We start from the raw sequence: 72,089 nt of genomic DNA on the forward strand, positions 1-72,089 counted from the left end.
GAGTGAGGTCATGCGAAATTATGCTCTTTTTGAATCCTTCCCTTTTTCTGTTTTGCAAACATTTCCTTTGAAGAAACCCATAATAGACAGTGCATTTGTACACAGCAGCTGGGCAGTTGAGAATGCATTAATTAGTATATTACAGCAGTGGCACATTACTTATTATGCCATCATCAGAGAACACAATTAAGTTATTGTAGAGTTGCTATGGTTTCCAAAGGAGGTACAGTGCAGACTAATTACCTCAAGATGCCAGATGGTGCTGAATAATTCCTGAGCAAATGCCTCATCACCTCTGTCTCTCCACATTTGTATAGTAAACAAAACATGGATAAAATGGAGGCTGAGAATGTAGTGATTTCCCTTTATAGGTCTCCACAGGTTTGTGTTTGCCCTGAGCATATTTACATTCTTTAGATTTTATTGTTTAATTTTCTTGCATCTGTGCAAAGATTCTAATGAATGAACTGAAAACAAGCATGTAAGAAAACTCTGCTGCTGGACATCTTGACTCCAAATGCTTTGTCTGCACTACACCTGCAATTTTTATATTGTCTATTGTGGCTACCCCGAGAACATGTCAAATAGAAAGATACTTTATCCTGTCCACAGGGCAAGTAAGCTCTAACAGACACTTTAAGCACTGTCTATATGTAAGATTTCCCTTTAACCTAAAAACTTTGTGAACTATGGGGGCATCCTACACTGCGGCAATGCAGATGAACATTTATTTGGACTTTAATCCCATAGGGTGCTCCATATAGCAGTGTACACACAATCATTGGGAATTAAAAAAATTGCAAAGCTTAAAGACAGCTAAGTTTGAGACCACTCAGTCTTAAAGACAAGGCTTTCTTGTAGATCTATCTATTCCTGATTGCACGGCTGTTTTCTCTTCTCTTTCAGTGATCACATGTTAGTTGGGTGTCTAAAAATCTTCCATTATACAACCTGAGGGGCAGATAAATAGCTCTAGGTCTGCACATGTAGTAAGTACCAAACTATAATTTTACCATCAAGGGATGCAGCAAAATATGAGACCACTGTACAATATGGGTCCACTACACTCAAAGGTGAAGAGTACCAAGATATGCCTTCAAGCAAAGGATCTGGTCCACCTCTGATCCATAAGGAAGAGTTTGATCAAAGGAGGTGCAAGAATGACAAATATGTGCTGCTGGAAATAGAGTAAATTGGAATAAGTTGTAATAGGTAAGGAACACAGAAGGGGGTGAATCTTCTGATGCTATGAGCATAGATGTCTACAAACTGAAGCTGACTTGTGAACTGAGATTCTGGCTCATCTTCTGGGGTGTTGGAGGGAGCTCGCTTAGACAACCCACTGAGCTTTCCTTCAGGTGTATGTTCTGAAAGACTAGATGTGGGGCATGGTAAAGATAGATGGACTTGCAGTCAGGTACTAAGTGGTGGTGGGAGGAAAGGGTGATAGAGCTCTAATTCAATAGTAGTTGTGTGTGTTTCGTAATACTTGAGTGATAACAACTGTGTAATTGTATGCAATAATTATGCAAAATTATGTCACTGAATTAGTAGAAGTTATATGCTTATTATTTAATTATATTATTAGGCAATTACTTTCATAATAGTGTATTGCTTAATCACTAAATGCTTAATCATTATTTCAATGTTATATATTTCAAGCCTGCAGGTTAGAGGTTGTGAGTTAGACTTGTGAAGCAACAGTGTCCAAAGGAAAACATACTTAAACCAGCAAAGATTTAAATATCAACTCCTACTTTGCAGTGTTGGACCTTAGGTAAAAAATTACTATCCACCTTGTCAGATTGTTTGAATATTTAAACAAGAAACTAGTTTAATCAATGGGCATTGCAGTCATTGCCTCAGTTCAAGCACCATTTGAAAATATATTTTAATTTCTTATTCCTGCATAAACTTTGGTTGGTTCTTGATTCCAGCAAAGGAAACAATAATTGAAATGCCCAGATCAAGTGAAATATTACACTTCTCCCCTTAAAATACCAGCTTCTTAGAAACACTGAAGACAGATAGCTTTCTCAGGTCTAACTCTGAAAGAAAGCACTGTTAAAGTATCAGGCAGTTCACTTTGGCAATATGTATGTTTCCCAAGATAACACATTCAAATGTCCAGTTAATTTGAGGATAATACATATAATTCTGAAGTAATAAAATTATTTCATTACAGGAGCCAGAGAGGTATGAAATCACTTTTTGCATTACACCACCTATTGATCATGAAACAGCAAATTGCATAGTTTGATAATTTGTTGGGGAATGACTTGATTGTAATCTATCTTGTTCTGGTCAGAGGAACTATATATTTCTTGTATATAGCTAATAAACCAGGACTTACTGAAAACAAATACTGCTGAAAGTTTACAAGCCAGATATTCTAAATAATAATTTTATTTTACTGTAAAAAGCAATGGAGAGATTCAGCTCCTCCAAGGAAGGATCAACAAAAGAGATCAGACTTGGAAGGCAGGTGAAGCAGTGAGGCTTGAGTGGTGGGGAAGCAGACTGAGCAGGGGATCAGAGCAATAGAGAAAAAAAAAAGACTGTGAAAACTGTGCTCAATATGCAAACATTTCTGCCCTGACTGCTCTATTTGCCATGAATTTTGAATTTGATTAAAAGGCTTTCAGATAATTTGCCATAATAAAATATTTTATCCTAATGAAAGCATTGCATATGAAAGTAATGGAAATTATTATACCAATTAATATATTTCTCACTCTGCTTTATTTTCTAGTTAATTGTGCCGGAAAGTTAGAGAAAAATGTTTCAAGCTGGGACAAGTTTGGACAGAGAAAGGGAGGAGTAAGGACTGCAAAATAACACTGAAACACACATACAAATAGTTTGTGAAATTGAACAACATATGCCAGAGAAGTTGTGATACAGACATAAATAGACATTAAATACATCAGTACATGTTTTTTAAAAATGAAAGATCACCAGCATTATTAATTTACTTGAGGTAAAGTGACACTCACTTGATCCCATCTGATGGCACCAAATTCAATTACTGTGCACCAAGGAAACCTACCAGCTCTTGAAATCAGTTATCTTGTGTGCTGGTTAGTGTAGTCTTATGAAATAAGGGCTATAACTATGCTTCACAGGGAGGAAACAATTTTCATTTTCTTCCAAAAAGAAAAAAACAAGACACATTCAGGCATTTAATTCCAGTGAGTGTGCATGTGTGTACATCTACTCCAGATGTAGTCACAGACAACCAAAACTTGGACTTAAACTTCATGTTTATTCAAATCAATTATTTATAAGTATAAAGCAGTATTTTATTGCACATATGTATTTTCAGTAATACAGTCATGGTAATACTGTAAGTGATATTGTCACACTATATGCCTACTTTTATTCCACAATAACCATTTTTTCATGCCTATGGACCATATCATATGATAAGTAGTGTCCTAAGTAACAGAAATGTATATAAACAAAAGTGTACAAATTTCTAATGTGTTCAGTTTTGATTAAAGTATTCTTTGTATAATTGTGGGCATAATATGTATGAAAATTAACATCCTTGGCTGTCAGAAAAAAAAAGAATCTATATTACATGAACAAATAATGGTAATACAGAGCTCATAAAAACATGGAAAGGTATTCTGTGAGAATTTCTTTATTTTTGCTCCAAATTTGAACATTTGTGTTTTTTAAAAAGCAGTATTTTAATGCAATCTCTAAGCAAATACATTGTTAAAGCTGTAGCTGAGATTACAAAACCAAAGAACCCTGCCCTTACTGTTTTTGACAGAAACTTTATCCCATTTACTTGTGTAGATTATTACTTGTTTCCCTCCTACACTCTATGTTACCCTTCACTGTCAAGCTGCCAAAGGGAGAGAGCAGAAAAAGCCCTCACCTCACCACTTGACCCTCTCTTGACTCAGGGAGGCTTTAACCTTGTGCCTTACTGTGTGCTTTTGGTATTTTTAAAGGAAAGGAGTGAAACAACAAAAATAAAATTTGGTAGGTGGTCTAGAATCTTTTTTTATCAAGAAAGAGTGGTCCAGCCATAGTGTCCATAGTGGGCCAGATCAGGTCAATGCCATATAGTGCCGTGCTTCCTGGTGGTCTGCCCTTAAGATGCTCGGATACTCCACATGCTATTATGAGACTTAGGTCTGTACAGGAGGACTGAAGTGCCTAAATATTATTGACGGTCTAGGAAATGGCATATTTGATTACTTCAAAGATCAGAGTGCTTTTTCCATTAGCTGCTGGCATCCATATTGTGTTTACATCAACCTTCACAAGCCTCATCTACCCTTGTAGGGGGGCAACGTGAGCACCCCTCTGAGAAAGGTCTTTGTTGACCTGGCCTGTAATGAAGTATCAAAATGCTATCACTAAAATGCCAGGTAGGGCAATTAAGGCCATGTGAACTATAGATAGTTCTGTAGTCAGCGTCTGTAAAGAAGTTCACCCCCGAGGTCACCCTAAATAGCAAGTCCTCCCACAGCAAGGGATGACAACTTGTTTTCCAGCTATTCTCTGGTTAAGCGATGTGGATAACTGATGAATGCTTTTGCACCACATTGTGAGGATATTCTAAAATAAGGTTAGGTGCTCATACATGGCAGTAATAGGGACTTGGTAAGAATTGTTCATAGAAATCCATGGAAGCAGGTGGCTGATGGATTGTCAGATGCCAGATGTTGAGATCTCTTCTCACTGAAGAGAACTTCTGACGTGAGTTAATGATTATATCTTTTGCTAGCCTATATGATAGACTATACTGAGGATGTTCATGAAAGATGCAAGATGCTGTATGCACCTTGTTTCACCTCACCCTAAGAGACTAGATTTGGCAATTCTTACAGTTTTCCTTTATCACAATAACTGGTGATCTTCAGCAAAAGAGAGAAAAATATGATTACTCAAAACCTGACTGAACATGGTCCTGAGCAATTGTACAACTATTGCAGTAAAAAGATTGCATGAAGATCTCAGCTTCCTAGAAAAATGTGATTGAGCTCTGTGTTGTTGCAAGGGAATATTTGAAAATAACGAAGGAATGCAATAACAGGATCAAGATTAAAGAGAAAATAAATACGCACATTTAAGAATTGTACAATATTTACCCAGTCTTGTCACTCACTGTGACATTCTTAAATGATCTGATCTCTGTGCTAGAGCTAAATCACCAAAATACTTCACTTTTTAAAAAGGAATCTTCACCTGCTCAACTGATTTAGCTTTCATCCAGGTTATTGCTGCTGAAAATAAACAAAGCCTGCTGCAGAAAAATGAGAATCTGCCCCTCAAAATGTAAGACATAGAAAGATTTGTGAGGGTAAATCTCACAAATTACATGGCCTGGAACTGAAGTGCCAGCAGAAAGATTTTTGCGTCCAATAAATGCATGCCTTTGGAGACCACAATAAAAGGTATTCTAGTGAGAGTGCGTGTCTATGAAAATTCATTGCAGTGTCAGACATCTCAGGTGCCTATTTTATCAGGAATCATTATTTTGCTCAGTGTTCCAGGAACAGTTCTGGACAATGCAACAGCTTTTGCGCTCAGAGCTGAGATTTAGTCACCAGGCATTTAACTGCCAGGCATAAAGGCCACTGCTTGTGAACGGGGTTTGTTTGAGAGTGCGTGTGTGCGTTGTTAACTGCAGATTAAGGGTAAAATTTTAAATTAAATATGTTCCAGCTCAGTCAATATATTGGACTCAGCATGGGGATGGGAGGTGATGGTGATGTCTGAGTTCCTGATGAGCTTGGAATTATGACTGCCACTGAACCTCACCTTTGTGAATACTTACTTCAAATGTAAGAATCTAGTAAAATGAGACTGTGTTTGAATTTGCTTCTGATGAATATGCACCACACAAGAAATAGTCATTTTTATATATGTTTTCAGCTGAAGGCTGCATCCTTTGGGAATTGATATAATTTAGCAGTCTCCTCAGCTCCATGGAGCAAAGAAATAAGAAATACGAAACAGTAAGCAAACAGTTACACTAAAACTAGTAAAACTGAAACAAATCAATGCAACACAAAAGGTATTCTGACCAGAAAACCACTTAAAAATGAAGGAATCTCACATTCACAGAAAGAATCTTGTAACTAAAAGGTGAAATAAGCATGTGATCAGTAATGATTTGGCTGTCTATGCTGAAAAGCTTGTACAGGCAGGCTCAGGATGCAGTCCTCAGATATGCCTTTTGGAAACAGTGTTGAATGCTGTTACTGTCCCTCAGCTGTGACAAATCAAGGTAGAGCTAGAAAGAGAGAGATTCCAAGAGAGAAGAAAAATATTTATTTTGTTTTGAATCAGTTTTAAGATAAATCAGAAAAAAAAGAGATTTAGCATAAAAGCCTGTTGGCATGTCAGTCATTATTTGTAAAGATTTGATCAAGAAGCTTTTAGAGAAATTCACATGTAATTTAGTATTTATTGGAAGAAAAGACATTACAATTTTCCTTCCAGTTTCTTTGCCACTTTCTTGACCCGTTGGATCCTATTTTGAGCAGACTGATGCTGCACCAGGGGCTCTTGAGGTTTTAAGACCCAGGGACCGTTGCGACACTGAGAGTTCCTGTGGAGATGTGCTGTCTTCCCCTTCCATTTGCAGTCTGGTTAATGAGCCTGTAAATTGAATTAGCTCAGCCAAAGTGCTCAAAATCCAAGTTGAAATGAAAACAAGATTAGGAGAGTATATGGAGGGTTACTTGTTTTGGTGCCTTTAGTTTCTTGAGGAATGCAGTAAGACTGAAATAATAATAATAATAACATCAACAACAAAAGAATATGTGACTGAAGACATATGATTCATTATATTATACAAAGCAACCTATTAAACAGTGTTCAAATATTAGAGTGCTGGGTACTCAGCTGGTGACTCAGTGTTTCCCAGTTCTAAAATGCAGTCTCTAAAGCGATTAAGGGTAGCTAAAGGGGAAGACTTCATATTTTTCATTTTTCCCTGGTGCTATGGTATGTGCATATCCTTTTGGACAATGTTTGGCATCTCTTTTTTTTTTTTTTTTTTTTGATAGCAAATGAGTGGCCCAGGAAAGTGACTGCAAATTAGAGCTGTAAATAACTGAATTTATGATAGCAACAGTGCACTGAAGTGTGGGGGAAAAGCTGGATCTCACTGCATCATTTGTTCCAAATGGTTTTGAAATAATCAGTGTCAGAAGAAGAAAGTATAATGTTTCCTTCCAAGCTTTTCCTTCCTCTATAGATCAAAACGTACCCATTTCTCTGTTAGCAAACAGAAAAGGAAGGCCTCCCTCCTCTGTTGGTGATGCCAGTCTAACCCACTCTGCACCTGCTTGGGGCTGCTGTGTGCCAGCCTCATCCAGAGACTGGCTGTGACAGAATCTGACATCCCTGCCCCAGTGGCTAAATCACCATCCAAAGCTTCTGTTGATATAAGGCAGTGATTTCATCCAGCTTCAGTGTGGATTCATCAGTCAGTCCAGACAAGACTTTACTGACATTATTTCCCCGCTCATAGTAAGAGTTTCTCTGAATCAGACTGTGTGATGTGATTCCCAGTATGGTGGCTGAGATTGACAGAGCCTAAATGACTTAATGATTCACCCTCTTGCAGTTAGCTCAGCAATTAAACAGACCAATACCCTGCACTCTGACTGCTCATTCTCTATTTGCCTCTAGACTCAGTTATGGTTTACTGTCATGTGGAAAAGTCAAACCAGTCTTACCTCTTCTTTGTCCAGTGATGGCTTTTCTGCCTCCAGGTCTCATAAAGATTTGCTTTGGGAAGTCATGACTATTAAATTCTCCCCAGGGGCACACAAGAGAATGTTATGTTTCCCTCATCCTGAAGGCTTTATGAAATAATATCCTCTCCATCTAGGATTGAATACATTTGTATATACATAAATATTTCCATTGCAAAAACTGATATCCACCTTATCTCAAATTAAAAATAGTACAGCAATCCAGGGATTGGATGACATTTTTTATCAGCTAATGGCTGTATGGGAAATCACAGTATATGCAGATCAACTTCCTTATACAGGAGTCAGTCAGCTGTTATGTGCAAGACCAGTTGGAAAAATCCCAGCTTCACAAGATTTTGGAGTCTTTTTTTCAGCAATGATCTGAAGGCATGGAGAACAAACAACATATAAGGATTTATCAAGTTTTGAATAAAAGAAACCTGCAGAAAGAATACTAGAGGTAACATTAGCTAGTAACAATGGAACTAAATGAAAGTCCTTTATCTTATTTTCATTACTTTTATTTCCATGTGTGAAATGAGACCTAAGCTGCATTATTATATATTATTATCTCTGGAGTATCTGCTGTCTACTATCACAATAATGATGTGGTTTTCTGGGGAGAAAAAAATGATAGGAAGAAAGCAGTGAATATATTTTTCTCCTGAAAACCATAGATGCAAAATAATATTCTAAATCACTATTTTTGGCTCAAAAAGATACGTCAAAAATACTACATAGTAGAAAGTTTGAGGGAGGCATGCAAGATCTGTGCTTCAAGTCAGATAGAGGGTTTTGGTAGACATTTGCATGCTCAGCAGCAGAATTTTCATACAGTCTGCAAGCAGTAACCTGTATGTACTACCACAGATAGTACATAGAATAAATCTGACCCAAAAAAGGGCTGCTTATGTGTCATTAACACTGATTCCCTCAGAATTAAAGCCCCAAAATAATACTGCCCATCCAAAAACTTAAGTTGGATATATACCAAGCCAAAAAAATTTCAGTAATATAAGAATAAAATTTAAGAAAACATAAGCCCACTCACAGTACTTATAAATCCTTTACATTTCTTTAGAATAATCTCTGAGTAATTCTAGTAAAACTATATAATTAAACCTTTCTTGCCTCCAAGGAACATTTAAGAGATGTGTTTAAATAAGGCCACTCACTAATGAAGTGTTGACAGCTCAGCAGTAGAACTCAGAAGTTGTTAACAGAGCAGAGCAACGCGGGGGGAAGACCACCACATCCAAAATTTAACAATGCAGCATTCAATGATCTGCTTGGAGTTTGTCCAGAATACTGAAAGTACATACCTCCATATAAAAATAGCTATAAGGATTTTTTATCATATATATATATATGTGTATATATATATATAAAAATATGTATGTGTGTCGTCAAAAGATGACAGAAGTTTGATAGTATTTGTTTGAAGTTTTATTTAGCTGATATTATCCAGAGATGCTATCCATAAACATGGATAGTCTGGAAAGCATACCTATGGTACTTAACAACTGGCTATGAATCATATGAGGAAGAGCAACACTAAATTGAATTTCACTAGACTGTTAGTTCTTTCCAATGTAACTGAATGCCAGGTCCCTTTAATCCCTATACTTATCTTATTTATATTTTTCAACAGGCCCAACACAGAAAGATTGCCCATGTCTCTAGTGGGAACTAAGAGAAATAAATGTATGAGGAATTTCAGGACAGGGTATCTCTGCTGCTGCCGAGTCTGTTTCGCGTGGAGGTCCAAGAATGGAAATGACTCTCTGAAGCTTTCATGTTGATTTTTTTGTCTTTGTTTGCAATGAAGAGGGACTGTTTGCAATCCCTGAAAATGAGCATTGAAAACTACCATTAGTCATTTTTCTTGCAAAGCTTAAATCTCTTTTTAAAGTTCCTGGTTGTTCCGCTGTCATTGAATCGATGATAAATACAGTATGGATACAGGAAAGATATTCTTCCGAGAGAATCAGTGCTTCTGTAGCAGGTTCTTCTTCCAAATCTTTGGTATTATTTGAACTGTGGCATTTGATGGAGAAGGGCTATCAAATTTTAGGTCAGATTTCAAACAAAGGTGTTATAAACCCCACCAAGAAAGATGGGAGGACATTTGGACATTTAGGAAGTTTAAGCAGAACTTGCAAGAACTGTGTACAAATATTTTGCTCTACTATTAATATCTTCCAATCTCAATTTTTTTCTTTTGCAACACAGGCCCCTCTGTAGATTCCACTATAAATGACAAGAAATCCAATTTGGGCTTAAACAGAGTGATTATGAAATCATCAGACAGAAAACAACATTTTTGTCTTTATTTTTTCTATAGTTGCTCCACAGCCTAGGAATCCTTTAGCTGAAAGTCACTCTCAGATGTGTTCTCTGCTAGATTCTGGCATCCAGATCTCATTCCTTGGCTCTCACCTGTTGTGGTTAGTGGGGAGGTGGCTTGGTGGAGAGGTGCACACCCTATTCTCAATCCTACTGTCACCAAAAATCATTCGGAAGAAAAGAAGAAAGGAATCCAAGACTACCTTTTAAGTGATAGTGAGACAAGCATTACTTTATTCTGACCAGAGAAACGTAGTATATCATTCCAGCCACGTGTCCCTTTCAAGGCTTTTCATGTATTTATACATTTTAGTAAATAAAGAAATTAACGTTCATTGGTTCTAAGTTACACAATTAATTTAATTAGTATTCTAACTTTCATTGGCTAATTTGGTCTGCATTCTTTGGTCCCATTATCATTCTTCCTTAGACTGAGAGTCTCCAATTTTCGGGCTGTACTGTCTTTGTTAATCCCTTCTGTGTCTTCTGGTTACTCCAACATGTCTTTGAAGGACCATAAATTTAAGGTCCCAGATGTCCACTCTTCAAGTCCCTCAAGCTTTGTTTATTAAAGCTTACCAGACCTAGTCCAGAGAAACTCAAAGCTTCGGTGGTTTAAAGATCAAACTGACAAGAGGCTGTAAAAAAGAAATTTAGCCACTTACTACCATTAACTAAAAATTTAGGAAAATTATGTCATTTACAGCACTACCCCAAGTAGGACATGTCTTGACTGCAAATGTGGCCCCACAAACTGGTGGTACTACTTGGGTAGTTGGAACTTAATGTCTATTTTATTATCACATTATGTGAGGGAACAGTCTCGCTGAATGATTGCAATGTGCTTTTTTGGTCTCTGATGAATTTGAGATTTTTTTTCCTGATGCATCATATCTACAATATTTTTTCATAACAAAGTTGTTCTTTCCTCCACAAATTGCTACTTAAATGGAAATATTTTTCTCTCATTATTTTTTCTGGTTCAAGTAGAACACAGGAGAAAACAGACCAGAGTTCTTAATGGAACTCAGCATAGGAATTCAGTCCTATTTTAGACCCTAAGATTTGTGGCCACCAAAAACTTTGGTGGCTAGCTACTGGCTAAAGCTTCTGGAGAGACGGCTGACACTTACAGACATCCTATGATGACCACTTTTACATGACTAAAAAAAATGGAGCTACAAACAATGAATTTTGATAACAGCTATGTAAGAGAAAAAATAAAAAATTATGCCTGTTATTAGCCATCTGACATGTATGGAAATTTCCAGCCACTATTCTTACTACTATAGTCAGTAGGCTAGAAGTGTTTGCCAGGCTCTCCTGAAGAAAAAGTGGCTTGTGCCTTGTACGACTCAGATATATAACACATTTAAGAGCTGACCTTTTACTTTGTCCAGAGTAAATAAACAAATTAGGTCTTCATCTGAAGCTGAAGTACCACATAATGACAGAAGCTTTTCCTGCACTGTTGCTTCTGTGTTAGCTCAGCAGCTTGACTCCTATGGAAATCTACAGTCGGAAAAGCAGAAATGAAGGAACTGTTGAAATGGTTGTGAATTTCAAGTTAAGGATAGTAATTGACTGCCTTTCCAAATGCAATGTAGAGCATCTCTCCATAACGATTTTGGAAATGGAGGCTTTCTGCTCACCCTGGCTAAAAGGGTAGCAGAAAGATCCCATATGTCCTCCTGCCTCCTTGTGCACTCGTGTGCATGGTCTAGATACAGGTCTCGATTTCCTCATTCATTTAATTCCTTCATTATATAAATTGAAGAAACAATGCACCTAATTCACTAATGTAAGCAGAAACACAGACACAGAAACCCTACCATTCTGTCTAACAATTGTTTAGCAGAAGTTGAATGAAATCTACAAATAAAATGAACTGACAGTGTAAAGCTCTCGTCATATGAATAATTAGATATAATAATAGCAACCGAATGCTCTGTCTGTTCTCCTCTGTAGTGTTTCTGCTTAGCAGCTGCTACACCTGACAAACAACTGCCAGATGCAAGAGTTCCCTGATGGGGACGTGAACGTGCTCTGTGTGTCCTCATGAACTTTACTGCAATTAAAATGTTATTCTGGACCTGCAGAAAAGTAGACAGATGTTTTGCCAACTTAGCAAATGGGAATATTCCTTCTCTGAGCAAGTGGGAAATGCCCTAAATCTGCCTCAGCTAGAAACAATTTTACCATTCACTGTTCAAATCATCTGCTTTTGTAATCTCTAAAGTATGTTGTTCACAAACTTTACTACTTGTAGTGGAGTAAAAAAATTCAACTTACCACATGTGCTTTTACAAAACAAAATACCTGCTCCTGAACAACAGGTGGGGAATCTAGGGCTTCTGAATATCTGGGTTCTGATGACTGCTTTACTAATTTTGCATCAACAGTTAAAGATTACAGAATATGCTTCTGATTACTATTAGCGTAATGAACTCAGAGACAGTCACAAACAGTCTTTGTAGAGTGAAAAAACCCGTAGTATCACAAGACACGTCACTGTGAATTCATATCATCTGTCTAGTCATGAATGACACCAGTGTGGACAGTATCAAGTCAGCCTACAGATTTGCTATATATATGTAGTAACCTGCAAATACATCACACAAAATGGTCCTGCATACACTGTGCATCAAAATAGAGTGTAGGATGCTTTGTCATAGGGTAAACTGGTCTATTAAAATGATTGTATGTTCAGAAATGAAGAAGGCAGTTGTTGATTTCAACCTAGTTTACTTCTTTTTTTGGCATTTGTTTTCTTTGAAAGTCTCATTTTCATGATTCAGGTTTCATTTATCTGCTATTTGAATATTACCAATTCTACTAGTTTTTTATACCTTTTATTCTCTGATCCATGGGAATCTGATGAGGCACATTTTTTAACAGTAATTTCAGACAGCACACTCTACATTTCGTCTGCAAAATGCAAACAATCTTTACTGCTTAATACACATCTGGATACTCTTTAAAGCATTTTGCTACAGTTTATTCTTATTGATTTGTGGTTCTTTACTGAGGTGGAGCTGGTAGTATTTCAGACTTGGTGAAATGGAACACGTAGGACAGATTCTCTACTTGTATAAGCTGCTAAAATTGAATTATGCATATGTATGATGAACTCTGACAGCAGGATTTACCTATAAATTAAAGAAATTACATCAGAGTTATAAATGAGACTAGAGTTTCCTTCTATTCTCTTCTGCTCTTTTTTTTGTCTTCCTGATACAGCTATAAAAGTCTCACTTGGCATAAGGTAGTTGCTACTTTAGCTGAATTCAAACCTTTTATTGAAAAAGTATTAAAGACTTTGGCTCACCTGACCTAATTTCACTCATTTAAAAGGTAAATATTCAGACTCTTCCTCTATTTGTCATGGAAGAAAGATATGATGAGTTGCCTTTGCAGGCACCTCCTTGCATGGAGTGTGAATTCTCAGATGTCTCAGAGTAGATATTTGTTTTTCAGTTTGCAATATACAACATCTGTGCCCTGGTGTTCATACAGTACTTGTTTCTTGATTCTATGTCAAGCAGAACTATCAGAAGTCAATAACTAGCAGAAACATCATCTTCTTTGTTCATTTTAACTTAGTGATATATTGAACATGATAAAATCTGAGGATTTTATTGGCAACCATATTATTGATCACAGCAGTAAGGTAATGGGTTGGTCCAGTTCTTTGTGAAATGAAAGAGTCAAATAAGAGATATAATAGCTTATTTCCAAGTGGTTTTGTGTTTGTGTATCTTTTTTTGTGTGTTTTTTTGTTTGTTTGCTTTTACAGACTCCTTCTCTGTTCTTTTTTCCCCTGTCTACTCTGTCTTTATGGTTGCTGGACACCCTGGCCTCGAATTAATCAATGGCAGAACATTACAACCAAACTAGGCAGAAATAAAAACTGACAATAGCCAAATGATTCGGGAATAGTAATTTACGGGCAAGAAATATCTCATTACTGCAAAACCCCTTCACAGTAATGGATACTGCTCATTAAATAAAATAAGCTTTTGAATGAAAAGTAATTTGTGTAAAGAAGCTAAAAATGATAAACACAAATATAAGAGCTAGCAGGGTCCAGAATCAAGCTGCATAAATGGAATTAGTTTAAGCATTGAATACAATTTTAGTCAACAGGAGGGACAGAGATGCCTAGTCAAGTTCCATCGTTTCTGCTGTTCTTGAGAACATGTGCCCAGGAAGATGGTATAAAGATGTGTTTCAGTTCTTTGAACTCTCAAATGTCTTATGTCATGAATATAACCTGTTTAGAGTCTGTATTCTGTTTCCTGCTGGATATATGCACTTAGCCCCAGAGTCACATGTTTTCTCAGAGAAAGTCCGCAGCTGGAACATCAAGATGAAATCTTACGCATGTATATGCCTCTGTCAAGGGGCACGCTCCACTTTGCATAATTATTTTTCTGCAGAGAACGTTGTGCATACACTTTCTCATTTCTCATAATAAGACATAAAAATATTTCTCAGTAAATAATGGAATTGTCATGAAACTAAACTATGAGCTAATTTCCTCCTAACAGAGAGAAAGATGTTAACAGTATTTGGAGTGTTTTAAAATGTGATACTGATTAATTCTGTATTTATTCAACACACATTAACTTTTTAAATCACTCAGGTAGCATCAAATCCTTTGCATTACAGTTTTCACACTGCCTGCAACAGGAGTAAAATGGTTTCTATGTTAAGGAATATATAGCACCAAGTGGAGAAAATAAAAATATAAAACTGTTGTGCAAAATATTTTTGTTATAGAAGATTGGAATTTTTAATCTATGGTAATACATTGCAAAGGACATGGGTTTTATTATTTAATTAAAAATATGAACAAAGGTAATTACTGCAGGTTTCCAAGAGGAAATCACTCAGATAATCATGGAAACACTATTAAGTTAGTTAACTTTGGAGTAGGTAATAGACTAAGTAATTTCTCCAGGTATCTTGCAGCCCTGTTTGGATAATTCCATAGAAGATACTTTGAAATATTCATCCTTCTATAGAATGTTCTTCATTCTAAGTTACTTTTTACTGATAATGAACTGTGTTTCTTGTCAAAACTCCTGTGAGCAAGTGGCTATGTCACAATCAGTGAGATTCAGCATCCTCCCCCTAAATGAATTTCACATGGTGTCTTATAACTTCAATATTAGTACAGACTTGGATACTAGATGTTTTTCTTCACTAAAAGATAAGTAGCAATGCATTTTAACTCCTGGAACTTATTATTATTATTACCTAATATTTTCTGTATTAATAATAGTGGTTATCTCATTTTAGAAAGAAGTGTGGCAAACACTAGTACTATGAAATGCCACTAATCATTGTGTTTCCATTTTTTGGACAGAAAACAGATAATTTTAGAGTTCAACCACAGAAATTGTGATTTTATTTGGGCTGAAGAGCAGTATTTTCATGTTTCTTGTTCAAAATAAAGTCACGGTAACCCCCAACCAACTGCTGAAAAATTTGAGTCTGCATTTCCAAAATCTTGACCAGAAAGTCTCAGATCCTTGAAGCTCTGCAGCCTCTAGTGACTGCAGGTCAACCCATTCTGGGTTGGCTGTGAATCTATGGACTCATTTCATGCTCACATCTCTCGGGCGAGTCACAGGCTTCAGGAAACAATTCAATATTCATGAGTCTAGAGAGAAAATGAAGCTGTAGAGAGTATATAGGGAACGTTTGTCAGGAAAATGAGAAAGAGATTAAGTTCTTTATGCTGCATTTTCCTTTAAATGAAGAAAATACAGAAATAGCACTGTAAGCAGGAATCATCATGCAAACTCAGAACCAGTTTGGGGGTTTAAGGTGCTACTACATGATATTGAACAGACATAGCCAGAAACCTCAAGTGTGGATTTGTTATTTTTACATCAAGAGGCAGGTACTGAACACTGTGGCAACCACCACTTGTGGGATAGGGCAATGTGCTTCCCCTGTACATGAATCCACCTTACCCTACTTCTTGTTGTTGATCCTCGTTGCCTCAATTAATTTGCTTTCTCCTACTCCTTGCTCAGATTGCCTTGCCCAGTACCTTGAGTGAATGGCAAAACAGCACATATGCTATGGTTGCTGTGGGGTGTTAGCTGTGGCTCGGTTTTATTTAATAACACTGTGTTATTCTGTGCAACAAATTGTGACTAATTGCTTCTCTGCTACTCTGCCAGCCTGTGAAAAGGCCCGCATCGAAAACCATCAAGTCAGAGTTCCCTGCCGAATGCCTGTAAGCTTGTATAAAAAGCAGACTTCGGTGAATGAGGTCTGACTAGTAGAGAATTGAAGTATTCTGATGAAAGAAACGTGCTGATCATTGACTTAAGAGCTGAAGTTTGTGATTTTCCCCTCAGGTGCAATGTACATAAACAGTTTCGACTCTGCAGATCTTGTGAAAAACTCTTTGTCTTTCTCAGCAAATTGAACTGCATTTATATAAACTTGTGTAATTTCTATTATTTGCTTTATCATAGAATCATAGAATCACAGAATCATTGAACATTCTGAGCTGGAAGGACCCACAAGGATCATCCTGGCTCTGCACAGGATGAATTTTTATTTTAATCCATGAATATAATTTCTCCCTTTCTTGCTTTCTTCCTTAGTGCTAAAAAGTACACAATGTCTTTTTAATATTTAATTAATGATATCACTTTACAGGTTTTAGTTTAAAGGTAACCATAGCACAAATGCATCCATTATTAACTGCAGAACAGCAGGGGCTTCTTGGGAATCCTCTTTAGTTTAATATGAGAACCCCTGTCAACAGAAAACAGTGCTGATATTGTTGTTAAGTGTGACAAACTGGCAAATGCAATGGGCACCACGCTGGAACAATGCAAACTGCTTATATCAATGGAAGAGGCAATGTTTAAAAGTGAGGTGAAGGCGGACAGCGAGAGGCTGTCGAGGAAGGTTCGATTCCGTGTTGCGTCCTCACACAGCGGGAGGGTGCTGAAGGAGGTGTACGCCGATGGGGAGGCTGCCGACTCTCTGGACTCCGAATATGCCAGTAGCTCAGAGACTGAGCAAACCAGCCGGCTGAGCGAAGTGGACGGGCAGCAGAATGGACACATGGGGTCTGAGTGTGATGAAAATGAGAACGAGGAGGACGACTTGCTCATTTTAGTCAGAGCCACTAAAGAGAAAGGATTTGGTACGAAGCGAGTCAACATCCTCAGCAAAAACGGCACAGTCAGGGGAGTCAAGCATAAAGTCAGTGCTGGTCAAGCTCTCTTTGACAATTTGGCAAAAGTATTTCAGGTAGGTAATGCAGTTCTGCTGGCTGTAAGCCCTCTGCCTGTCCCTTTTAATTCCACACATTATTCTTCACTTTGTTCAAACTGCTCTCATTTATGATTTCTCAATATTCTGCTTCATTCCCATTGTATCCACTTGCTGTTGTTGCACAAGAGAGGCTCATTGGTCTTTCTAGCATAAAACAGCTCCACACTCCAAACTGACTGTGAACTTTGGTTTTCAAAATTGACCTAAAGTTTACTGAGTAGAAATATGTATTTTCTGCTTCCCACGTATGGACCAGCAAAGAAATGTAACAGAGGATTTAACTGGGGCTTTGCTGGAGATCTGTACAGGTCCATGGTACAGGGCCGTGTCACATTTCCACTCACATTATATTAATTCTAATGAGTGTACGATGTTATCTCCTGTCCCTAGATGTAAATATGTATACTTGCAAATCCCATTGTTTAATCTGAAAAGTAGATCAAATTAGGTGCAGGGTGGCAGCAATGACAGTTTTCCCACATGAAAATTTCAGAGGAATGAAATCTTAGTCAGAGGTCTCTTTTATTAATGTCTGGTTTCCACTTATTTTATAGAAGGAGCAGAATATTTGTAGTTGAAATAGCATATGCCACACTAACACCTTAGTCAGAGAAACATCAAAGAAAAATCAAGACAAAAGTTCTAAAATATTTAGCTCATATATACAATTTATCTATATATGCTATTCAAACCTTTCAGTCATTAATATTTATACAAAAGAGCAACAAGTGCTCAGACTCTTTCTGAAGGTTCTTATAATCCAGAATTATACTGTTCACTTAAATTGTCCTATAACTGGCTTCAGGGCACTGTATTAAAAGCTTTTATGTGGTTTTAAATCATGGGAAATTTGATATTAATGACTGTTGTTGTGTTCTTCCTTGCACTGAAACTAAGTAATTTCATAATACTTTTATAAATGGCTATAGATTAACATTCTCTTGCTTCTGGATGTGAATTTATCCTCTATGTTGTACCTAAATTATAACAGTCTTTTTGTCAATACAAACGTTCCTGTGGAAGTTGAAGTTTCAAAGATGAATGGCCTGTTATTTTTTCTTCTTTACATAACATCACATCATGTAGCACTTAAGTAGTTTACTTTCTTTCAAGCTATTCACTGAAGAGTTTGTCCTTGAAGACCCTACTCTGACAAAATTTGTAACAAACTCACTTTTTCTAAGGAGATATGAATTAGGAAGTTTTAACTGATGCATGTCTGAGTTCTCCAAATTTGATTCCACTGTTCTGTGCTGTTTCACTACATGTAGTACCCCAACTCACCAGCCTTATTCCCTCCTAAATGCTTTCTTCTGCTACATCAGTCACACCAAGCTAAAAAATTCGAATCAGCTAAATAAATAGACCCATTTGAAGACATCCACACCTTAATTAGTGTCCCCGCCACTTTGCTTTTTCTATCTCTAGTTTTATATTGGAAGTTCTTCAGGAAAGACCCATGGACTGAAATCAATGTACCTTGATTGCAATGTTTCTTGAATTCCTAGAAGAGTTATAGCTAAGACCAGCGCTATTTCCATGAGGTGTTTTGCAAGAAGAAAATATTGCTCAAAAGAAGGCATATCCATCTTACAATATCAGAAAATTATATGTATACAAGTCTACCACAGATGTCCATAATTAAAACCTGTAAAATAATGACTGGTTTAAAAGGTGCTAAGAATTTTTTTATTGACAATATTTTACTGCAGAAGAAAGGGGGAAAATTAAATTATCAGATGAAAACAAATTAAACAGTTTTTCATACAGTACATAATTAAATTTAAGAACTCTCTGCTATAGGCATTGTAAAGTCCAAAAGGAAAGGCAGATTTTGAAAGCAGATGAGGAAAATATATGGGGAACTGAGCAGCTTCTGCTTAGGCAGGTCTAGATGACTGATTTCCAGACATAACTGTATATTCTTACATTAAGTGCCTACTGGATCAAAGACATATATTCAATAATACAGAGAACATCATGATTTTATGTTTCTACACAAACAAGTTCCTATTTCCCCAGAGATAAAGTTTGAAGTCTGATGATGAACAACGATGGATTGCATATTTTTATATCATACTGTGAGCGAATTTTCTATGCTACATAGTGAACGCAGAGGAGAACAAAGCAAAAAGGTTAGTTTTGAGATGGATTTGGAACTGCTTTATTGTAATGTGAAATATGATTGAAATCCATCCAATTACAAATGAAGTAATGGCCTTTAGTGTGAGATTTGAGGATGATTTCTAGTTTTCTGTAAGCATGTTCCAGACTTCCTACTGGAATACCTCTTAGAGAACAAGTGTCCTTCTTTCAAAAAGACAGTAAGATAGAAAGATATCTCTTAGGAGGTATAACTCAAAATCTCTTGATCTGGGCATTTTTGTAAGTTACTCTCTTGATTATGTGAGGTCATCTGCAGTTAAATGTTTCTCTTAGATAAGCAGCAGCAGGTGTATAACAATACTTAAAATGTATATGGAGTCCCTTATCCCTGAGGAGAGTCCATCTGCCCCTTTGATGATTCAGCAGTAGAACTCATATGAGATGAACTCATTGTATATTTCCCAGAGTTAATGTCAAAGCCGGTGTTTGTAATCTCAGAATATGCACCTGAACTCTTGACAATCCTTATCCTAAGCACTGATAAATATGCGTTCAAATACTTCTTATTTAGTATTCACTGTATCACTTATTAACTAAAATGTGTATGCAAGAAGCAAAATATTGAGTATGTGTGAGTGTCTTGTGACTCTGAAACTAGGGTTTTTTTTAATGTTTTCTGCATTGACAACATTCTGATTCTTCAGATTATATCTGCAAATTCCTCTACTATGCTACTTCTCCAAATACCTAGATGTTCCCTGTGATAGGGAAGAGGTCTTTGAAAACAAATCACTTTGCTCAGATATTCTAGGGATAAGCAGGTATTCCTTAACTGTGGTTTGTTATGTTGTGCAGTCAAGACCTTTGATTTTTTTCTGTTCAAATACCCGTGGTAAAATTACTCCTGTGTATTTTAACGTTCCATCAAATATTTGGGATTTTGAGTATTTTTTTCCCACATTTTCTTACTACAGCCTTTCTACAGAATTGGTTCAGATCCTTTCTTCCCACAACAAACTCAGCTGAAAAAAAAATAACCACACCTTCTGGAGCTTTTTTCAATTTTAAGAGAGTGATGTAATACAGGAATTATTTCTAGATGAAGAGGTGGTTTTGGTTGTTGTTGCTATATGATACAAGCCTGGTCTGATAATGTATATCTGCTGCCAAATAGATGTGCATCCCCTGCTACATCTTCCCACAGTCATGCACTGAGCAGTTCATCACCAGCACAATCCGTGACTTCTCATTTCCACTGTTCCCTGAGAAGTGGAGCTAAGTCCCTTACATTGATTTGCCCAAGGGCTGCCTGTGTCTCCAGATGAGAGTTGCTCCAGTGCTGTGACAGTGAAAGGTCTCCCATCAGGCCATCCCTGCATGGCTGGGGAAGCTGCTACCAGACAGGTAGGAGCAGCTGTGGGCAACTGGGGCTACTACAGCCATGGGGATGGAATGTGGGACAGAGCAGGACACATCTGAGGATTGTTTCAGCAGCATGGCAGAACATTCTGGGGGAAGAAAGGTGGGGAAGAGACCAGCTCTACTGATGCTTCAGGACAGCACGGTTTCCATGGCAACCCCTCCAGCCTTTCCCTCCATGGGGTGGATGCCACAAGGAGACTGTTGACATAGCAACCACATCCTGGGGAGGGGGGGTGATGGGTGTTGACATAGCAACCACCCTGGGTAGGGAAGGTGGGAGGGAGGTCCCCAGTTGTCTGGTGAAGGGTAGGGACAGTCACATGTGTCATGCAGCCTCTGTCGGCACCTAAACTGGGCCTGGGGGGTGGCCTCCCACAGTGCTGGCAACACAGGTGTCAGACAGCCAGGAACACTTTATTTGTGAGAAACAGGCATTACTGAAAAGCTTGAAAAACAGGAAGGAGCTGAAGCTCCCAGACTCCCTGTTCGTGCACCTCCTTGGTATAAGTGACATTTTCTCCTGCTGAAACATTAAAACTGACAGTGTCAGCAGCTCCGGAGCTGGGGACGAGACTTGCCAATTGTGTCAGAAGCAAAAGCCCCTTCTCTGCATTTCCAAAGTAATGGTTTTATTTCAGTACATTACCAGACATTTTGCTTTCTAATATTAGAATACTATTTAAATGCAAATTGGTATGAATATTTCCTGTATTTTCCCATAGAAAGTAGTAGAGAAATAGTTATTTTTTCCTTGAGATAAATATAACTCTCTTCACGACCAATTTTTATGACTAGACCATACCTATGATGGCTTCCAGGTAACAAGGAACAAAAATCCTTGTGTTGTCTGATATATTACTAGGTAATACAATGATCCTTTCATGCCAGTCTGGGTTTCCATCCCAGTGTGCAATGTAATGGAGCTCAGCCAAAGGTTTTATATGGGTCTCCCCTCATTTTCACTGCTTCAGCAAGGGTATTTTCCTCTATTTCCATACTTACACACTCCACTGGCCTTCCAACCTCCTCTGAAAGGTCGCGTTCTGCTAAATTAGCCACAGAACTCATTCTCAGGCAGGGCCTGCTGACGTCTTTTGTGAGAGGGCAGGCCTGGTTAACAAACCTGAAGAACGCCTTTGTGAGCACTGCGTCAGTGATATGGGCCAAGAGTCAGACACAGTGTACTTGGTCTTTACACTGTTTTCCAGCACAGTTTCTCAGGTAGAGCTAACATTTAAGGTTGCAAAGTGCATGTCATTATTCAGCCTGATAAAGAATGAGCTTATTAATGTTTAGGGAGAAAGGTAGGAAAGAATAAGGAATCATGTGGAAGTTTGTTAAGAGAAGAAGAGCTTTTGGGGTGGTTAAGTTCACTTTCATCTTTCTTTACTTGCAGGTGACCTGGTGTTTAAGCCATTAACCAATTTCAGTCTCTCACACCTGGAAAAGTTAATACACAGCAGGACATGCAAAGCTTACAAACCAGTAGGGCTAGCTAATACTACAAACAAAATAAATTGAAATACAGCAGCAAAACCAACTGTCTTCCAAAGAAGGCAGATGCTACAAAGTGTTGTTAAGGAAAGTTTCTTGTGCAATCGTACAAACAAAGGTTTTAGGGTGGGTGGCGTGTTGTATAGTACTCCTCTGGATCATATATCATTAAAACTCCCAAAAGTCTGGGGAGATGAGAAAGTGGGATTTGCACTTTCACTAGAGAATTGCAGTCATGATATTGTCCTCCTCACTTCTTTGGCAGATGATCAATGCTGACATTCCAACATCACTGAACTCTTTGAACCCAAAGACCTCTGCTAGGACTGGAAAAGGATTGTAAAACATCTCTTGAACTTTTCCTTCATATTCTCATCCAAACATACTACCCTGTGATTCTCAAATAGGCATAGCTTGCAAGAGAAAAATATGTGCTGGATTGCTTGTACAGAGCATTTGCTGCAGTAATGCCACTTATTTGGATGGAGATAAAATCCCAATGAGCTGTAGGTATCTGAGGTACAAACTTCCAGTGTATCTTCCTAGTGTTAGGAAGTCTGGAAAACCAATTATTGAAATGCATTGCACTGAAATCCACTGGAGAACAGGAAAAATTGTAATGACACAGAGGATCAAGTGATTATGAAAAGTAGGCTTCTTCTTGTTACAGAAAAATCAGTGTTAGAAGGACAAATGGATAACTACTGGAATGGGCATAGTGTCCTTTCACCAACTCCTTTGTGCCTTCAGAAGGACTTTGATCTGTGACCACATTGCATGGGACAGTGATTCAGCTGATACAGTTGATCAATTCACAGTTATAACAAGTGTTTTCCAGAGTTGATGTCTAAAGAGACACACTGAATTAAAAAGTAAAATGTTCAGTCACTGAATTAAAAAGTAAAATGTTCAGTTCTGTGAGCTTTTAACCAGAGTCTGGATTTGGTCAGTACTTAGGATATTGGTTTTTATTGTTCTCATGTTCCTGTAGAAATCAGCTATAAAGCACTGATATCAGACAAATCTATTATTAGGCTATTACTGGCATTGTAGGATTTGCTTCTGTTGGACTTGAAGCAAATTCTACTTCACATAGAACTTGAATGATCGGCAAATAGACTTTAAACTATCTAAACCACTGAAAGTCAAATACAAACTCTGATTTAAAAAAGACTAAGCTGTCTCGTTTTTTAAAAATGTAAATATGGGATGTCTTGACTTTTCAATGCACTCAACATTGGGAAGCTTAGCAATAAAACTATGGTTACATTTACTACTTCTTCGAGACTGAATCTATAATTATAGAAAAAAAATTGATAGACTTTTATGCTGGCAGTCTGACTAGCAAGTACTGGACGTCTGTCCAAGCTTCCAGCACACTGCATGGCATCAAAATTATTCTTGCTCTGATGAGTCTTGATCCTTGTAAAGGATCCATAAATAAGGTCAGCATTCTTGAGACACTGGCCTTGTCTCTTCCATGGGAAAGGGCATAGCAAAGAAGCTGTGGTAATACTGTAGTGAATATGTATATACAGAATATGTAGTACTAGACTTGAGATTCAAATCAAGACTTCAGATTAAGATTCAAAATATCCATAGGCCTCTGAAGAAGGACTTAGACATGAAGCTCCAACACTGAGATCCTCCAAACCTCTCTTTGGTGCTGCCTTGCCTCAAAGGCAACAGAAGCCTTTCATTAATGAAAACTTGACTAATTCTCTGCCTTGGCCACGTGCCTCATCATCTCAGTGTTGACAGGACATGACAGTTACCTCCTACTCGTGTCCTACGGGAACCATAAACAGGGGTTCCATTGCCTGTCTCACCTGCAGGGCTTGATGCAGTAGGTGTTCCCTGAGCATGCCTGGTGCATCAGATCCTACACAAACTGTACATAAGCAAATTCTGCTTTGTTACAAATTGTGTCTTCCAGGAGGCAGTGGTGGGAGTTGTACTTTGAAACAGACAGCAACAGGACAGCACGAGTAAGTTGCTGAAACAGGAATGGAACACAGGCTTGCTATACCAAATATTACTGTTCTTCAGCATCATGCTTGACGTCCATTTCTTTGTTTCTCTCTTTCTCACTCTTAAGGAGTACGGTGGTCACATTTCTTCCATATAGAGGTATCCTAGAAAAGCTGGTAGCCTGTGATGTGCTTGCTAGGGAAAAGAGGTAGAGAAGAGACTGAATCCAGGTATCCAAGACATGAGAGATTGCAAACAATCATGTTCTGCCACCTTGTTTCATCCTCTGCCTTTAAATCTAAAAATACATTTGCTTTCTTTTTGAATGAATGAATGCAAATGCCAAATGGAAAAAGATGCTTCCTGGTTGTAATAAGTGGGACTCCTAAGTCATATTGGCCTCAGGATATTCTCTGAGCTGAAACCAGTCATAAAATGAAAGAGTGTTAGTAGAAAATGCCATATATGCTTTCCATCCTCTTACTTTTAATTATCTGTCTGGTAGATGACTTGGAATACCAGATGAACACTGGGTCTGAGCCTACGTACTGCTCTGGGATACTTACATAATGTCCCTTTGTGGAACTGCTCAATAAGATGCTCAGCCTTTGACTTAAGATGAAAAATGCTTCATCTTATTTCAAACTAACTTGAAAAAGAGTCATGTTATACAAACAGCCTATCAAAAAAAATCTTAGGATGTTAGTGCAGAAATTTTTTCTACTTATTCTAAGAGTAGGATTTTTTTGAAATTGGCCTCTTACAACAGAGATGAAAAAGATGAACTGATTAGTCTCAATCATTAATTAGTAGCAATAACTCTTGTCTTTTGCCATCTGTGAATCTCAACTCAGTAACTCAGCAGGAAAATAAGGAGAAAATGTCTTTTGAAGTACTCTTAAAACTAGGGTTATCAAGAAAATTTGGGGCTATTCCCTTTTCTTTGAAACGGTACAACAGGCTGCCTGCTAGTGCATTGCCACAGAGACTTGTATGCCTTTGACACAGCAAATACAAATTTTGTGGAACATATAAAGATGAACTAAATTGTCTGCAAATATGAACTGTCCTATGTACTTAATTCCTAGCACCATACTTGGTCACTGACCCCTAATTCCATGTACAAATAAATTACTCTGCAACCAAATACTTAAGGGCCCTCATCGCACCTGAGTGTCTTAGGTGAAGTACATTTTACTTAAAACTTTATAAACATGGAAGCAAATACTTGACTACTCTGGGCCAATATGTCACCAGACTGCACAGCTGTGCATCTGCAAAAATATGGCAATAATGAGGATGAAACACAGCTCCTTTTTTAAAATTTTAAATATTTCCTAACAAGTTAAGTGCATTAAAATTCCTTTTTTTTTTTTTTTAGTTTACAGATCTCAAAGCTGTTTCAGTTCTGAAGTAGGATTTGCAAATGCACTAGTAAACTTACACAAGCTAGAAAATATAAATGTATATGTGCCATACATGTTAAGGAGTTAGACTGCTCTGGTCTGTCAGCAGCTTGCTCTGACGTTTTTCTACCAGTGTTGACAGTTTATGACATACTGTACCAGCACAAGGTACATTATTAGTAGCTTGAAAGAAAGAAATGGTCAAAAAGATATTGCTTTTTTTTGGTTTTTTTGGCTAGAGCTTTAGCCTGTGACTGCAATGTTTGGCAGCACCATAATTTTGTAGCTGAAGTGGAATAAAACATTCTTTAAAATGGAATTTGTTACCAAAAAGAAAAGGGTACGGCTTTCATACATAAAAACCTTTCTCATTTCTGCAACATCCATTGTTAGGTAGTACGAAACATGAAATTCAAATATCACTGAAATTTTCCAAAACTTACAAGAAGAATAATAGATAGGACAGCATCCCTAGCCTGTTGATTTTAAAAAAGGAGCTGGAAAGATACAGCTCCCCATCCAAACAGGCAATCTTGTGTTTTGCTTGATGCGGTAGTTACACTGTGGAGAGGCTGCCACAGCACTAGTGTTTATAACCTCCATCATACAAAGCAACAGAAATGGTCACAGTCGAGCAGCTGGAGTCAGTGAAGTAGAGACTCATTTCACACATGGCAAGAAAGAAGACAGAAAAACTATCATTCATTGCTGGTATGAATTGTGGAAAGCATTTTAACAACCTTAGTACCATTTTACTTTGGAACTTTGAAACACCCTCCATCAGTGTCAGAGGAGTATGTCCTCCGTACTGCAGAAATACCACACACAAACCTGTTCTTCCTCCTTTTCTCACAAAGAAGTATAAAAAGCCTTACTGGCCAATATTTTCACACATTTATAACAGCATGTGTTGTTGTGTGCTGCATTGACAAATCAGCCAATGCTGGTTCAAAGGCAAAGATTTTTTTCTTTGGAATTGACTCTCAGTAGCCTTGTTTGGAATACTACTGATTGCTAATTATCTAACAAGGTTTAAAACTACGAGGAATTGACAGGAGTGAAACACTGTTATTTAAGAAAAATCTGTTTCTCCTTGCAAGTTCTGTGAGACAGAAAGAAGTCAGTTTCTAAATTTGCAACTGAACTTCCAGTGTTTTAAAGAAAATGTGATATTTTCCTGCCTAGCCTCTCATGTCTTGCTCTTGGTTTACTACATCTAAATGCAAAGGACTTTCCTTCCTAGGCCTACAGGCAACTATGAAGCATTTCATTGTTGTTCAAGCAGGGAATGTCATAAGAGACAGACTGATAGACACAGTGAAAAATGAGACCTTTAAGCATTATTGCTGGAGTTCTTTCCACCTGTCACAGGTCTTAATCCACATCTTAAGAACTCCCCTTTCCAGGCATAGTCTGATGAGGTCTAAGGTCAGACCCCACCTCAAGTACTGCTTCCAGCTCTGGAGTCTTCAACACAGGAAGAACACTGACCTGTTGGAGCAAGTCCAAAGGAGGACCACCAAGCTGATCAGAGGGACAGAGCACCTGTCTTATGAGCATAGGCTGAGAGAACTGGGATTGTTCAGCCTGGAAAAGAGAAGGCTGCAGGATGACTTAATACCCGAAGGGAACTTACAGGAAAGATGGGGCAAGACTATTTACAAGAGCGTGTAAGTGACAGGACAAGGGGAATGGGTTCAAACCGAAAGCCAGTGGGTACTAGTAAAAAATTCTTTATTGTGAGGATAATGAGGCACAGGAACAGGTTGCCCAGGGAAGCTGATGACCCACCCCTGGAAGTGTTCAGGGTCAGATTGGATGGGGCTCTTTACAACCTGGTCTAGTTGAAGGTGTCTTTCCCCACAGCAGGGTTTGGAACTAGATGATCTTCAAGGTCCCCTTCCAAGCCAAACCATCCTATGATTCTATGCTGCTTTCAGTCAGATTCACACACATGCAGTGGGTGTATCTGGTTGTTCCAAATCCCACTGTGGTTCAAAAATAGAAGCACCTACTCAGTCTCTCCGATTCCAAACTTAAGGTATCATACAGATTTAAGAGAGGCAGCAGTTTATAAATGACATGTTCATCTGTTCATCTAACTATGCAAAATATTGCCATGGCAGCTATTGTTGTACCTGTTGGGTGGTCAGGCCTTTTGGAAATCTATCTGCTTGGTGCATGACGGTCTTGTGCATCTCCATGTAGGAGAGTGTGGGGTGGAAGAACGATATTAGTGGCCAGTATTTGCAGCTGGATACAGGTGACTAATACTATCTGGGTTTTTTTGTTACTGACTGAGAGTAGACTTGAATCATGTAGTTCCTTCAGACAGGTAGTTTTATCATCAGCTGCTTCAGCAGTTCTCTTTTGCAGTCACAAAAGATAAGGGCAAGAGTTTTCAAAAAAAGGAGAGATGTCTAGCAAACTTTCTGACCTGTTTTTTATACTGTCTCAATTCTCATTTTGGCAGAAGGTTATTCAGCTGGCAGAAATGCAATCAGTCTGGAGTTTCAGAATTGTTTATAGACAAATTATAATATTAGAATAAATGTTGTTATTAATTTTTCTTGCTGTAGAGTGTTAAATGATGACTATGCAAAGAAGCTATTGAAATGTTCATCTGAAAGAAAAGCAGATAGCCAATTTAATAATCTTAGCATCTTCATTTGTAGTCTTATTCCTTGACCAGAACATATTTAACTCTATGACACAATATAGATCCTAGCCCTATTATAAGAACATAATTATATGAAAATATGATTATCTGAACATTAGTTTCTGCTTTATTTAACAAATAAATATCTCTGGACAAAATCCTGTATCAGACTAAAGCATAAAGCTGCTCACACTGACCTTGCTAAAAAATTAGTCCAGTTGCAGAGGTGATATATACAGACTAACTAACTTGGCAGCTATTTTGACTAGCAGGTTTAGGAGCTAGTATAAAGCATACAACCTGCTATATTCTGATTTTCAGACATTATGCCTGTATGGTTAAAAACCAAATCAAACCAAAAGCTTACACCTTAGCTTTTTTCCAACAACAAAGTCTATAATTCTGCTCCACAAAGTTGTATTTCATTTTGTTGACACAGAACTGGTGGATGAACCATCTGTCCCCTTTCATATATCAAGGCTAGCAGCCACAGTATAGACTATTCTAGGGCAGAGCTGGTTTATGTATGCTGTCTAGGAGTTGTATCCTCTATATCTGCATAAAAATCTCAAGCTCTCGTTCTTTAGTTTTGAAATCTATTGCTTAAGAAAAGACATGAAGCACTTTATGTGTGCAATGCAGATGGATCTTTAATTTAAAAAATGAATATTGAATATATAACTAGTAATTAACTATTCAGAGTTTGAAGATGAAGCTACCAAATCCCTAGGTATTATTAAGTGATGAGATAGCTGAGAGCATAGTTCCAATTAGGTTAAGTAATATAGCAGGGAAACCAGGTCCTTCATCACTCAGCACTAACAGAGAACAAAGTAGTGCTATAACTACAAGAGATTCCTTTTCCTTACTTCCATACATTGAGTGATAGGGGTCTCATTGAGGAGTAAGGACTGAATCAGCACTTTGGTGCACTAATCACTGCTTAAGTTTGCTCTTTGCCTCATTCTAAGACCTGTGCAAAATTCATTGCTGGTTGCAAAGTGCTTTGTGACCGCAGGTGAAAGAATGCTCCATGTTCGCCTGACAAGTAGTTGGCTTTTTCTTTAACTGTGCAGTGCAAATGACAATTTCAACTTTTACAAAACGGCCTGGTTTTATCTCAGCCCAGATGAATAACATTTTCAGGTAGACTTTAAATTTTATAAAGTGTCAGGAAAGAAGAAGTACATCATTTGGCAGATGTTTGGAAATGAAAACTAAGGGAGAGTAGTGGTTTCTCACTTTTGCTCAACATTCCTTGGGAGTTTCAGGGTCTTAGTGCATCTCATTTCAGCTTCCATTTGCAGGAATACAGTAAAAGATAAAATCACTTTTGACAGAAAGCTTGTTACCTGCCAAACATGAAAACTCCAGTGTGCATCGCAAATCAAAACCAGAATTCATTTAACTCTTTCTTCTCTTTTTATTGCTTAGGAAGGTAAATTATGAAAAATGAATTGTAATTTTTTAATTTTCTCTGGTATTGATTGCAGTGGAGAATGACACTTTATTTCATTTATGCTATTACCTTCTTTAGTTGTTTTTTTCAGTAAGCAGAAGTAGTTCTGTTGCATAAGACTGACTCTAGCGTGTAATTAAATCATGATGAAAGGCTGACAAATCTGCTAATGAAAGTCCAGTAAATTTTCAGCTAAGTGTAACTGATAAGAGCTTTCCTGAATACAAGTTTTTACTTGCTGATTCTCTCTAACGCTAGGAAAAAACAACAGTTGCAACACTGGTGCAAATATAAAGAATTATTACCCATACAAAGGCTATTGTTCTGTTTCTGATGATATTCTGATATACTGATAGTATGTCTTGGGAAAACAGACCCACTTACCACACCAAACATAGCTGATAAAGAAGGAATAACCATGTAATATTGTAAGCAGGATCTCCGCAACTAACTGTTTTATTCTCCAGTCAGAAATACAATTAATTGCATTTGTAAGAAGCTCAACAGACTAGAATACATTTTTCATAGACCACTAATGCCTTTTAAATAACCAAACTTTAACTGATATTTGTGAACTACAAAGGGGATCACTGCTTGACTTAACTGCACCTGACTATGTTTAAATGTAAAATGAGTCAGAGATCCCTGTATGTATGTATGTATTATTATTATCACATTATTATTAGCATCTATCCGTCTCTCCATCAGTCCAAGGATATCAAGGGAATATTTTAGAAATAATGAGTAAGGGACTGGTGAAAGAGAGGAGCGAAGAAAAAGACAGAAGGAATACAAACCTTTTTTTTTAAAAAACTTCATTTACCTTTCCAGAGAATAGTAAACAGGGTACTCCAAAACTGCTGCCAAGTTAAAAAGAAATGGGCCAGAGTCGACATAGTAATTTCCATGACAGCCATTTGCTGCTGATCACACAAGTCTTTCTCTGCAGTACGAAATATTCTATCGAGTGAAGCAGCAGTGATTACAGACAGACAGTGTGCTCAAACCAGGACTCATTTGGAGTCATGTTATTTGCTAACTTTTCCACATGATCTGAGATATTGAACTCCTTCATCTTTATCTGCCCGTTTCCAGCAAGTCCTGCTCCAGTTCACTTCTGACTAAAGCCATCCTTACAGAATATTCTCAAAGAGGGCATGAGCTGCCCAGTGATCCTCCATGAACAGGTAACATAGGTTCAAACATCACGAACAGTGTGGTAAACAACAAGCAAAATGAAAAACTACTCATAACAAGAGAAAATAGAATTTTGGCTCTACAAATGCTGTTTAAGACAAATGTATTGTGGGCTTTTTTTTAACAGTTCAGGGTGTCAACATGGGAAACGGTACATAAGTAAATAGAATTACCACCGAAGTCTGAGCATGTAGAAGAACAAAACATTTCTTCTCAAGAGAATTAAACATATTTGAAAAATCCTACTCATATTATTGGAAAACAATCTCCAAAGTAACTTAAACTGTGAACTGACAGTAGAAAAATAAATATACCAGAAAAATACTAGCCATTTATTCAAATATTTCATACCTACAACCACATATAGGCAAGTCTAGAGTTTTTTTTGGTCAAGTGACCAAACACTAAGTGCTAATCAGAACTCTTTCAAATTGATCTTCTTTTATTTCCAGCCCTTCTTCTTGTTTTGAATAGAAACAGGAAACAGAAAGGCCCAGAAAAAAAAATGTAAAAATTGAACCATGTTTTTTAAACTTGAGAAAAAGTTCCATTTTTTAGAAATTCAATTCTCATTTTGCTCTGTCTGTTTCTCTCTGTTGCTAGCGATAAAGAGATAGAAGTGAAATAAATACTGATCAGATGTTGAATAATAATTATTTTTCATACCCCCTACATATAACTGTTATCACCAGGTGGTAACACATAACTGTTAAACAACAGGAAATTAAATTATGTAATCTAGGACAAATCTTCTTCTAAGAAGAGAGACTTATTCTCAGATTTCCAGAGCTTTCATTCTGTTTAGAATTGTGTAATTAATACTAACATTCTTTTCGTGACCCATCTGTGATCCATTGTTTCAGTCCTCTGATCTTCCACACTATTTACAGACACACCTTCAGGCAGGCAGATGCTATGCAGCTCAAGCCATACATTTTTAATTTACTGATAGCACCATCTCTTTAGGTGACTTGCAGTAGACTTTTTTTTTCTCTTTTACATTAATTAGTTTCTGTTTGCAAGGTATATTGAAGTAACAGTCACCTTCCAATTTGCCTGTTCTCTAACTTTGTGTTGTCTGTTAGTAGAAGCAGAAAATGTGTGGAAATGATAAATTGTGAACTATTTTTTATTTTCACATTTAGTTTGACCTCAATTTTCCAGATATTTTAAAATCACTGTATCTTACTCACGTCAAAGGCACATTGCATAAACTGTTATGCTGATGTTCTGTCAGCAAAATCTTCAGAAAACTGTCTCCAGCTAAACAGCTGAAAATGGCCAAAGTAGAAATTAATTTCTTTCCTTTTCCTTTCTCATTGATGTAACACAGTCATAACCCTCACTGGGATAATTTAAAGCTGTGTCCTCTTAGTTTTGCACAGATCAGACATGCTACTTGAGCCAAAATGAGTATAATATGCAATGAAAGTTCAAGCCAAAATTTATTCCTAAATTAAAATATCTCCAAGTGGTCACAGGATTCATGCAACAACATAATCCTGTACATTTTTTTAGACATCACAACCGTGTTCAGTCCTGTCACAACACAAGCCATGTCTACCAGAAATAATGTTTTTCTTGCAGAAGAGGGAAGTTTCAGTTTGAAGACTGGCATACCACCATGCTTCACAGCTACCATGTTTTCTGCGGACTGGGTGTGAATTTTAGTGCAAATTATTTAAACATAATCAAGTACTTAATTATTTTAGTAAATTTTGTATCTAATGATTTTTAAACAACTTGCATCAAGCAGTGCAGGAGGTGAGATAGAAAACTGATGAGTGGATACTGGGAGTAAATGTGCAAAACACTGTAGGTTATTGGTGGGGGAAGCAAAGGTGTCCCCTCCCCTCCTCTCCCCTCTTGTAACTGAAGTCTCTTTGGAGAAACCACTCTGAATACGAAGTTGATAGGATGAAATTTTGTAGCATCCTTGTCAAGTTATTCTGTAGGCATATCTGAAAAGATGAAGCTAACCAAGAACCAGAACTAGTGGAAACCAAGATCATGGCAAACCATACTGTCTGGGTTGTAGATACTGAGATAAAGTAACTAATTTTCAGAAAATCTCTGGTGATAATTATACAAGGCCTGTGACTGCAAATATATGGGATTGGGTGGAGAGGAATAAAATAGAATTGCTGATATTGTAGAGGGAATTCAGGAGATAAATCAACTACTTGTAGAGAAAAACTGAGTTTATCCATGAGATGCTGGAGAAAGCTTCCTGCTATCTGGATTCACAGAGACATGTCAGAGGAAAATGCAAGCCCTGTGATTGTCAGGTTTTGGAATATTGTTTGGGAGCCTGTGAAGCTGATGTATTGGCTGTGGACAAGCTCTGCAATAGTTTATTTTCATTTTTTTTTAAGATGGTTAGGTAAATGTGTTCACTTGGACTCAGAGAATTTCTCAACAAACCTACCAGAGAAGGAAGTAATGCTTTGAATTCAACATATTTCAGACATAAACTGCAACCAATAGAAAGTGCCAGATGGCCAGAGTTCATCTGAAATGGTGGCACTGTCCATGGCAATTCAGGGCAATGATCTTCATACGAAAGGGCAAGATGTGTGTGACACTTTCAGTGAGTATAAATGCCCAGAAGAAACCAGAAAACTGTGTTCTCCACAAACGTCCCTAGTTTCAGCTGGGGACATCTATCTGCTTAGTAGTGTAAGTCCTCTAAGGAGGTACCATCTACTTCTGAGCTGGCACCATGGAAATCTCTAGCTTCCAGCCACTCCTGCAACCTGCCTGCAGCACAGGTTTGTAATTTTGACCTTATATAACTCTTATGAAAAGGTAAGGACTGCACTTAAATTCATTCCTCAATAGCTCCCAGAAATGTCAAGTGTGGCAGTGAAGTACTCTGTCTTGAGAGAATAAAGCCAAAAGTGAGAGAGGAGAAGAAAGGCTTCTGTATACTGGCAGTATTGGAGGAAGTAAAATTTCTCATGGAGATGTGGGAAAATTGGGTGTTCATTTTTGAACTTTTTTAAAAAGAAGGACTTTGATCTGGAAGTCTGGTCAGATCTCTGAAATAAAGAGAGAATAAGGGATAAGGGAAACAGGAGTTTTCAGTTACAGCTTGAATTCATAAGTTTTGGCTAAGCCAGATAAATGGGAGCATGTAGGGGTTTTTTTACACTGTATTTCAACTACACCTGTTGGTGACCAATATTAAGAATAATCCATTTGTTGATTCTTTCGAGTGCAGCTTTAAAATACCTGTATTTTAAATACATCTATGGTGAATTTTCTTTGTAACTTTCTTTTAGCCAGAAGAACAAACTGTAGGATAATTTCCACCAGAACTTCAGTCTTGACCACAAGAGAATTTGAATTTTTGCAAGATTTTTGCAGTTTTTACCATTTAATTTTCCTAAACTTAGCTCCTCATCTGCACCTGACTGGTACACTCTAGGTCTTAAGAAGTGGTACTAAAATTTAATAAGCATTCCTGATTAGCATTTGTTTTGTGCAGTCAAAGGCTCAAGAAGCAGATCAGGGAGCTAATATCTCCTGTAACACTGTAACACAATTTTGCAGAACTATGGGTTTCAATTTCCTGATCCAACGATTACATCAAACAAAGAGAAATTGTTTATATCACCTCTCAGATTGTTCAGCTGAAAGTCATTTATCAAACATAGCAGATAATCAAACCTCAGTAACACTAGCTTCTAGCTCTCCTACCAGCACTGCACCTGTAGAAAACAAATGTTTCCCTGGTTGGATGCCAGGTTACAACACACTGCAATCAGTCTTGCAATAGAGAGTAAGCACAGAGGGGAAATACGGCATAATCCAATGCCAAAGAAAATCCATTTCTAGGACTGGTTCTGGCTGGAGTTTGCATGATGTAGAATCACAGAATCATTTTGAGTTGGAAGTGACCTTAAAGATCATCTAGTTCCAACCACCCTGGCACAGGCAGGGATGTCACTCACTACACCAGGTTGCTCAGAGTCTCCTCTAGCCTGGACTTTAACACTCCCAGGGATGGGGAATTCACAACTTCTCTGGGCAATGATGTTTTCTGTATAGTTTAAGGTAGGTATTAAGCATGTTCATATTAAATATACTGTAAAACAGCTATGAATAACAAAAACTACTTATCAGAAACAGCAGCATTTCTCCACTGAGAAACTGAGTTTGTTTTACTGCAACAAAAAATGTCTTAACATCATCTGAGACGTGTTCCCTGCCTCAGAAGAGCCATTTTGCAAATACTGTGTTTATGAGTAAAGTAATCCCAGCACCTTTTCTCTTGTATAAGAAGTCTTTTTACTCTTAAATGAATTGATAAGGAGAGTAACAGATGAACTGGCTGTTTGATGAGCAGCATCAGAGCAATTATTAACTTTCTTTACTCTCTCCTTTCCCAATCAGTTAGATTCAGAGCTGACAATACAGTTACTGAACTAACAGATGAAAGAATGAGGCTGGATTGTGACATGGCCCTGCCACTGAAGGCTGAGAAGCGCTCAAGCTCTCAGTGAAGATGAAGATCAATATCAGAAAAAGCAAGTGTACTTCCCATGTGGTCTGAGACCACTTTGCTCACCTGACAAGAAAACACTGTATTTTTTTGTAAAATACACACACCGAGAAACTCCTATGGAACTTTATCTGGGTGAATAGTCACTGATGTCACACTCAAGGAATTGTAGTCCAGGAGCTAGAAAATAATTTTATGAAATATAAATAGTGAATGCCTTGTAAATGACAAAGCATTCCCTTCATCACATTTACTATTACAAAGCTGAATCTTGGTTACCAAGTAAAACTGGCTAAAAACGTCAAAATGTATCTGTAACATCATTCAAAAAAACTGATATAAAATAATCATCCCAGAGTAATTCTTTTCCTGGCTTACAATGATTGATACACTCAAAGAAATGAAAGCAATGTGACAACACTCAGTTCCTGATTTAAAGTCCTACTTAGTCCAGGAAATATTTGGCTGCAGTCATATTTTGCAGGAGAGACCATAATAAGGTTAAAAGATAGCATATGAGGTTTCAGTTGCCTATTTTGGTGTGAGATCCCACAGCACTCTTTGGAAATGAAGGAGAAAGTTATCATATGCCTTGCTGAAACTTGGTGTAGGCATTTCCTGACTACTGCCTTAATATTGCACTGGGAGTTTCCTGCTGTAAATGGCAAAGAACAGAATCTGCCTGTCCTAAAAAAATAATTGCATGTTATTTTTGCATGGTGATTGTGCTGGTCGATGAAAATTTTCTGAAATAAATTTTCTCTGGCTAATGCTGCTTAGAAAATTGCACTATACTGAATTATGTTGGATTTTTCTGATATGGACCAAATCATAAAGATGCAGTGATAGGACTAGGGAGAATGACTTCAAACAGAAAGACTTAGAAATACTGTCAGTTTAGCTTAGGTATTTAGGAAGAAATTCTCTACTTTGAGGTTGGTGAGGCACTGGAGCAGGTTACTTAGGCAAGTTGTGGATGCCCCATCCCTGGAAGTTTTCAAGGGCAGGATGGATGGGGCTTTGAGTGACCTGGCCCAGTGGAAGGTGTCCTGCCCATAAAAGGGGGCTGCAACGATGTGATCTTTGAATCTACTACCCAAACCACCATTCTATGATTTTATGATTTTTTTTGTACTGGTAGTGGAAATTTCAAAGTCATTGGCAGTCAAACTTTTTTACAGGCTAACTGCAAAAAGATTACCTGTGGAACCATGTGTCTGGCTCTAATATTTTATTGCTATTTGTGTTGTGCTCCATAACATTGCATTTTTTTCTCTATTTATAAGGCTGATGAGAGGGGAGGAGGACACTAGCAAACTGGAACACAGAGATCTCTGCAACAATGAAGGGTTTTTAAATAATAATAATAGGCTCAGCTATTACCTGTCTCAACCTACTTCCTACTACTCTATCTGAAGTAGCTTCATAATTGTCACAGGACAGTTTAGATACAACTAGTCTAGCTTCTGCTAAATACAGGAATGGTTCAAAGAACTCTACAATGTGAAAGGAGATTGATGGACAGTCCATGTTTCAAACAGCTTCTAATGCCTCATGTAAACTGCTGGAGAAAAAGCTGTTTTCGGTAGCTGCTGCCTCTTCCCCTTCAGTCTTTGTGGGGAGTGTCCTTACACAACAAAGAAATGCTTCTCCTTTATTACAAACTGATAAAAACTAGAGTAACATTTCCAAGAATCTTCCCAGATACTCTCTTTTTTTTTTTAAGAATTTCTCAGAGATGTCAGATTGGTGAATATGAGGAGAAAGAAATAAGCAATGAGCAAATGAAAGAGGGAAATAAGCATTATATTACAGAATTGTTTCTTCTCAGGAGAATTGCAGACTAGGTTAGAATTAATCACAGGAACATCTTTTGCTTCTGATTTTTGAACATTTAATTTTTTTTCTGTCATATGCAGAATGGCATAAATAAATGAATAAGAAAATACTGATAGACCTTTCAACGCTTAATAAACAAAATCCAATTAGACATGTACAGATATGGATCTTCTTTCAACTAATTAGAACATATTTTTCATTTATTGGAAATAAATTTTGTACTGGCTGACTTCACAGCATTGCTGTGCCTTGTTGAAGAGAAGCTACTTTTACCCCCAAGTCAGTGCCACGCCTGTATCAGACAGTTTGATTACACGTACAGAAGCAGAGGCATCAGGGTCTAGCAGAGACCATGAACCCTGGGGACATAACCTGTTCTCTTATCCGAGCTCAGGTCACCTGCTTGTATGGGTGTGTGCTGGATGAACAGTAATAAGGACACTGGGAGGTAAGCTCAGTTGCAGTCTTTGTACCTTCTGAACCTGAAGATGGCTGAAGCATTGCAAAGAGCAGGGAGAGGCCAGGTCATGCCCTGTACTCCTTTGCTGTGGTACTATAAGTATTTTTACTGCTTTGAAATAAGAACACTTTGATATCCCTTGAGCAGCAGTCTGTGCCAGAAAATATGTGGGAAAGTCTCCAGTGGCAAAAAAAGAGAGATGATGTTATATTGTACTATTTGCAGAAAAGAAAGGGTTGCAGAAGAGAAAGGGTAACACCACACATATACATGGTGTCAGAAGATAGAAAGCGTTCCTTTTGTTTTTGTTTCTTTTTTTGGCATACTCTCAAGTGATTTCAGGATGAAAGGAACAGCATAAATATCACATGAAATATTATTATTACTTTTGTTATTTTCTTCTGACATCCCCAAAATTGATATACAGCCTAAAAAGTACAAATTAATTACAAACATATATAAATATACTATAACAATGTCTGAGGTATAATTGCATCCTATATCTATTTTACACTGCAGTTGAACAATTTTGAGGATGTCAACCTTCAGGAGGTAAAATCACTGTTTTACAATCAGCAGTATGTGGTGTGTGTGTTGATGAGTGACAACAGTTGCCCAGGAGTTAGAAGATCAGAGAATTCAAGCCACTGCTGGATCACAGCCCTCCTCTATAACTGAGACCAGTTTCTCAGTGTTATCTAGCCCTGTGAAATGCAACCAGGAAAAAATGAGATGTTTCATGCCCTGAATTGTGACACAGGCAGAGGAAATTGCTTCAGGCTTTTGGAAATTGATGTATTCCTAGGGCTGCTGTTTGTGGGGAAGGTGAGTTACAGCATACAGCCCGACAAAAGCCACACAGGTATTTGTGCTATTTTAAAACCTGAGGAAAACAGTGACTTCCTTAGAGAAAGCAAAACTAGTATCTATATTTGGGAGTGTCCCAGGCTCTCTGACTACCTTGTTTAGGAGTGCAGCTCTTGATGTCCTCACTTGTAAATTGGTATTGATAGACCCTCTCAGCTTGCCGATGGTTATGAGGATGGTAACTGGTGATATCATTCCAGTGCCCCAGGGGGTCACAGACTACAAGTCATACAGCTATAGTCCCTTTAATTACCAAAACCATGTAAGAAAAAGTATAGTGTTTTTGAAGGTATATATTTAAGAGAAAGTCAGTACATGCTTTGACTTGAGTATACGACTTGCACTATTGAAGAAGTCAGTCTTCATTCTACACAGTTTCTATAAAATGCAATTTTCTGAATTTAATAAAGTTCTGAATTTTACTGAAAATTGATGTGCTAGGTCCTCGAAGACAATGCAAACAGGACTGTAATCTTAATGTAACAAGCACTTAAGAGAGAGTGTAAACTTAAATTTAAGCGCAAATTGTGCTTTGCTGTGTGAGAGCCCATGAAGGGTTCGAACTGCAAACAGCAAAGTGAAAGGGAACATTATTTTGTAACAAGAGTGCATTCCATGGCTGGGGACCACTTGCAATTCCTCCTGTATGTGTAAATTACTTATGTCAATGAAGTCTGTTGGTTGGAAGAGGTCTTTTGACCAGCGAATCAATTCTTCCTGAGAAATGACATTAAACCTTTAATCTGAACCAGGCAACCAACAGGAAGAATGGACTGGTTCCCAACTCCATTAGCATTGTACCATGCTGTTTTGATGGCAAATACTGTAGTTTTTGCTACAACACAAACCTTCAATCTCCTTCAATCTCATTCAAAAAATGTTGCATGTTGTCATGTAAGCAAAGACCTGAGGAAAAGTATGTTTGTCATTAAATGTTATTTAATGAAAACATTTTTGAAAACACGTATGTTCTGATGAAGTATCATGTAGAAAAAAAATTGAAAATTTTTGTTCACAGTTTTGACTTTAAAATAATCTTTCAGAAAGTATTCATTACTTTTACTATGTGTTTTGAAAGCATTTTAGAACTCAAAAGCTAGTAAAAGCTTGAAAATCTTGCAGAAATTAAATCCTTAAATTGCTTTTTTTTTGTCCACAGAACTTCTTCAACAAAAAAGTCATAGCTGTTCTCTTCTTTTTATGAGTGTAAAATAAAAACAGAAAGTTCAAACTAGATTATGATCAGAAAATTAGTGTTAGACCGCAATTCTTCTTGCCACTCAGTTATTGATAACAATTCAAGCGATAAGCCACATAATGCCAATTATGAAGTGAGCAGCTTAACTCAAAGCTTTTAGATATGCAAGCATACGTATATATGTATATATTCATGTTCTCTTAGCATTTTCTTTTGATATTATGAAAGCTTCATTTAAACACTGAAGAATCTGGCACAGGGTTTGTAATGTGCTCTAGACTGCTGCCTCAGCCTACTTAGTGGACAGTAGATACTTCTCCCACTCTGATAGTATCTAATTACAGAGCCAAGGGGTGCATATTTCAATAGAACACTCTGAGAAGTTGAAAGATGATATTCTGAGACAGAGTAGGGCATATCAGCCATTGATTTAGGTCACAGAAGCAATTCACTACCGCATGAATAACATTAGTTGAATGTTATATCTGAACATACTAAAAACCTTTAAAAATGTCATATGTGATAAAGCATTTCAGCTTTATCAGTTTTTACACCATCTCATCAATCTTAGCAGAAAAACATTCTGCTTTTGCTAGAATGCAATTGCTAATATTTAATACAAAGTATAGAGTAGGTTTGGTGATTTTTTTCTTTTGTTACTTTGTACTTAAAAAAAAAATCAAGTGTAAATTTGTGGGTGGTGCCACCATTGAAATTAATTACATATGAATATGAAGGTAAATAGCTTTTCTTTTCACACCAAAGAGGTTAAAACTCATGTTTATGCCTTCCATCCAGAAAGAAGATTAAAAAATAAACCCATGACTACTTCTGTTGCTGTCATGGTTTTCATCTGCAACCAAATAAAAATGAGATTTATGTCATTCCTCTTACTGCTGGACTTGTCTGTTTACTTGTTTGCAGACACGCTCATATGAAAAGGTTTTCAGAAAGAAAATGTTACCACTGTTTTAGGAGCAATCACCCTATGGCCCAACTTCCAGCAGTGGTCCTTACACTACAAGCAGAAAGGCATTGGTTTGGGTCACTCCCTCTGCTCTGACTTTGGCTGGTTCTTAGCCGTTCTGCAAAATTGTCCATGATAAGAGTTTCGGTCTAAAGATAAAAAGCCACTCAAAGCCAGCAAGGCAGACATAAAAACGTCATAAACTACATGAAAGAAAGTCTATAGCCTTTAGAAAGCAATTAATGAGAATTATGCTGATGAAATAATCTCGTATTGCTATTCACTAAATCATTTTATAAATTCCCCTCACAAATTGGAGTGTGAGTGATATCTGCTGAGACTGGCAGGACTGGTCAGGGCCAAGGTAGCTATGAGACCAATATAAAACACAGACTTATCTTGCTGCTGCTTCAGTTGCAGTTGAATCCAGAAGTCAGGGATAAGATACAGTGGGGAAGGCCTGAATCCAGAGAAGTCTGTGGGAGATTTATGGTGTACATATTTATTTGGCTTTCAGAAGCACCATGGAAACACCTGACTGTTGTATTTTTTTCAGAGCTACTGAGAAGTCTATTATTATTTTCAAGGTAGCTGTTACACAGAAGAGGTAATTCTTAAACACATTCTTTAGGAGTGAGATTCTCAAATTTTTTATTTCTAAAGCTCCAGTAATACACAAAAGTTTTCAAAGAATACTTCAATATATTGAAACAACTTGAAGATTCACACAATCTGTAATGTATTTGTTGTTGTTGACTACCAGGATTTCTTTTAAAAGAGGTTCTGGATGTCTTCTTTCAGTGACCTTCTCTCTGTTCTGTCATTTACTTTGTTTCATTTCACTGCCTGTCTTTTTTTTTTTTTTTGGTCATATTTTTCATGGTTTTTATTTCTACATTTAGTTTTTACTACTTGTCCTTTGCCAGTATCCTGACAGTTTTTCATTTATTGTTTGTTTTTTGCTAGTTCTGTCTTTTCAGCCCTCTTTTTAGGCCCCTGCTCATTTGCTTGCTCTATTAAGCTTTCTCTTTCTCATCAGCAATTTCTTTCTCTGTTCTGGGGTCTCTCTTGATGATGAGCTCATAAATTTAGCCTCATGTATGACATCCCTCATGCTGTTTGCAGAGGACTTGCTCAGTTAATTATTATATTTAGTTGCAACCACGTCAGATGGACACCAGTGCAGTGGCAGAGGATAAGTTTCCCCCAGTTGTACACCAAAACCAAGATCGATGGGGCTTTGAACAACATGGTCTAGTGGAAGGTGTCCCTATGAATGGCACGGAGGTTGGACCTAGATGATCCTTAAGGTCCCTTACAACCCAAGCCATTCTATGATTTGCAAAAGGCCTGATCCACCTGGTAAAGAAATCTGGGAATAGACCGAGTAAGGAGCAAAATAAGAAAGATGTTTTGTTTTTCTCATGTTCAGTCATGAACAGGATTGAACTAGTGCAACAATTACTTACTTTTTCTCTCTGGACTGAGTAAAAAAGGGGCAGCTGTCCCTGAGTCACTGGGAGTGGTGGTTCTGCTGTGAAGTGATGCATGTCATGCTGCTGCTATTGCTGCCCTACTAGACAGTCCCAATGCAAGCTCTTCAGTTTGATGCACTAAAACAGATACTGCCCCTGACCCCTGGGGAGATGGTAGTGCTGTGCTGTTAAACTAAGAGCTGTAAATTATGTAAAGGACTGCTCTAAACCAACTTTATTTCGCTCTGAAAATCCCTTCCTTGGCAATCCTTCCACACAGACACTTTCTCTGAAGCATACTCTTGGCCCATGTGCACAGGGCTTCCTGAACCTGACACAGTATTTGCCACCTCAGGCCAACTGGTATCCATTAAGCTTATGTTTCAATGAGAATTTCCACTTACAAGATATGCAAGAAAGTGGTCAATATAAGTTGCTCCAAATCTTTTGCTATGTTCATCTGCTCAACTTTCACTTTATTAAAGTTAAAAGCTTTATTAAAGTTTTGTCATGCTTATTAAGAGAATTGCCTTTTGTTTTTATGTGCATTTGTGAATTAAATGATTAATTTCAAGTTTGCTAAGCTAAACTGTAAAGTTCATTGTCTAAAGTGTCTTTCTATTAATTTGTTTATATTCCTTCTCATTTATTATGTTTTTGTCACAGTTCCAACCTAGGAAGGAAAAGCACAGTGTTTACTGGTTTACTTCAAAAGTGTATTCTACTAATTAAATATTACAGGATGTAGCCATTTAATTGGGTAGCAGAATAAGAATTAGCATAGATTCTTCTTAAGAGAAACACTGTTTTTAATTATGAGTTCTAGGTGGGTGACAAGAAGGATCTTTCTGCTGTGATAAAGTCCTGCCAAGGACAAGTTATGTGTGTTTGTATTCCAGAAAACAAGGTTTTTACTAAAATTTCCCTAAATAATTATTTAGTCAGTGCTCTTGATACTTCTTCGTGGGGCAAACAAGGGTAGTTCTTCACTGCCACATTAGAAAAAATAAAGGAATAAACATAAAGGGACTCTGTGTACACACCTTCCACTTGATATCTTTCCAGATCACTTTACAACTTTCCATTTTTCCGTTTCTTCAGCTGCTTATTTGTATGCTGTAGGGACACCACAGCCCTGATGCTTCACCAGATAATGACTGTCTGTACCTACGCTGCCAGCCTCTGGTGTCGGGGAACAAACAGCATTAGAGATTAGAACTATGAAGGAACAAGAGTCTCCATCCTGTTGAATAGTTTTGCACTTCAAAATGTATTACCTCTCCAAAGAGGAAGAAACAACGCATATGTGAAATTTTCTTTTTAAGGAATATTTTAAGAACTCCTTTTGGTTACTTCTGAAAACAATGAACTCCTCTTCCTTTGAGCAACCCAGGTGTGGTTACTAAAATATATGGCAGTGTTTATCTAGAGTACTTGTCTTTTAAGTAGAGGATGAGCGAATTCTCTCACTTGGAATGTGTGAACAACATGCTGGAAAAAAGTCAATGCTACAGTAGCAGTGTAACAGATTTTCAATGTAAAACACAGGCTGGAGAAAAGTAGCCCACGTTTTATAATGTTTGTTCCTAAAACTGAATTTCTGACATGCATTCAAAGAGAAATAAATATTGACCTATCACAACATGCTTCCTTCCCAGAATGGGAGATCAAAGCCGTTGTTACATATGTTTGCAATTACACTTCCAGTGCTCTGTAAGTGATCTGTGACATGCAAATGTTTTCCCTGAGACCTCTTTACCGTAGGAAGAATGTAGTGAACACCTTTCTAAGTAGAATATGCTTTCTTCAAGGAATTTTTTTCTTTGACATTTACACAGTAAGATAAATCATGACTAGTTATGTGGCAAAATCTGCAATGACATCTACCAAATTTTACAACTGTGTCTTTACAGTTATTGCATGATGTAATTAAAAAATTATCCATTCACCCATCGATGTTCATTTTTCCTATAATGCTCCAGTGCATTACATGTATCCCTGCTTTTTATTTTCTAACTTATATTTTTTACTCCTGGAATACTGATGAAATAATTAAATATAGTTTGCTGAATATAATGGATAATTTTGAAAGCTTGGACATGCCTTGCCACTTTTTTAAAAACCTAGCATTTTAGCTATATATTTGAATATAATATCTTTGATTCTCAGGCTTCTTGAAAATGTATCATTCTCCCTTGGGCAACCTAATCCCTATAGTATTTACCCTATCTAATTGTTTTCATCCTCAAAAGGAAAGATGCAGTATAAACTTTTACATATGAAAAAGTGGGGCAAAAAATCAAATGTAAATTGTAGTGTGAAACTTTTTCCAGCCAAGAGAACTGCCTGCCCTAGCTGCAGTAGGCTCTGGATTGAACACTGAATATGCACAAAATATACTTTTTTATTGTTGGTTGGATGTTAGAGTAATTTTTTGTGGAATCACATTAAAAATTAGGGATACACCTGTCCCCTCTGAAGTCATAATCTAGTTCAGTGTGGAGACACCTAAAGTATTCTACGTTAATATTGGCTCATGGCTGTGCTGAAGATTGGCTTAAGCTCCTGTCCTGCTTAAAGCAGGCTGTCAACATCACCTGATCTGCAGGTTTTTTCTTTGGATACTACCAGAGTGTCTTTGTGCAAACATGAGTGACTGTATTAACAGAATCAGACATCAGCAAAACAGTGTCAATTTATTCATAGTTGGAAGTCCACCAGGATCTAAAATATATTTGTTTCTTGAAAATGTATAACTTGACTCACCATCTCTAAAACTTTCCATAAAAAGTCAAGTTGCACCTTACTTAGATAAAAAACTTAAATTGCCTTAAGTTGGTGTTTGCAAGAACTTAATTCTTCCCCTTCCATCTTCACATTTGAAAAAAGTCGAATGTTTGATTGTGTTTGAGAGATGCTGGTTTTTTTTCTTAATACTATCTTAAATAAAATAACTCAATACTTGGAAGCTATTAACACCTTGCTTAATGTAATGGGAAACATTTTTTTTTCCAGGTATCAACAGTCCTTGAGTTTGGCCGCATAGTAATTTATACAACCAGTCTTCGTGTGGTGAGAACTACTTTTGAAAGATGTGAACTAGTTAGAAAGATCTTTCAAAATCATAGAGTTAAATTTGAAGAAAAAAACATTGCTCTGAACAGCGATTATGGAAAAGAACTAGATGAAAGATGCAGGAAGGTCTGTGAAGTTCCCTCACTCCCTGTTGTGTTTATCGATGGCCATTATCTTGGGGTAAGTAAAGCATGAGCCTATGTTTTATTCTACAGTCAGGAAAAACAGGTGAAGATCTTGATGAATGAGAAGTAGGGTTTTTAGAAAATTGCCTACAATGCTGAAATGATGGGAACAATCAAAGACGTGCTGCACAGATCCACACTGGTAGGTTTGATCTGAAGATACCAAAAATAACTGGTATTATTTTTTGTCAGGAAGGGAATAAGAGACAGTAATACAACCTAAGATATCTTCTATTTCCTAAAAAATAGCTCATCTTTGTAACTGAAGCCATGATAAACTAGAGAGATGGATTTTTTTTTTAATTCATGAGAACCTATATGTATGGTTTACTCAGAAAGATGAACACACACAGCATAAATGTGTCATTTAGTAATATCTGTGTTGAATATGAAACTAACAGCTTGGAGTGTCAGATTTTAAATATACATTGAATTTTAGATGATGTAATCTGTATCCGTACATGTAATCAACTGAGCACTCTTTTAGGTACAGAATTGGTTTATACTAACTTTTAAAAAAGTCTGCCTGTAGAAGAGAGAGATAAACAGCCCAACTCTGCCCTATTGCGAGACATAAACTCCAAATGGAAAACTATAATCACCATTTGTGCTCTAGGACTCTAGGTCTAGAAGCTTATTGATAATTGAAATCACCTTTTCATTAAGACCAGCCTGTACTTTTGAAATGTATTTCTCAAAAACTGGAAAAATCAAAAGAAAGATTCTGGAAAGTGGCACAAAGGAAACAGCTTGAGAGTTCAGAGAAGGGATTTGTCTCAAGTAGTAAAAAGCTAGCAATTAGCACCAACTGTGAGACTATGATTTGTGAAGCCATAAACTATATTTAAACACAGTGGGGTTATTGTGTTTGCATCACTTAATACTTTCATTTGCACAAAACATTTAAGTAACAAAGTGCAATGTAACCAACATTCAGGCATAATTGATATTGGGCCTGTATGAACAGTCAAATATCCTTTCTTGTCTTTTTCCCCATCCCCTTCCTAGCTTTCCTAGTATTCTGCATGAGTTAGGCTTCCCTGAGCACTGTAACAAATGCATTTGCTGGCATGGGGCCTGCCAGACCACTAGAGCAGCTGCAAAATTGCCTGTGTGTGAAATATTAGCAGACAGTGATTTTTACTTCATAGTAGCATATGCTTTTATCAAAACTCTGAGTTGGAGTTTTCCAGCCAGCCAGGAGCAGAAGTGCTTCTTTCAATAGCAGTTTAAAATTCAACAGGCTTCAGACTAAGATTTCCTCACCTAATAATCATGTTAAAAATATAAGTAGTGAGTTATGACCAACTCCAAGAAAATCTCAGTCTATGTGTCATAAATTTTTCAAAAGAATTCAGATAAAATACTCAAATTGATTGAATAAATTATTTGCTTAGTTATAGCAGAAGCCTGGCTACAGTCATTTTGGTATGACGGATGGCCCATTTAGTCACTGCTGGTTTTATTTATTTTTGTTTTGGAAGAGTGTGAGAAACTTGTCTTTTAACAGAGGAGCAACAGTGTAACAAAGCAATAGATCTCATTAGAGCTCTCTATTTACTGTATATGACATTTTGGAGAGGTATAGAAAAGAAAGCAAGTGAATTAGGAAGATAGCTTTCTGTGGGAGAAAAAAATCTACCTCCTATAGGTAAAAAAAAAAAAAAAAAGAAAGAATCAGATTTGGTATGTGTTCTCTTTCTTCTCTTTCTTCTTTTTCTTTCCTCGTTTTTTGTTTTTTTTTTTTTCCCTTAAATTGATGAGGCACACTGTAGTTAACTGGAACAGACTGTAGTTCCAGGAGAGGATTAAAGTTATTCCATGTAAGAATGACATTATTTGTGAAAAAACAGCTTTTCAGGCAGGGAACAGTCTCTGAGATGCCTGCTCTGCTCACAGAGAGCACGGGACAGCAGCAGCCCTTCCCTCTGCCACTGTGGGTGTGCCTCACACCTACTCCCAGAGGAGGTTTCTGCTCCCCACGGCTGTCCACTAATTATCTGCATACTGGGAGGCACTGCTGCTTGCTACACCATCATTCTCTGAAGCGCTTTAGTTGAGGTTAACTACTATGACAAAACCAAGTCCACTGTGAGCAGAGCTAACTTGGGTAGCCCTCTGTGGCTGCGAACAGAGCTCCGGTGGCAGGCAGGGCTGTGGGAAAGGAGAGCACCAGGGTGAGCCTGGCAAGGGATCTGTGTGCACACACTCTGGTTGGTAAAAGTGGCAAACCTCATTATTGTATGGTAGTTTTTATTTCTCTCTCTTAATATGGCTTTGCAAGAGAAGCTGACATTTGTTTGTTTAGGAAGAGAAATAAGAAGGGGGCACTTGGCATATTGAGGAGGTCTGGCAATGAGGTATTCACCCCCCAGTCAATTGACCTTCCCAAGACAGTGGCCTCCTGATCAATGATCCCCAAAGGCAGTATGTTGGCTGGAACATGTGCTAGGCTTGTGTTTCATTAAAATCTGATGGAGAACTAATTACAGAATTTGGTCTCATTAGTAACAGTGGACATTTCTATAATTCCTTTAATGATAATTAACTTCTGATATGCTAATGAAACACAGAAATCACAAAGTTTGGTGTGTCAGTAAATAAATCATGCAATATTTTCCTTTTTCTTTTTGAATATTTTGACTATTTATTTCCTGAAAAATTCCTCCCTGAAAGAGGTGCAATGTAGCAATACAAAAAAGAATCCATATTGAGCCACACACCTTTCAGTGAGTCCTAAGGAGAAAAAAATACCCCTTCCCCTAATTAAAATATGAACCCTTTTGAAAGGTGACAAGATTATTCTTATTGAGATAAAAGTAACAAAATCATCAGAAAACAGCATATGTGCATCTGATAGAGTATATGGTACCCAAGCTGTTCAGCAGCATGGACAAAGTTGTTAGAACACCAGAGGCTGTGTGGATAAATATTCACAGTGCTGTGGAATTTATCACTGCCTGCACAGGGGCAGTGAAACAAATCTGTGACTTGGACAGAAGCAATAGAAAAATCATATTTAGCCCCTGTCAAGCAAAGTCCTGCATGCTGCAGTATAGCAGGATTTTTAATCTTCTCATTTTTTCAGGATTGAATCACTGTGTTTCTTGACACACACAGTCTAAATATCAGTCTGTCAGGAAATTGCAGTTTCTTTCTGCAGCACGCTCTTTACCACCTGATCTAATCCCTCCTTTTCACCTGAGGTTGTCTCCATCTGAAATGGAATTATGCCATCTGCTGGGATACCAATGCAGAATAAAAAATTACTTCCAGAAAACAGAAAGCTACACAGAAAAAAATTATGGAGCATTCATTCACTTTTATAAAGGTACTCAGAATTGTTAAAAGTTTAAGCTATGCAAACCCTAGAAAAGGTGCACATAAAAAAGGGCAAATAAAGTCATCCTTAGTAAACATATTCACTCACAGCATAATAGTTTAAAAAGACATGGTTCTTTTCCACTTGGAATATATGATTGAATTCCAGCATTCACTTGCCATACAAACCTACTGGATGTTTTTTCAGATATGTGAATTTAAAACTTTTTTCCTGAAGAAAATGTTTCCTGTTTAGTTTTCCCAGCATGCACAACAGCATGAAATTTACAGTAAAGTTATTTTATTTGACACATTGGGTATGATCATTTCCAAAGAATGATGAGGCTATTTTTGTAACTAACTTCTAGAAAATACATGTGTAACATATTTTTTTGTTAAACAGGAATTAACAGTTTCTTTGTAGCTGCTTTCCAGTGGCCATATATAATTAGTACCTCTCTATAGCCTCCAAGTTTTGTTAAACACATAGTCCTGGTATTCACTTGATGGGGTGGATATGAATAGCTCTGTGACAGTAAAACTATGATGTAATTATTGCATTGAGTCACCTAACATTTTCCCACTTGTTTCCTTCATTTTGCAGTTTAACATTTCAGGAACTTCGGGGTTCAGTCTCTCTGATGACTCTTTGCACATCAACCTTTCCTGTTCTTTGCATACCAAATTCAACATTTCTGGTGCTGGTACTATACTGCAATTTTCAGTTTAAGGGCAGATTTCCAGGCACTTATTCATACCCCATGGGTATCTACTGCCAAGGGGCACCTTGCTGTGAGAGGTGAAGTGTTGCAGACTGAGGAGTGTGTGAGTTCCAGGTAGAGACAGGGGTATATAAAGCCCATCTCCTTGGTAAGTCACAGTGAAAAATGTGGCAGGTCCAGTGATGGTGAAGTGTGTGAGGGCATTTTGCTGCCTTAGCAAGAGGCCTTGCTTATATACTTAGCAAAAGTTTGTTTTTAAGGAAATAGGGCATGCAATTTATCTGCACAGGAAATGTGTCCACAAGAGGGATGTTGCAGTGCCATGCTAACTTTTCTCTGTGTATAAGGAAGGATGTGGAAGAGAGGCTGCTTCTCAAAACCAGCAGGTATTCTAGTACAGCCAAATGCAGAGCCATATATCTGTGTTTACTCCTTGATGAAGAATTGCATCACAAAAATGGTAATGGGTTATATACAAGAGAGGTGAGCAACAGACAGGTGAGGACAGAGCTGGGGCAGTAGAAAACTTAGTGGACCTTGGATTTCTCCTAGTTCTGCAATTAATGGGAACTATATATAGGAATTCAGTGTCTGAAACATGATGTTAATTTCTGGAGGTTCTCAAGAGATAATTGGGAAAATAATCTTATTAATTAAAAGAAAACATGTTGAATATTTTAGCCAAATCTGTGCCATTTCCTTGCCAAAAGAAGGGCAAAGGTCTGACCACAGCCCCTGGACTCCCATGATAGACAGCTAGCAAAGTTAGTTGATAAGGAATTCACAGGCTGCTGCTTTGAAATTTAACTGATTAACAAAACTGAAAATTCACTTCTCCCTGGTGATTCTCTAAACATTATGGTCACTGTGCCTCATGCTCCTTATGTTAACCTCAGTAGGGACAGACTATTTACTGCTTCACATCCCTTTGTGGGTAATTGTGCACTGAGCACAACCTAGGAAGAAAAAGAAAGGCATCGCTTTTTGGTCAGAAAGCAGATATTGGACTTATTTAACAGCTGCTTTAATCACTCTATTAATTAAAGACTGTGTTTTAAGACTCACAGATCCAAAGGGAAAGTTAACCTCTGCAGACTGTCCTTTATTTATATTTCACTTGGGGTAGCTGTTACTCAGAAAAGACACACTGAAACATTTAAAAACTTTGATAGACATTTGGATGTTTGGTTTTTAAATTAAAAACTATAGCTTTGAAAGGAACACAGCTGAATGTCATTGGCCTTATAAATCGTTTAAAATATAAATCTATAATGACAAACCTGTCAGACTTTTAATTACACTGCTGTAAAAGCCAGTCAGCATTATCATACAACATCACTGTAGCATGGAGCAGATGTCACAGGAATGCTTTTGCCAATTGTTGCTGCAGAGAAGAGATTCTTTCCTAAACAAGGGCAAATTGGGGCTTGTCTCATTTAAGGAATTTGCCATGCTGCAGTTCCATCAATAAAGTTGCAAATCTTTATTTTTCTGCATCAGATGGGCAGCACAAGCTTTGTCTTAAGCTGATGCAGTGTATTCAGGCCCAGAGCTAATACTCCATGGGCTGCCTTGGCAAATCCTCACTTTGTTGTGCCAATCACTTTCATTACCTGTTCTGTATGAAAGCAGAGAAAGATAAGAGGACAAGTGTGAAAGGGGCTGACACACTGCTAAAAGCTGCTCTCTCTAGGACTCAGAGAGCCTAATGCATATGTTGGAGCTTGTACACTCTGTGCCCATGATCTATAATAGATTTCAATGGAAGAGTCAGCACAAGGAAGGCTAGCTGATCAGCCTCCTATCTTCTGTGATTAATTAACCACAACTAACTATCTTGTGGGATAGTTTTTAAAAAAAAACCTCTTTGAAAGTGTAACACTCTGAGTAGTGTTCACTCAAAAAAATGGCACTCAACATCCTCTAAAATATTAATATTTTCCTTTTAACTAAAATATTGATATTTTTGTTTTTACCAAAATATTAATATTATCCTTTTTAACTAAAATGAAAATCATCAAACACAGAGTCAAAAGTGCTTCTGTTTTGTACAAAGCCAGAGCAAAAAGCCTTTCTACAGGGAAAATAACCTTAGTAGGGTGTCATACAAAATCCTTTGTAATATTTGGTGGTCCTTATTTGGCTTTTGGGCTACACACCTGTAGCCTTTGTAGACCCCAGCAAGGCCCTGTGAATGGCTGGACACTTAAAGGTATATGAGAAACACATATGTGTTCCCTGTGCTCACCAATAGCTTTTGCTGGTCCTCCCAGAAACAAGGAGAGAGGTGCTCATGGGGAGTTCAAAGTAATGGCATATCTGAGATGTGTGCCAGCATCCCACCACATCCCTCAGCCCTATGCTAGCATCCCACCACACCTTCTGGCTGACACTGGAAGCCACCTCAAAGATGAAATCTAAGAATCTGCAGGGACTAGCTGACTGGGGCAGCACAATGGCATGAACTCACCTCGTGGTCAAGATGTGGCCAGTTGCCCTTAGCAGAAAGTAAGGCCTGTGCATCTGTGCCTCAGTTTCCTCACCTTTTGTTGGTTTCTTGTGGTCTACTGATTAAAAGTGTCTGCAAGTTTGTTTGTTTTGTTTGGCAATATGCAGTGTGCAATGAATTTGGTTTCACAAGTGAAGTATAGATGTTCAAATGTGGTCCTCTAATTAGAAGAAAAGGGAACAAAAACTTTTATATCATCCCTGACACTTTAATTTTGTCTGCGGTGATTTCTTAGCATTTACTTTCAGAAGGAAAAAAACCCCAACACTTCAGTACTGCCTTGGTTCAGGACACAGAACCCCTTGGAGGCCTAATGTAGCCAGACTAAATTATTATTATTATTCATTATTGTGTCTGACTTTAATTTTGTTACAGTATTTTCATTACCCTTTTTGTCCTTGTGTTATACATTAGGCACATTATGTCTTAATTCAATGCTTAACTGCCAGAATATTTGAAATACAATTTCCTCCTCTCATTTTGCTGCATTCTCTGATGTGCTGTATATTTATATAATTGTAATTTTTTGACATGGTAACTAGACATATTTTTTATTCTGTCAGGAAACACACTCTGTAAAATAAAGGGAACACAAACAGAATTTCCAAGCTGCGTCACTTTTTACAAAACAGGCAATGTGATACGTCACCTGGTAATGAACTTCAGGCATTACTATCAGACCTGCGATTAGATTCTTCTCTCCTTCTAGCTTTCCTAAGGTTGACCTAATTGCACTATACTTAATGTGAGTCAAACTTGTCTTCAGCCTGTTTAAAATTTCAAGACCAAATCTTCTAATCATCTCTGTTTTTTCTAAGATGTTAAGGTGGCTGACATTTTTCTTCTTCTTCCTAATAGGGTGCTGAGAAAATTTTACTAATGAATGAATCTGGGGAACTGCAGGATCTCTTAACCAAAATTGAGGTAATTGTATTTCTGCAAATAAATATAGGGAATATACACTGACAACTTGTAATTGAGTAGATTTTCTTCTTTTACCATTTCCTTTTCTTCTGTTGTAAACTTATGATCCCAAATGCTTCTTGGTTTTTCTCTATGAATGAATGATATCATAGTATCATACCCCACTGAGTTTAAGAAAACATGAATGGTGATAACATTAACCCAAAATGTCCATCTCTCTTTTCACTTGATTTTGTCACAGTGGGAATGGCAAACAATTTTCTCTTTCCCTCAACCTTTTAAATCATCTTTGGTATTTAACCTTCACCCTTGCCAGGGGGAGTCAGGTTTCTTGTGTGGATTTTGCACCAGTTCCCTGTGTGCTACAGTGAACGTACTGGGAATCTGTATATCTGTATTCTGGCTAGACCTATAGCTGGACATGTACAAAACCTGGGCAAATGGTGGAAGTCTCCCATTATACCAATTTGCACAAATTTCAAGTTACAGGTTATCTTCAAGTTACAGGTTATCATGCCTTTCTTCAGCTCTTATTTTCCTGTGTCCATTGAAGTTCTCTGGGACAAGTTTGCCTTTTTACCAGGAACAGCTGATGCACACTCCCTGAGAACACTTGAATTGAGGGTCTGCTCTCACAGCTTTGCTGTAAGCTAGATATCTGCTGGTCATGACTTTTCTCCTAGTCTTGTGCTATTGGCTGCTGAAGGCATTTTCTTTTTTCCTTTGGATATCCTGCAACAAAGAACATTTTGGGGAGATATGTGTGATAATGTCTGGGTTATATGGATAGTTAACTCCTTAGAAAAGGAATGTATTGCTATTAATTATCTTGTTATTTTGAAATCACACCTAGCCAAATTAAGATAACACATAAACTTCTGAAGTGTGTAAAATAAAAATTAAAAATAGTTATGAGGATATATTTGTAAAAGACATTGTGAAAGAGCAAATGAAATCTATGTACTAGTTGATTTAACCCCAAAGTTTTTCTTTCCCTTCATTTAGAGAAATTACAGCATATGATTTGAGTAACTGTATACCTTATATCTTTGAGTTCATCACTAAATTAATTTGTCTTTTTGTGAAGCATATTCAAGAAGAAAATGGCCATTGTTCAAGGAATTGAGCTAAAGGAATTTTGCTTTGTTTTTTTGTTAGTTCTCTTAACTGTGTGGAAAGGTATCTGTATATTTACAAGCCTAACAAGTAATAATGAATGTAAAGATTAAAAATATTATTCTTTTAAAATTTTAAGATTATTTGCAATAATGTCCAATAAAGTAAACCAGCATCAGAAATTACGAAAGATGTGAGTACACTTGAGATAAAAAGAATGCTAATTTTACATTAAATACTTCCAAACATTGTCCCTGGAGAAGCTAATAGTAATAGGAGCTGTTTGCCTGGTGAAGAAGAACGTCAAGTTTATGAACTACAGGACAAAAAAACCCCTGCTTTTTTGGCACATTCATTTGAATGCTAAATTGTTTTGAAGAAATATTTTTATTTCCCTTGATGAAAGCGAGGTACTACATTATCTGTAGGTATTTTATCATACTCTGGTAGTAATTTGTCACTAATTTTTAGTGGTATGTAATTCTTCGGATTAACACTATCAGGAACTGTACAGATTTTTGTTCTTTCTTTGTGAGTAAACCTGTAAAGTCTTTACTCAATAGTGCAATATTAAACCGTGGTGGTAAGTACCCAAAGTGGCATACCTGTTATTTCTCTGATATAGAACTTTAAAGCAATCACTAAGCAAACTAGCCACATTTTCAGCAAGTGAAACTCGAAAACATCTTTGAAATCTCTTATTGTCTTCTCCATTGTCTTTAATCCAATAAAGAATAAAGTAAATTTACTGTTTTGCTTGGAAACTAGTATAACTGAGGTGCCCAAGACCTTGCTTGCAGCAGTTTTCCCTGGGTATAACTGTTGAACATTGGTGATCTTTCCTCTTTACACTTAAAGCTTCAGCATTCTATACCCATAAATTTGAATACACTACTTATTTCCTTGAGCACTACTTCTCAGAAGCTATGAATTGCTTTTTATATCATCAGCTTTAACTGTAATAAGTGTAGTATGTTCAGCAGAAGCATGCAAATGCTGAAAGTCATAATATCTTAACATACAGTATAGAAAATATAACATCAGCATAAACTGCCTGGAGTTTGGATTCAATCTATTGCAATACTTCCGAGAATTAATCTAGACCTAAACAACATCCAAGTAATGTATGCAAGCTATCCTTTAGCTAGCTATTTTGGAAAGTATAAATGCAGGCTATTAAGGTATAAAGTGACCACTGTACCTGCAGTGAGCCTGTCTAACCACTTCATGTGGATCTCACCAAAGGAAGATGCAGATGTAATGGTCTTTCATGGTGGTTTCCCGTGGGATGGATGGTGGGCATTGCGAAAATGAGAACAAAAACGTGTATTCTCGGCTCATCTAGAGTCCTCATTGTCCTAGAGCTTGTGGTGGTTGATGAGGTAACATTTTTGTCTTTCTCACATTCTTTGAGCAGAGAGTCCAGCATCCTCATGAGTGCCCCTCTTGTGGGGGCTTTGGTTTCCTGCTGTGTTCAGCGTGCCATGGGAGCAAGATGTCTGTGTTTCGGAACTGCTTTACGGACTCGTTCAAAGCCCTCAAGTGTACTGCATGCAATGAGAATGGGCTACAGCGCTGCAGAAGCTGTGCAGGCTAAAGATGGCATGTCCACGTGTTCAAACTAATTTTATGGTACTGCACCAGTTTGTAATAATGATTTTTTTTAAAATTAATCTGTTTATCCAATTCAGTCAATAAAAATCCATTTGTAGTATACTTCTGCTGGTTTGATCATTAGAATTTTGTAAACTTCAGTTGCCAACCATATCATGATCTCTGAAAACATATGTTTCTAGTTTTTTTATAGAGAGACTTGTACTCTGGAAAACTTACCGCATTATATGAATGTTTCCCTTTTTCTATAGGGGATTATCAGCAATAGTATGTATTTCTTAGCAAACTTACTTATACTTCAGATTATGAGTAGTGCTGCTTTTAAACTGAGAATAAAGATTTTATGATGTCGACTAGCCCAAGACCTTCCATACTTAGCACTTCCCTGGAAAGTCACTATGGATGAATTCTGGCCTGAATTGTATGTGTAAACAGAGGAACAGAAACATTTCTTGAAAACCCCATAAATCAGCTCTCTCTTCTAGTACTACTTTCTATTTGGTACAAAACTAATGTTGTTAGACAAAGTTACATAAACATTTAACATGGTAGATGTTAATAGCCTTGTTGGAGTATCTTATAGTGATCAAGAAAGAATACCAGACAGTTTTATAAATTGCATATAAAGTAATTGAGGATAAGATTTCAGCTTTTTCTTCTTAGTAACTCATGTGGTTTCATGTCCAGCTTGGCTTGAGTGTTTTAGAGCATCTGTTCTCTCCAGGAAGGCCACTGGTCTGTGCCCAGACAACTCCAGCACTGTATGTACCTTCCCCAACGTAAGCACAAGATAATTAGTTAGCGTTTAGTCTGAATGGACTGTGGGCTCTCCACATTGAATATATTCCAGTTTGGAAGTGCATTCCCATTCACACACTTCCACGGAATAGTTTTTAACAGGATAACTTTAGCAAATCAACACCAACTGCTTATGTTGATGTTGCACATATTCCATCTGTTGCTGCTATCAGTCTGTATTGGCACAAGTAGTAGAAAGGTTTACCACCTTGTTGAAATTGGTGTTGGCTTGAAAAGTCTTCCATGGTAGTCATTTCATCTTGCCCAGACTGCTTTAGCAAATATTGAGCCATGTCAGATTTTGCTGCTGCTTTGCCTATTCTTTGTAAAGCTGTGTTGACTGGAGTTTGGGTAAGTGCAGTTGGCTTTACAAGGTATTGCTTAATCTAGTTGGGGACCCCATTTCCCTTCTCTCTATCCCGTGCAATGTTCCTTAATTTCTCTGTGATGAGAAACTCAGATTTTCTTTCACTGTTTTGGGCACAGTACAGCTGTGGTATAAAGCAGGATAGCCACAGCTGCACAAAGCATAGCTTGCAAAAAAAGCCTTTTTGTCTTTCTAATGCCTTATTTTCCTCACCTGATTCATCAGACAACCATAGTTCCTCCACCTCCATTCCACTTGCTATGTCTAGAAGTGGTAGCTGCTGCTGAAGAGTTGGACAAGTTGGGCTTACTTATCTCCTTTAACATTTGAATCTAAGGGACTTATGCATATTCTATGATATATTGAATGTGCAGGCTTGAAAGTGCTTGTAAGATCCTACTACTCCTACAGTTTCTACTGCAAGGCTCAGAGGAATGTCTGGATCTTCTGCGTAACATGAGATAGATTAAATTTCTTACAGAGGCCACCCAAAATGCTTAGCTGCACCCGAGCTATAAAACTCTGAATTGAAGGTGTGCTTACCTTTTTACTGCATGGGTAAGACAAAAAGAAAGAAAATACATTTCCCTTCTTTTATTTAATAGTCATGTACCCTCCATTTCTGGCTTGTATTGCAGCCCAGACTGGTATGATACAGAAAGAAAGGAAGCATAAGGCAGAATACTGATGTTTAGAATGTCATAATTTCTGATGCATGAAAACATACTTTTTATCTGTTTACATGCTACGGATCTAGAGACTGAGAACATTCATAGTAGTGAATACTGAACTTAAGATGGCATGAGCAAATTCATCCTTGAGGGAAATTACTAGTGAAGAAAAGGCCAGTGCATTTGTGATACTGCAATTCCACAGTCTTCACTCCTGAAAAGACATTGCTTGATGACATAGTCCATATCACCATTCTCCCACTGAAGCACTGTATGACTAAATTACTATAACTTTTCAAAATATGTTAAATATTTTCAGTTTCACTGAAAATGAAATTTCTTCATTGACCTGGAATAAGGGTTTGAAGCTGGTTTTTCTGCCTTTCAGGCATTCAGAAAATGACTTCTCTTCAAAGTGAGACAAATACTTTAAATCCTGTTTCTTTCTTGATTTATCTCCAAGGGTCATGTAAGGAACTAGAGACTGTCCTAGCCAAGGCACTACCCTTCTAACAGAGGCACTTAATACCTACAAGGAAAGATAAGGCAAAACCTCCTCAGTTTTCTTTTCAGAAAGAGAAATGATGAAAGCAGAAATTAATTTGGCAGAATCTTCTATTTTTTTTTTCCAGAGCATTTTTATGGGAGGCTAGAAGATTATAAAACACAGGACACATAAGGCTGACAAATAGAACATTCTTCAGGCACTGCTTATTTTTTGAAAAAGCCTATGACAAATTTCCAGTACTAGAAAAAGATTTTTTCTTCCCCGTCATTGACTGAATTACTAGCTTTTTCTCTCCAGCTATATTTTTCTTGTAACAGCCTGCATGAAACACAAAACTTTTTTTTTTTTTTTTTTTGCCAGAAGATATTTTTACTGCTAGGGTTTTGGGTCTGGCTTCTCGGTTTGCTTCAGCCATCCTAGAAACACTAAGTGTGACAGAATGACATCATTACTAAGGCAAGCCCAGGAGCCAGTTTAGGGGTATGATGCTTCCTAGTATGACAGACGTATCAGGCAGCTAGCAACATAGCTTTTAAGTCAGTCTGAAATAAAAGCAGGAATGTAGCTCTGCTCTGATTTACACCAGTAGTGCATCTTTACTTTCAAGGAGTCAGCAGCCATCTCCTATGGTATGACAAATAAGACTCATCCAGATGCATCTTTGTATAGGAAATTTTCCATTTATAAATGCATCAAGCTCTACCCTCTTGTTTCTGTCCCTCACTGCTATGCTGCAAGTAAGGATCTAAGTAAATGTTCTCTGCCATATCTGACTTGGCCGTGCTGATCCTCGTGGAGTGAGAATAGGGTAGGAGTGAGAACGCAGTCTTGTTTCACACCATTCTTAATTAAGAAGGGCTCAGAAAGTGTGTTACCATATCTGACTGACAGCTCAGAATATTAACATACATGACAATGACTATCAAAGACCAAGGTAATCCTTAGGCTATCTGCTTTGCAAAATAGTGGTTTTGATTCTGAGAAGGAGAATGGTTTGGAGTTCTTAGTCCAGTAGCTTGAAGCATGCTTTCCAGGGTCCTAAATATTCCCCATACTGATACGCTACAGCCATCAAGTGGCTTGGCTTTACCAGGATTCACATCCTAGGACATGATGTGATGCAAGTTGTTCTTTGATTTTTTTATAAATTTAAATTTTAATTTCATTTTTTTCATGGGCTTTATCTACTGATCACTTTCATGAAAAGAACTGAAAAGTAGAAACTGAAATTCTGCAGGAAACTGGCTTCCACATCAGGGGCATTTGAGGTTTCTTGCACTTGAAACTTAATGGATAAATGGAGGCCTTCCTATGGGAAAGGCTCCTACTGACTGACAAATAAGGAATAATTTCAGGTGTAAGCTACAAAGACTGTGGATGTTGCTTTGGGGATTATATATATATAATTCTAACTAACTGGCTAGTCAGAATGCACATGCTTTGGTGGTTTCCTGAAAATTTTGAAAGGAGAAAACTTTTGAACTAACTCTACCTTAAGAGAAACTTAAAAAGAAGCAAAAAGAGTGTTTAGAGCAAAGGGAGAAATTAAGAAGAGTAAGACAGAAAATACTAGATGTCTATGGATAATTTTTTCTAGATAATTTTTGGTAAGGGAGCAACTGCCCATTATGAGAAAGACGAAGACCTATAGGAGTACTTTCTAAAATAAGAACAAATGCTGATGTGGGACTAGCAACCAAATTCACACCTGGCCCGAGATATCTGCTGAAGTCAGATGCCTGTTCAACCTCTACAAAGATTGACTCATGTGAGTTCAGACTCATTTGAGATGAACAAGTACTCTGAGAAGATGTGTATGTGAATTTTCAGTGACTGGATCTTGGTTAGGAGCTTCTTTTGAGCTTTCTTTTTCTTTTCTTTTCGAGCTTTTCTTTTTCTTTTCTTTTCGAGCTTTTCTTTTTCTTGCCTGAAGTTTGTGTTCAAGGCTGCAAGAGCAGATTTTCCTCTACAAATTTTGACCTAAACCCTTTTTCTCTTCCTGTAGAAGAGTCGGAGAATGGTTGTGGTTGGAAGGAACCTTAAAGATCATCCAGTTCCAACTAGATTTGATGAATTTTAAGAAAGGGATGAATGCCCGTAAAGCATTTGACACTTCTTTCTGAGTAAAAAGTCATGTCATACTGAAGAAACTTATATTAAATTTCAAAAGATGATCATAGGTTGACAAATCTTTATGTACTTTCATTTTACGTAGTCTTGGGTTGGCACCTGAGCATAAGACTAGTCTTTTACTCTGTAGAGAATTTTGCTGTCATGGGAGTAGAGACTAAGCAAATTTCTTGCTCTAAATAGTGAGGACCATGTAAAGCAGGGTGTTCATCCTCCTCACTTTATTTTCTTTGTAATAACACTGGGTTATTTCAGAGTAATGTACTACTCACTTGCACTAAAAGCCTAGGGATTATGAATATTATTTAATATTACACTATTTAGTAAACATCTTTGGGTTTGCTCTGCTAGGGAGTAGCTTGCTTTTTTAACAAATCAATGGGCATTAATGCTCTGTGAGAAAAATCCAGGCATTTTCAAGAAGAAATAGTGCATCTGGGAATTGATTTTCATTCAGTCTCTGGTTGTTTCCTTGGTGTATTCTTTCTACATATGTAGTGTAAGAAAACTTACTACTTTTGACTTAGTGTTCTGTGAAAAAAGGAACAAGAAGTTCTTGAGAGTGTTGGGTTTTTATTAATGAAAATAAGAACTGAGTTTGACTGACATGAGTTTCACAATTTTTGTGAGTAAATACACAATGGAAGACAGTTCAGGCACTTTTCCTAGCTATTGTCTTTGTATTATTGCATTAAAATTAATTTTATTCTCTTAGCCTGAGATACATTATTTGACCACAAAAGCATTCAACAGGAAATATTTACGCCCTAAATAATTTAGTAAGAAGAAGAAGAATTTAGGTTACTTATCTTACTTTAAATAATTTAGAGATTCTAGTAAAGACATTGTAATCCAACAATAACTTGAAAAGTAAAAATTATTGGAAATAAATCTTTACGTTTAATCCAATTTTTCTTTCTTCTGGCATGAATTTGCTTAGAGATGATGAATCAGGAAATAATTGCATTAGAAGGAAATGGCTGGGGAAAAACACTTGCAATCTAAGCTTCTAGCTTATCAGCTCTACTTTGAAAAGTTGGTTTCAAATGAGTTAAAAGATTTTTGAAAACCAATAAGTTTTCAACTCCAGAAAAGCCACAATGCAATAAGTCACATACTTCCTGTGTCTCTTTGAGGTCTCATATTTTCTCCAATGATGGAAAAATCATTTAATGGAAAACAAATATTTATTTAAAAGACTCCCCTCCTTCCCAACAATCAGATATTAAGTTCAACAAAAAGCATTATCCTTTACTGACCTGAAATTTGGAAGTATATATCAAAGAAATATGCTGCAAGGTAATGCCCTCTGATAGCTGACAGAGTTATATTTTGGCCTGGAGAAAAGGCCTGCTATGACAGCAAAAAACAAGCGAGGGTTATATGACCAGTCAGAGGGGTTGACTAAAAGTTATTATTATTGATCACGGTCTGTTCAAAGTAGGAAAGAATGATCAATAAAATTCATCAAATGTCATCATTTAAATGTGAACACTTAAAAGGGGCTGTTTTACTTTTTAAATATTAAATCTGATGGATGCATTCTTGTCTCTCAGATATGGGAGAAATTCCCTTTGATTTCAACTCAGGTAAATTACAAATGAGTGAGGATGACAAACCTATGAAACATCATTGAAATGTGAATCCTCTCTGAGCTAACTCCCAGTACCAACACTATACTATCTGCTTGGGACTATGCCTCTGATTTGAACCAACTACTGAGACTTTGAAGAACATCTAGACTCTGTCTTGCCCCCAAATTTGTACATTAATTTTCCCATCATATGGCAAGTAGGAATAGTACACAGTATGACAGAGATGTACTCTAGCAAAAATCCTCCAAACCTGTGGGATGATGTGTTTCTGTTAATCCTTATGCATCAATAGAACTGCATGGGCGATGAATGCTTTATGCTGCCTCAGGGATCTAATCAGACAGACAGAGCATAAGATCAATACCTCAGTCTGCAAAATTAAAGGACTTAGTAAAAACTTGCCATTTTTTGTTAAGCATAAGCACAAAAATAATAAACAGTCATCATCATTACTCATATATTTGAGATATCACAATAATTGTTTTTAGTATTATAGGAGAATCATGCTGCCTGTCATTATAACTTGATGGTAATAGCTGATGCTGATAAATTTTCCTTTTCAACATAATCTCAGAATAAAATTTACTAGAATACTATCAAGCAACAGAACCATACTTTTAAACATAAGTAGAATGTTATTATCATAGTTATTCCCTCCATCATTTAGGATCTCTCTCAGGAAAAGCCAGAGTAACTAAAGCAAGATTAGCAGATAAACCTATCAGAAAGTTTAGTCTGTAATCCTCTTCCTCAGTGTTTTAGAGAGATCCATTAACTTGTTTCACAATAAAACTCCTTGCTATTTGATTTTGTATTCTTGTGATATCCCTGAGAGTGGGACACTGCGAGATGGCTGGTGTTGTGCTGCCTTTTTCTACATCCTATGTTCTTTTACAAGTTTGGAACATAACGATCCTAAATTTTTCAGTCTTTTCTCGTATTCTCAACCAAGTGTACACATTCTGTATCAAAGAAAAGTTAACAATAAAACCCTCTCCTCTTTTTATAGCCACCATATCTCATCTTCCAGGACATATGCTCATCTTCATGAGCAATATGATTTGAAAAACTCTGTAATATTTCTCCACATTTATTCTCCACTCCTTTATCAGGTCTAGGACGGCAATCAGTCTTTTCTATTACAGCCTATACTTCTTGCAGAGCATCTAATGCTCAATAATGCCAAATATGTCATGCCACACTTTATGCTTACCTTCAGCCAACTTGGTATATCTACTTACTGTAGGATTTATAGCCTCAGGGCCTACCCACAAATCCTACTGTCCTTTCTGGGGGACTTCCTACCATCCGTCTTTGCTGTACTATGAATTGCGGTCCACAATACCTTGCTATACCATAACTTGGTTTTAGAATTTGATCTCAGATTCACTCATTGCATCCTCTCTCCTTCAAACTCTTTATCAGCCCTGCTTAACAGAGGTAGCTTCTTCCACTCTGCTCTCCTGAATCCTCAAATGGTGTCACCTTTGTCCTCCACCTCTCCTGACAGCCGCCTTGAGTGGGGCTATTAACCTACTGTAACCAACTCTTTTCATCCTATGCGCACCTGCAGAGAATCACCATAAAGCCAAAGCAGACAATATCTTTACTTTTATTCTTAACTTCATAGTGAGCTTTGTTTTTTCAACACTTATACTAAATCCCCAAAGAACTTTTTTCCCAAAGTGGCATTTCATATTGATAATGACAGTAATAATTACAAACTGATAAAGGACTTGGCTGTGAATCTGAAAGCATTTCATAAACAGAGAAGATCAGCACAACAATTCTGAACAGTAAATCAGATTTAACATCCCTGTTTTAACATCCCTGCTTGCTTCAGAGGCAGAGGGAGTGAAATTTAATCAAAGTCTCCAGGTTAAAAAAATTTTTACTGATGCCCAGATTCATGTAGATGCTATCAGGCATAAATCGGAATACACTAAGTCTTTTCCCCCTAAAAAACTTTTCTTTGAAGTATTTATCCCTTTTTTTTGAGTATGAAGTTCTACAAAAGATTTATACTTAAAAAAGTAGAAATTTCTGTCCTTCCTTCTTTCCTTCCTTTGCTGATATTATTAGATACCTGGAAATAATTAAATTGCTATAACATAGCTATAACATCTGCTTTAACTTTTAAAATCTGATTGTGTACAAAAATTCAATGTGTTGTAAAGTATATAGAAAATTGAACTTTCTATTGTAAATTTACTCCTAACACTGAGCAGCAGATTCTCCACATCATCACCATTCATTAGAAACAGATGTCAATAGTGACACATTGGTAGCAAGTTTGGTAATTTTTTTTGTCTTTATCAGTATTTGATTCTATGACATTAAATTACTAATAATATTTTCAGCAGTCATTACTGAAGGAGATCCTCTACAGCAATTGAACTTGTAAATGCATTTTTAGGATAATTTTTTTTGGTACTGATTTCTTTAACAAGAGAAAGAATTTGAGACTTGTACACAGTAATATCTGTAGGTAAGACAGAGACTGGGCAGAAATGTTCCCTAGATGTGTTCAAAGTTATTTGATCTGGAGCTAGTAATTTGCAGGTCTATTTTTACTTCGTGGGGAAAGGTCATGTAATCCTGAAAAATGTTCCTGAAAAATGACAGCCTGCACAAACTAATCGTGCAAAGAAGACATGTCTTCCTGATTGAATGCAATAGAAATTGTAGCACAGCACAAGGAATGACGAAGGACTTCTAGAGCAACTGTAAAGTAATTGGTATTACAAACAGAGGGGTAAAAGTATTATTTAATTCTAGGGAAGGTAGAAATATTTTTGAGAAACAGAGGTTAGCCAAGAGTTGTCATTGCATCTCTAACCTTGCTATATGATGTAAATAGGATGGAGATTGCCATAAAAGAGAAGTATGATAAGCAGGAGAGAACAGACAGTGAAACCATTCCTGTTTTGTAAGATGTTGATTTCCTTTGGATTCTGAGTTCCTGATGAAAAGTAGATGCTGGTTGCACCTTTCTTACTCCAGCGGGTTATTCACTCTAATTTCAGCTGCTCTAAGCTCATGACTTCAGTGCATATCCATTTATCACAAGAGATCAGTTAGATGAGTTGGCTGAACTTTAATGACGTGGTGGAAGAAATCTCCTTTTGTGAGGGTTTCTGGTGACCCAGTGCAATAGCTCAGATGCTAAAGCTGCGCAAATATTCCTTAGCATCACTTGTCCCTTTTCCTTGGAAAAAAATACTTTCTGCTTACATCTTTCAGACCTCATGTCACATGTGGCCATAGCATCTGCACTAACAACAGGCCCCAGGCCTATAATGTTACTTAGTGTATCAGTCTGAAATTTGACACAGGGGAACTGTGTAGCCTCTGCAATATGACATACACTGGAGCCATTACATCAGCAACTCATGATGTTTGTGGAAGTCCAATAAAATATATGGAATGCCAAAAAAAAAAACAATTAAAAAAAAGGCTGCTGCTGGCCTCATTTTGAAAGGTACCTTGTCAACTTTGGCACACATTTATTACAGACCTGGAAATCAACAAGAATGTTTCATGATATTTTGGGGATTTGGCTGGTTTTCCATCCTCAGAGATAAGATAGTATCAATCAGGGAATGAAGATAAATAATTTGCCTTTTGCTAAATCCTTGAAACATTGTGAAATAAGTAGGTACTAAAAGTAAAGTCTTCCCAACTTGAACTGAATAATAATAATAATAATAATAAACAAAGACACGGGATTTTACTAGTAGGGCAATACAAGAGATTGATTGTTCACAGGAAAAAGGAGAGCATATATCTTCTACCACTATTTCCAAAAGATCAGATTTCATTTTGGAATTAAAATGATTATTTGGAATATATCACATAAGTTCACACGCTTGAAGAAAGTGAAAATAATAAACCACCTCCCTAATAAACTCCAAAAGCCAAAAGCTGAGGCTGCTATTTCCTTCTCACTTTATTTTCATTTGACAAATCCAGGCTTACTAGCAGAGCAGTCGAGTGCCTTTAGCTTGAGCACCTCTTGAAGGATCTCTTGAAGCACTTTCCAGAAAGGTCCAAAGTGAGGATGTAAAAGAACTGAAGTGCTTTCCTTTGCTTTCTTATCACTGTTCTAAATTGCTGTTGTGGTGGGTTGACCTTGGCTGGATGGCAGGTGCCCACCCAGCCACTCTGTCACTCTCCTTCCCAGCTGGACAGGGGAGAGAGTAAGGTGGAAAACAACTTGTGGGTTGGGATAAGGCAGTTTATTTAAAGCAAGAGCAAAGTGGAGGCTTGCACACGCAAAAGCGAAGCGAAGTGAAAGGTAACACGGTTTATTCTCTACTTCCCATGAGCAGCGATGGTCGGCCACTCCTGAGCAGCAGGGCTTCGGTAGGCGTGATGGTTCCTCAGCAGGCAGGCATTGGAGACAATGAATGTCCCCTTCCTGCTCCTTGCCTCAGCTTTTATATCTGAGCTGACGTCATATGGTATGGCATATCCCTTTAGTCAGTTTGGGTCAGCTGGCCTACTTGGGTCCCCTCTCAGGGTCTTGCCCTCAACTAAGGAAGGAATGTTACAGTGCTGATGCTGTGCTCAGCAGTAGCCAAAACACCAGTGTGTTATCAACATCCTTCTAGCTACCAATGCAAAGCACAGCACTGTGAGGGTTACTGTGGGGAAATGAACTCCAGCTCAGCCAGACCCAATACAAAGGCAGACAAAAGATAGGAAAGAACCTGCCTTTGGCAGGATGGAGCTTAATGCCTCCTTTAGATCTGCACTTTTCCTTATGAGTGCCTTATGTTTGTTGTTCCTCACGTGGGAAGCACACATTCATGAATAGGTGCAGATACAATCAAAACCTGCTTTTTATGGTTTGTGCTCTGAACTTTCACATCACAATGACAGCCATTTCTGGAAGTATGAGGTGCACTGTTTGTAGTGCTGGCAATGAACTGCAAGGATTAGAAGAAATATTGCCAATGACACACAAGAAAGCAGTGATATCACAACTTTGATGAAAACAGCACCTGGAGAACAGCAGAGGAAAATATTCTTCTTACTATTGCTGTAAATGAGAACCCAGGTGAGTAGGTAGAAGTCCATGTGGGATACGCTGTATATTATCAGTGAACCTTTTTCCTGCAAGCATATATTGTCATCAGTTTTACAAGATGCCAGAAGCAACCCAAAATGCTTGGGAAGCTCCTTAATGACTATATTGTTCAAGTTGGGAAATATTTGTAGTCACATTGAGAAAACTAGTAATACCACGGACATATTGTTACACAGTGTTACAGTACACTTTTGTCATATTGTTATCTTTTTTGATAATAAAAAAGTGGAGAAAAATAAAAAACCCACAAGAAGCTGGCTGAACTCGACTGTTGTTTGGGATTGTTTTCAGCAGTCCTAGTTGTTTCTGTCCCAGGCAATTCAGCTCTGTAAGCTTAGCCTCAAGCTCTCTTTTATCATGATGGTAAAACTGTCATTGTTTTTCCCAGAGCTCCTCTTGCTTCTTGAGGGCTAAAGCTGTGTACTGTGATGTAAGAGGGAAAGATCTGTTTACTTTTCTGCTGCTTTCTCCACTGGCAGCACAAGTCCCCATTTCCCTATTCTGTTGCTCATAAAGCTTGTGTTGCTTTGATAAAAAATAAATCATAAGAAAAAAGGTGAGTAATATGAGAGAAACAATTTTTTTTTTAATAAGAAACAGAATCATTGTAGTTACCAAAATCTTCAGGACATCGTAAGGTTAAAAGTGAAGAACAAAGCCTCCAGCTCTGGAACAGTAGGTTTATGTTGTCACAAGAATAATTAGACGCCTGCATAAAAGGGCTGCTCTTTTTCACAGGAAATAAATTACACAGAGACAATCCAAACAACATTGCTGCTGGACAAGGACATGTCTGATGAGCATCAGCAGAAGCTGAGGACCTTCATTCCTAAGAAGTTACACAGAAAGAGAGGCACCCCAGACTGAGATTAAGGGGCAAATAATGAACAAACACAAAAGGGAGCCACTTTTTTTTGCTATTATGTCTCTAAATCGTAGCTTAAAAGAATCTTCTTCAGCAAGTCAGCCTTTTCCAGCCCAGAGAAACAAACAACTAGATTGTTGTTGAGGTGTTTTCTCTTCTGACCCTTGAAAATGTTACTGCATTTAAGCTAGCAAAAATACTTTAAAATAATTTTTTAAATGCTCATGATTATTTGGATGATATAAACAGGTTTGAGAACCAAGTTAAGAGTGGATCCATACCATTTAGACAACTGTAAATATAGGCAGATAATCTCTTCCAAAAATGAAACCATGCCTCAGAATATCTTAAGTAGGTCATGGATATGTTAACTACAGACAAATATGTAAAAAAAACCCAAACATACATATAAAATGTATATATTATTGATATAAGGCCTATATGTGTAAACAAAAATATAAACAATAACATTTACACCATGAGCAAACATATGGGCCTCTTTAAGCCTTCCCTTTAATGATTTGATATGCATCACTGACTATTCAGCATGCTCATATTTAGAGTGCATGCTCTTTAGGAGACTGAATCATCCCTTACATTTTCTGTGAAATACATTTATTGGGGAAAGTGCAATAAGTAACAAGAGTATTTTCAAATAACATTATATTTATATGAGCTTATCAATTTTCTGAGGTCTTCCAGCACTCTAAGAGTTCAATTATCAAGACTGATCATGATGTAGTAAGATAGAGATTACTTCCCCCCCCCGACTTGGTTCTTAAAGAGAACCAAACTAAAACATTATCTTTACAGGGCATTTCTGCATTCTGGCAAGAGCTGGCAGATTATAAAGGAGTTGATGAGTTCATGTAGGAAGTTATCAAGGTAGACCTGTCTCTACATAAAAAAAAAGTATTGTAATACAGAGAAAGCATGAAAATATATTGATCACTGATGATATTATGAACTGCAGATTAAAAGGTAAAATGCGCTTGTATGGAATAACATATTTATGGTAATTTCTGTCTTCCCACTGTAATGAAAAATCCTGCTACTGCAGTTTTCATTTGGCAATGAAGATAAATTCATATCAGAAAAATGTTTTAATAGTAACTACTTGGCTTGGGGCATATAAAGATTCTAGGCTGGGCTATGTGGAGGAACAGAGCTGTTTCAGTTCCTAATTTCAAACTGATGTTGTTACTCATGTTTCTTTTCTTTCCTTGCTCCATCACCTAACCCTGATCTGACTAGGCACAGCCCTTCAAATGAGAGATAAAAAGTACTGTAACGTGTACTGGGCTCCTGTAATTCCCACTTAAACACCATTAACTAAAGAAAACTTGCTGGGTGTAAAACCTGCTGATCCTTAGGGATGACTTGGAGGACATTTCGCCTTTAATAGCTTCATCCCTTGCCAGACTATAATTCACTTACATTTCTGTCAACAGCCTCATCAATGTAAGACTATGACCTTAATGAAAATTGCTGTACTATAAAACTTTCTATACTATGTGATTTTAATTGATTGATACACAGGAGCAGAAAGACAACAGAGCCATTATATTGATTATTCTGCTATCTGCTAGGAAATAAAATTACAGGCAGCACTTTTGCAAATGATTTTTACATGCCTTTGAGAAGAGAGTAAGTCAAAGGGCAAGTGACCTCAATCAGCAGAAATCCACGAAGATACCACAGTAAGGCACCTAAAGTGAAATGTTGTTGGTGCTGGGGTTGGTCAGTCAGTTCATCCCTTGTTTTCATGAGTAGGTGGGTTCATATGCCAAGGACTGCTTTGAAAAATAAGGTTTTACCAGCTCTGAGCACTGGGGATGCACTTTCAGCCTAGTGTTTTCTGGGGAATATGACGTCAATAAGAGAACCCTAACTGCAGCACAGGAAGAATCAGATGGTTTTGACTGTGTACATTAAGTTATCTGGATCACATAATAAAACACAAAGGCAGACTAAAGACATTTTGAGTACAGTTTTTGGCCTTACCCTGGAAGCAATGGCATTTTGGTGAAGGACGTCCACAGGAGCAAGACTGATGTTGTTGTGTGCAAGTTGTGCAAGAGAGGTGGAAATGAAAACTGCCTTGCCCCAGCGCAAAAAGCGCAGCTTGCTTTGACTGAGTCAGTGATGATCACATTGGGACCAGCTGCTTATGAGGGAATTTAATTGGCTTCGTCAAAGTTTGGGAAAAGACAGATGTTGCAGGGCTGGCTGTGTTCCCGCAGCATCATTGTCATAGTGCAATTTCCCGCTGGTGTGTTTCACATCCTCGGAAGCCCAATTAGCCAACTAAGCTTTGCTTGCAGCAAACAGAACTAAGAATGCTCTAGTTTCCCCCCAGGCAGCTACTTTTTTGTTTTATGCATACAAGGAAAAATAAAAAGTCATCTTTTTCAGTTATCTGAGCCAGAGCACCAGCACTTCATACCAGCAAGGCTTTAAAAATAAGCTATTCTGTATATTTACAATGTCTTGTATTTCCAGAGCACTCTAATGTTTTCCTTTCAAAATTACACACTCAGGATTTTTTGTCCCTTTGGCTGGGCAGAATATAACTTTGTATCCGACTCAATCTTCCCCTCTTCAAGCCATTTCCAAAACACTCTCTTTCTTTAGCTGTACAGCTTTATGATCACTCTTTTCAGGACCTTAGTCATCTCATCTAGGTGATTCTGCTTACTTTTGTTCCCTGTATTCTCCTGTTCCCCTTATATCTACCAAAATCAGATGTACTATAGCCCAGCCCACGTATAGAACACCCTTTAAATTCTTCAAATTGTTCAGGGAAGACAGCAGAGGTTCTCTGCCAATTGCAGTTTGCTATGTATACTCTACCTCTTTCACATGAACAGAAATCGGTTGAACACTGCATCTATTAAAGAACAAATCTGACAATAGAAAACTTATATTCTTCCTCTTATTGTCAGAGAAACAGTCTCCTAGTTTTCTCATACCTTTCTCCAAGACATTTACTTGAATATCTTGCCAATGGTGGTCTGAAGGAAGGTGATTGTTCTCATTGGCAACAATTACATTATATTGAGTTCAACCATCAACATTTCTTTTCCATGTAAGATTGTGCATTGCCAAAGATACTGCAAAGATACTTCTCACTGAAAAGACTGGAGTGTTTTAGAGAACATTGTCCATTAACACAGGATCCATATCGGAAATGAATTTTATTACCCTTATATCATGGCAACAAGATGTGAAAATATGCATTTGAAGACTGATTATCAACACACAGTCAACATCAAGTTTCCACTAGAGCTCTAGATGACTTGAAAATGCAAATTTGTAGTGCTAACTTCATCTGCAGAATTCAGAGGTCCTGAAGGAGCAGAATGGTTCCTGGTCTTTGCAGCAATCCTAGAGCAAGATTCCACTGTGAAACAGAAGAAACATGCACATGTAAAAATGACAGTTATAAGGGAGAGTTACTAAGTCTCCATAAATTTCATGTAAATAGCAATGAAGATTTTTTTTTTGATGATCTATCTCCATCTGTTGAGGTTCAAGGCTTACTAAAACCCCAAACTGAAAGTTTATGATATAATAGCTTACAAAACCTGTTCTGTTATGATAAACAGCAGGAGTTAGAGGATCACAAATGGAAAAGGGGACTTTAACAGAAAATGTTACATTGATACTCTATGTGAATTGTTAGCATTGCCAGTTGTTTTTGGACATCCTCAAGGAAGTGTGAGTATTGCTCTATACATCCTTCCATGTAGGTTAGTAGTTTCAGGATAGAAAAGAGTTACTTTTGCAATGCATAAAGAACTCTGTGCCTTAGTGACATTGTACAGGTTTTGTCCCAGCGTATAGATCTCCAGGATTTATAGACATTACAGGATCTTGAATAATTTTCTTTCACCTAGTTGACACTAAACAGGTGGCATTTAACAAATTTATATCTTCAGGAGAGACATTTAATCTTCATACAAAGACATGAAACAATTAAAAATTCACCATTTCCCTTAGGATTTCCCTATAATGATTAATCACCTTCATTGCTGGAAAAATATCATGCCAGAAATGTCTGGCATTACTTCCTGTCCATATGTTCTTATTATGACCCTACTATATTAAATATCTCCTTAATACATAATTTATTGCTGTGAAGGCAATTGCAAGCAGTAATCAAGCCACTTCTCAAGCC

At 37.4% G+C, this 72,089-nt stretch overlaps 1 protein-coding gene across 1 annotated transcript; it reads left to right on the forward strand.

The window, feature by feature from the left end:
* The first annotated feature begins 16,970 nt into the window (after positions 1-16,970).
* Positions 16,971-55,979, forward strand: GRXCR1 (glutaredoxin and cysteine rich domain containing 1). The gene is made up of 5 exons (XM_018078605.1): positions 16,971-17,366; positions 19,841-19,843; positions 45,433-45,672; positions 53,088-53,153; positions 55,687-55,979. Exons 1-5 carry the CDS (start codon positions 16,971-16,973, stop codon positions 55,864-55,866), a joined length of 885 nt encoding a protein of 294 aa, XP_017934094.1. The 3' UTR covers positions 55,867-55,979.
* The last annotated feature ends 16,110 nt before the right edge of the window (positions 55,980-72,089 follow it).

Source organism: Manacus vitellinus, unplaced genomic scaffold (assembly GCF_001715985.3).
Source record: "Manacus vitellinus isolate BGI_N305 unplaced genomic scaffold, ASM171598v3 scaffold_0_pilon, whole genome shotgun sequence".
Classification (NCBI taxonomy): domain Eukaryota; kingdom Metazoa; phylum Chordata; class Aves; order Passeriformes; family Pipridae; genus Manacus; species Manacus vitellinus.

Coding starts and splice junctions, on each gene's coding strand:
- GRXCR1 (XM_018078605.1), top strand. CDS start 16,971: ATGTTTAAAAGTGAGGTGAAGGCGGACAGCGAGAGGCTGTCGAGGAAG. Junction 45,673..53,087: donor TCGATGGCCATTATCTTGGG/GTAAGTAAAGCA, acceptor TCTTCCTAATAG/GGTGCTGAGAAAATTTTACT. Junction 53,154..55,686: donor ATCTCTTAACCAAAATTGAG/GTAATTGTATTT, acceptor TTCTTTGAGCAG/AGAGTCCAGCATCCTCATGA.